Source organism: Colletotrichum chrysophilum (assembly GCF_026319265.1).
Source record: "Colletotrichum chrysophilum strain AFK26 chromosome Unknown scaffold_10, whole genome shotgun sequence".
In the NCBI taxonomy this organism is placed as follows: Eukaryota; Fungi; Ascomycota; class Sordariomycetes; order Glomerellales; family Glomerellaceae; genus Colletotrichum; species Colletotrichum chrysophilum.
In genome coordinates, this window is record NW_026517297.1 from 521,804 (window position 1) to 589,757 (window position 67,954).

Sequence of the window (67,954 nt, forward strand, 5' to 3'; positions counted from 1 at the left end):
CACCGGAAGCAAAGTCTAGAAGCAGTAAGATGATGCTAGCATCTCCGATGGAGTTCAACAGTTGGAGTAACTGCTCCATCTCGAGTTGGTCGTTGGGTACTCGATATCTGTCGTCTGACCTCCCGGTGTACTACGGCCACCACCACTACCAGAAAGGCAAAGAAGCACAGCATTCCCAGCCCAGTTACCACTTCGGGGCGAGCCTCGTCTACTGACACGTTACTTGGCATCAGCCGCCCGAGTCGCACGGCATACTCGGCCGCGGCCGCCTCTAAGCGGTGGAGGGGCGCGGATGAGTTGCTGCTGGACTTCTTTGCTGTAACCTCGATGAGATTTGTGAAAGGGGTGTTTGTCTACGAAAGCTGAGGGTTGTGATAGAATCCCCGAGTAACGACGACCTCGTACTTTTCTTTCCATCTTCCTAAACATTGTAGCGATGAAAGAAAGAAGGAAGAAGCGGTTTGGCTCAGTGACATTGTAATACCATTCCGCGGCGCATGCTACGAGCGCGGTATACTGTTGCCAAGCGGTGATCGTTTGCTGCAACTCTTCGGATTTACATGGACGGCTCCGTATTATCAAAATCCTCTCCATGCCGCGCCTGGCTGACACGGCCGCCGGCAAAGCTCGGCGATATGAGATGAAATCTAAGACATCTAGGCGTACGGTTTCATGCGCCAACCCTGATGTTCTGCATTAGGGACGCATAACAAGATATCTGTTTTCCAAAAATGAAAAATAAGCACCCTCCAGATTCATTGTGAGACAATGTTCGATTTCGTGTGCTCAGCTGATGGCGGATGTGGGTGTCATTGACACACACATACACATACATCTACGATACACCCAGAGTTCGCGTTGAGCCCCGGCGCTCCGGACCGTTCCCCATAATCCTTTTGCCATGTAACACTCACTTTGTATCATAATCTGTCCTCGTCTACGGGTGATGTCGTACAATCGATTGGGCCAGTTCTCACCAGTGGCGCACACAAGAGAGCCATCAAGCCACCGCCCAACATTCAAAGTAGTAATATGGTCAAGCATTTCACAGCACGTATGACTCGTGCGCCGCGCCCATCACCAGACATGTAACGACACGCCGTGACTTGGCTTGCAAGCCACCTCCGCCTTTCTCGCGCTGGAAAACGCCACAAACTCGGTTCGTCTCATGCCGTGTACCCGTAATTTTTTGATGTTGAACACACCCGACTCGACCGAACCCCCTGTCCATTAACATGAGGGACGATGAGGTGGAAAGGCCAAAAAAACCGTCTGGAGGGACCGAATGTTCCCGCTACAAAGTCGGGGACGGCTGCAGTGCAACGCATAAGGGTTCCCGTCATTCCGATTCGTAGTACCCGAGGGACTGGAAAAGAAAAAAAAAAAAAAAAAAAAAAAAAAAAAAAAAAAAGGAAAAAAAAAGGCTCCATTGACCTCGTATCGACAGGAGAAACGAACAGGCAGGGCCACGCGTTTCGATACGCCAAAGAAACTGTAAATCAGCAAACGGAAGCTCGGCCGCTGAAACAGGGAGTGATTATGCCTCCAGCCTCGGCCGCTCATGTTTTTCTGCTTCTGCGAAAGAAACCTTACTCGCCTTACAGACGGGCGAGCTTTCGATGACAAAACCACCGACCAACCACAAGGGGTCGCGCCGTGCCAATCCAGGGACCCTCCAATACCATCACCACAACTTGAGGCGGCACCATCAGCAGAGCTGCGCCCATTGAGTTCGGATTTTTTTTCCAAAAGGTCTGGACCGTCGAGCTTATGACGGCGTCGCGTCGATCTCACCTCAGATGGCTGGCGGCTGCATCAGCCGGTTTCCCCGTGACGCAGGTCGCCCGATACGATTTCATGTGAACGCCAAGATGGGATGGTTGGTGAAATCTTAGCGATTATTGATTATATTCTTGTCATTCGCTTGCTCGGGGGACATGACAGGATATCTGTCATCCTGAAACTGGGAACGGGGCGCGGAAACTCGAGTCTCCAAGTCATTGAAAAATCGTATGACATGGAATGTCTGGGTTTGGACGAACGGCCGTTGGGAGAGAGCAGAGCGCCGTCGTCGCTTTTGAGGCTCAAGAAGGAGGCAGGTCACGATGTGGGGGATCAACGGCACTTCTGGGTGTGTTGGAAAAGTCCCACTTCAGGTTGCCATCCCCCACGAGCCATGCTTCCCCAGACCAACCCCTCAAACAGGGCGGCTTTGCATACATGGTGCATATGTTGTTCGTTGAAATGACGTCTCAGCATGGTGACACCACGCCTTTATTGGGTGGCCATGCTTCAATTCAACGTCATGAGCTTGCAGTGTGACACACGCATTTTGTTGCTGTACGACACCAAGAGAAAGATCTAGGCCTCGCCGGCGGGTGGCAAGCCGGCTGTATTAGCAACGTGGAGGAAGACAGTGGGCCGGAGAAGCACCACGGCCAAGCAGAACATTGATGATGGGCTGGGGCTTGCCGTCATTGGCGGAAGAGAGAAGAGACCCTTGTCGTCGGAGTAGACAATAGATGGTCTAGACACCTGCACACAATGCCGGTGGTGATTCGGACGGGGTTTCCGTTTCGCGATAAAGCGGTGGTCAAAGCAGGCCGCACGGCGAGAGGGCTGGCTGCATCCGTACCCAACTCGGCCCTCCTTGGCCCGTTGAATGCGCGCAGGCGGACGTCGGAATGCTGACCTCCGCCGCTTCGCAGCGCAAATTGGCCGAACGGGAGCAATGCAGCTGATCGGATTCGAACAAACGTGACGGCTTGCAACGCCGTGCGCAAGGCCACTCGGCCCGCGTAGGACACGATGTGAGAGATCAATGGACGATGATGACAAGCGACGGAAGAATGGGAAATATGCGATGCCAGGAGTAAGCGAGAAATGTCAGGGTGGCTTCGTAACGAATCGTGTGTTGCATCTGATGAAAAGGCCAAAGCCCAATTCGTGCCATCGTTCGTCCACGGAGCACCCGCACGCATGAAGCGGGAAAGAAAAGATGAAAACAGATGTAGACAGTTGAAATAGTACAGACTAATACTGGCTGTCGACGGCGTCCGACCGCAGCTCGGCAAACTGCACCGTCCTCACCGACATGCGCGGGACGCATTTTTGGCGCTTCGGGGGACCCCATTGGGGATCTCGATGAGGAAAGCGGACGCAGTTGTGGTGATGAACGAAGTGAGAGCGTGGCTCACGAAGGTATTGAGCGAGCAATGGCGCAGCAGGTGTTGCTAGACATTATGTTGCGCGTCCTAGACAGATCAGACTGCTGCGGACGTCGGATGGTGGAGGTGAAACGGCTATTAAAAGCGTCGGCCGTCGACCAACCGGGCTGGTCTGCGACAATTGCCCATCCACAGCGACGGGCGTGACTCGATGCTGTTGTTGCAGATCCGTCACTAACCTCTCACTCGATGGTAACCTAAAACGGTCTAGGTGACCAAACTCACCGATACCTCGACATGTTATCAACGCCTCCTCTCTGAGTGCTGGCCACCTAGTACACCTAGTTGGGAGTTGGTCGTCCTGTGTGTATTGAGCTAGGATCAGGAACGTGTGCCAATACTGTTCCCGTTGCTTGGCTGTTTGCCCCGTATCGTACCTCACGGGTATTTGTCGCGTTTCTCGGTAGGCGACTTGTGATAACTCGCATTTTTGCCGCAGTGATTTTCACGTTCAAGGGCCAAAAGAGAGGACCAAGATCGCCAGTACTCAACGGCCCTGCCATCGAAAGCCGCTAGCGCGGCGGGAAAGGCGATGGAGGGGCCAGGTGCTACAATCAGCGTACCTATGTGGTACGAGCATCGAGCCACGAGCAGCGCCATCCGCGAACATTTGTTGATCGTCGAACCCAAACCCGCAGACCGCGCCTAGGACGTCTTGACTCTTGTGTCTTGACGTGCAAGGCAGCGGGATCCCTCGGACCAAAGAGACCAAAGAGACTCTTGGAAAGTCGACAGCCCTTGACGACTTCTCCGCAACAGCTGGGCCACCTTGTGTCTCTCGCCGCTAATAGGACAGCTCGAATTGGCTCTCAACTTGTCGTTGGTGGGCGGCGAGCAGTACATTCCTGTCACATCCCACACCACATCCACCCGCGGGCTTCCTCCCAGCCAGTCGTTGCTGCAGAGCATCGGCCAATCCCTCAAGGGTAGGTGTGCCGCACGTCTATCTATTACCGTAAAGTATTCCCAAACTTCAGCCAAAGAGCAGGCGTCCAGAACGATCCAAGCCGCGGACCTGCAGGGGTGTACCGGCCTGTCTGAGAGCTTCTGGTTACTTGAAATCTGTGCTCCTGAACGAGATCCTAGACACAGTGCTGCCGCTTGCTGTCGTGGTGTATGCAGGCCATGCATGCAAGCTGCGGCTGCCGTCACTTTGCCCTCGTTTTCTAGACTCAGCTGGAGCTCGACGTCGAGCGGTGTGGAAGGGGCTGGGTGCGAGCCGTTTGGCTGAAGTGCTGACCACACACCAACAAGCGCTCGCTGATATCAACCACATCGACGCTGTAGTTGGTGACAACAGGCATGGTACACACGTCAAGCGGTCTTGGAACCCGAATGGCAACGCTCCCGGCGATTATTCGATCTTATTTGCATGTCCTTCGAGTTTCGCTGACGTCGGGTACGGACCTGAAGCCGCGAGCCGGCCGGCATGCCAAAAGAAATAAAAATGCAAGAGGCTGCACACGTAGCAGCGCAGAAAAAGCCGGCGGTGGATCGGAGGCTGCATGCCGCCTGGTTCACGAAGCTGATATCGCTGGCCGTAGTGGCTGACAAGCGGGCGGTTTCGGTCGATTTGTTAGAGCGTATCCCGGCTGAACGAAGGGCGCTTTTGGCCGTTATTGTTGTATTCAACACCACCGTTTGGGCGGCTGGAATACAATCGTAGAGCGGACGTCTTTGAAACGGTTGACTGGTTCCTTGTTGCTAGCATTTGGATTGGACAGTCCAAGAAGGCTGCCTATTCAAGGACGTCCTCGGTGGGTCAACCACGTCGACAGCAACAAGAGGCTCCAAGTAAAAGCAAGCATTCCTGTACAAAGAAACGCGAAGGTCGGCCAGACAGCCAGTCAGCCAAGCGAACGACTCGGCATCCAAAAGAGAGGCTAGCAAGAAAGTTAGTCGAGGCGAGGCGGCAGTCCGTCTGCTGGTTGGCTCCAAGCCCTTCTTTGACGGAGGCAGCTCGACCATCACGGACGGGTCCAAGTGGTCCGCACAGAAAGTCTTTGCTGGGCTCTGTTAGCATCTGCTGGTAAGGACGGGGTAAGAAGACGCCCGCGTTCGTTTCGTTGAGCAGAGTCTTGCTCCGTTGGAAGGCACGTCGGGTCGGCAAGAAGAGGTCGGGGGATCGAATCATACCGAGAAAGAAAGTAAGGCCGGCAAGAAGAGAAGAGTAAGGATTTCTTTTACCCCGTTTCCAGCACCCCCTTCCCACGTCTGCCAAGGTACCACCTCCAACCAAGGGGACGACGATGGGAGCTTCATATTATTGAAAATGGGAATGAGACCGGGAGGTAAGCAGCACCAGCACCGGCACCTGCTCCCCCTGCTGCTGCTGCACGGTAACGACCTCACATCTCACGCAGCAGGAAGGCGCTGCAGCAATCAGCACTACCTCCCTCCTGCCTCACGAACGAACGCATCGGAAGCACTCCGGAAACAACTGGCAGGAGCCCAACCTGACCTGACCTGACGCAGGAGACAGAAAACAGAAAGCAGCAATCCATTCCGCACCTTGTCTCCCTGCCCGGCCAGGCCACGGACACCTTGGCTCCAAACCTTGACCCTACCTCTTACTGATCCGACCTGCTGATCGTACGGTCGTACCTGAAGCTCCTGCTCCTGCTCCTGTTCCTGCTCCGACATGTCAAGGAATTGTATTAAGGCAAGTCCCGTTAAGTTGCCGTTGTATTATGTAGGGGAAAAAAAAAGGGTACTTGCATTGTTACAAAGGCTTGGGGTCCTGGACCTTGCTTTTTGTTTTGCATCTGCATCCTCATCCGCATCCGCAACGACACTTGCCTCTATTCAGACTTGCAAGCAACAAGGGTCGACGGGATATTGCGTTTTTGCACCTCGATTTTTGCTCTACTCCTCCTGGTTTTATTGCATTGGTACGTCGTCCCCTCTTTAAGCTTCACACCTGTTTCTCAATATGCCTCATCTGCGTTATTACCGACTCCGTTAAATCGTTGCTCTTTATTTTTTTTCAAATTCAAATTTCTGTTGGGGGCTGCCATTCCCGTCCTTCCCTCCCCGGCCCCATATGCCCGTCAACGGTGAACCATGCCAGCTCTGCTCCCACTACCTACGGATACGTCCACGTTCTTGGGATGACCTCGGAAGTTCGTGCTAGCTCACACTCGTTCCCCCGTCAGCTGCGAGACACCAAAGGCCAAAACCAACACCAGCACTCGAGGTGGTGGTGGTGGTGGTGGCCGGGTGTTCGTTCCATTTTTTTTCTTAGGGACTACCTCTAAAAGACTGCCAGACTAAAGATTGGTGTGGGTGTGTGTGTGTGCGTTCGTTCGTGTGTTTGTGAGGGTGTGATCTCGGGACTCACACAGATCCCTCGTCCCAACACGCTGTCCCGCCCCGCTCCGCTTGGCCTGTGACAGAATGGTAGCGGCATGGAGAGGAGATGAGATGCGCTATTCTGGTCATCTTAGCACCACGGCTGTCAGTGACATGGCCGTCTGCGCCGCTACGGATACCTAGTCCACGGTTTCGCAGCACCTGATGGAGACTGCTTGTGGCTGTCACTTGCACGCCAAAACAGACGGTAGCTGCAACAACGGCACCGGGGCATTGTCGTTGAAGTTTTTAGATACCACACACGGGCAGACACCAGACACCACCAGACACAGGCATGTCCATCAAACAAGGACCCCATCGATCGTCATCTCCATCTCATGTTACTCCCGAGGCCTAGAACTTTTCACCTGAACTGTCACTGTGTGTGGATTCTTGACGACTTCACAAGCATCGTCGTTGTCGTTTTCCCTCCCCTCTTTTCTCGCGGCTCAGTTATTGGCATCGTCACCGGGCCCCTGGGCTGTGTTGTTGTTTTTTTTTAGCCTGTCAGGCCAGCTCGGGGTGGTAGTGTCTCTTGCCCACCTATTTTTTATGGTCTATGCAACTCTGGCTGCTCTGAACAGGCCACGGCTCATACGGCTCATGTCCGCTGTCCACCCTCCACAATTAACCTTCTCTCCTCTCCTTGCGTGTCTCCGTGTACGTGTTTCCGTTTATTGTTTTCCTGCGTCGGCTTCGGCTGGCACTTGGGGGCCCATTTCGTCGTCTCCATCCCCATCAGTCTCCAATCGTCTCCATCTCCATGCCCATCTCCATATCCTACCTGCCTACGAACAATATCATAAGCACGAGTGGCTCCGGCACTAACAAGGGCGCACATCAGGACCCTAGCTCGAGAGCTGTCCTCCAACAACCGAGTCCAGACCCTCCTGTCTCCGTCTCCGTCCCTGTCCTCGTCTGTCTGGCGTCTGCTCCTGCTCCTGTCCTCTGCCACTGCCACTGCTGCTTTGACGTCCCAGGAGAGGAGCTTCGGCCAATACCTTGCCGAGTGTCCAGGGCGTCCCCAAGGTCAGGTATCCGTACCGAAGTCAGAACCACGGCCCGTAGTTTGAGGTACTGCCGGCCTGGACCCTACATCCCAGATACAGCAGCATTCGAGGACGGCTGGCGTTGCAGTTTACGGACCCAGACCCTTCGACTAAAACGACTGAGATCCCCGGTGTCTGCCACCTCAAAGGGATCTTGGCCAAATTCTACAACATCCGGAGGAAGCAACGATTAGCAACGACTGGAGTGTGCAGGTGTCCAGCGGCCAGGCCACTCCCCACTCAAGCAAATCAACCGGGACTCTGTGGGGTTCGAGGTGTTGTGTAGCTTGTTGCTTGCCTTGGGCCTGCCTGCCTTGGGTTGTGTGAGTGAGTGAGTCGACGGCGGTCCACGTCCACTAAGGTGTTGAGGTTTGAAGGTGGGCTTGAATCCTCGCCAGCCAGGCCGTCGTTCGTTGCTCCTCACCTGAACCATACCTCCCCTCGCGCAACGACGAACTAAGACCGGGGCGAACAACTTGCTGCTGCTTCTCACTAACCGACACCACATCGGCAAGGCGTAACTCACTACTGCCCGCTACAACTGCGCTACTTGCGCGATCCTCTGTGTGCCCGTCTCGGTGGCTTCTGCCATCACAGGCTTCACCCGTCCTAACGGGCACCTGGGGGGTTTTTTTTTTTTTTCTTCGATTCCAAAGCAAGCTTGTAAGTTGGACCGCTCCTTCCTGCGTGCAAGGTGAGGTGAAGTCAGTAGGAAAAGCATGCACCTACATACCTACCAAACCAAACCAAACCAAACCAAGTCAAACAAAACCAGCCAGCACCTTCCTTCCACTATTGCACCTCTCATATGGGCACCTCCAGTGCCTTCCTGCCACTCACTCCTGCCTGCGTTACCTCCCTACCTACCTTAGGTACCTACCTGACCCGGTCAGCGCTGCAAAAGGCAATCGCTCCAAGCCGTTCACGCCTTCCTCCTGCCTGCGTTAGCCGCTACCACCCAACCTTCTTCCTCCCCTCCGCTGCCCTACCTCACACCTACCTACCTTACCTTACACACCCGCCCACGAACCGACCTTGCCTTTGGGTTCCTGCACGCGCTACAGCTCTATATGGCAGTAGGCGTGGGCAGCTCTTACTCTTTTTGTCGATCCGTGCCTCCCCTTCGAAGTGTGGCAGCCCCAGGTGTGCCTCACAGGTGTGCTGTATCCGTACTCTACTCGGTACCTGCTTTTGTACTTGACCTATCCCTCCTCCATCCCACCCACTCGCGCTCCCCTCCAATAATCATCATCGTCACCACCATCCTGCCAAACCGCCTCTGGGCCGTTTGATTCAATTTGATTTTTTTTTTCTTCCTTCCTCCTGCTCTTTCCAACTTCTACACTTTTTCACCTCTCCTGCCTTTCCCGACAGCGAGCCGTCCGTCGTTGGGCGTCTTTTCGTCGTCGCATGTGCTGAAGCGCTGACCTTCACTCGTTTCAAACTCCAGCGCAAACAGCGACAGCTACCTACCCACCTCAGCGGAAGAAATATCAGCTACTTTATCCGACCTCAACCTTGAAAATCCCCATCTCTCCAACCACACATACAACTAACCCGGTACCAACCCCGGCTTTCGGTAGCTGAGCCTGCTTTTCCACCGCTGGCGCGCTCCATCCATCTCCGAACCCGAGGTCCTTCTCCAACCTCACCCTCGCACCTCAGCCAAAACCGCCCCAGTCACAAGCTTTCAGGCGTGTTTCCTTGCGCCGCCCGGGTTCCCTCCCGTTGTCACTCCGAGTACCAAAGTTGTTCCTGTCCTGGGAGGCCTACAACGAAGCTTCAAGTTTTCAGCAGGACTTGTCCAGTTCGCCATTGCCTCTCCTGCGCCGCCTATCCCATCTCTTGCCTCAGATCGGAGCACAGCCGCTTCTGCTTTGCATTTAAAAGCCCACCAAGAAACAAGGCCCCACTACAGTCCTCGGCCGCCGAGTATCTGACAAGTCTTGACTCGACTGCCAGGGACTTCGGGTGGCTTTTCGCCACTGAGCAAGTCAGCAGACCCCACCACTACTCCAACTGAACAGGGCCCTTCTGTACTGCCCTGTGGTCCTGTGGGTTCGACCTGCACCCCCGGCACCACGAGCCTTTGGGAACGCACGCTTGCACGACACCCCCCTGCTCTCAGCGCCCATCGACCCCTACCTGCACCCCGGTACCATTTAGGACCCAGAACCTTTTAGACTGGCGGGTAATCGCCTGCCAGCCCAGTCGGGTCTCCAGTCACTGGCCTTCTGCTCCAACATCTTGGTCCCGAAACGAGATCTCGTGTCTGATTCTTGTCTCTGTGGGCTCCCACTTCCCTTACGACGCTCCGGCTGCAACTTGCCACGGGGACCACGCCGGTGCAGTGTCCTGCAGCTCTGGATACCTCACTGGATACCTCAAGAGGCAATGGTGTGAGGTCAACCACTTACATACATCCCCGGATCACGAATTGGTGAGTACTCGACTACCCACGTACCTACGTAGGGACACGCACCGCAACTTTGCCTCACCTTTTTCTTTTGCTTTCGTTTTGTCTGGCTACTCCTTCCTTTCCTTTCCTTTTCCTCTTTCCTTCCTTCCTTCCCTCATCCCGCACAGGGGGGAAGCTCTTCCCTTGTATTGTTATTTCTGACATCTGACCTCATCGCCCCCAAATAGTCCACACCATGGATGGTGTCGAGAAGCCGCCGCTGCTGTTTCGGCACAACAGCGACAGCCACGACGAGTTGGCAAATGCCTGCCGCGATGGCTCCTGGCCCGCATGCATACTTCAGAGTATCCTTATTCTATATCCTATGGTCTTGTTGATCATCTTCATCGGATCAGCCGCGACCTACACAGTTCTCACGGCAAAAAAAGATGAGGAGGAGTCCAAGGTGGAGACGGACATCTTGGGTCCTGGCGGTAAGAGGCTGCCTGTGACCAAGAAGAAGAAGCGACGCGACGACGACGAAAATCAACGCGTACGAATCGGTCCCGACATGTCCCCGACTTCAAAAGCCTGGCTCAAATGGATCACTCTTGCCGTATTCTTCTCCTTCATCGCCAATGGCATAGCACACATTAGCCATGTTGTTGAGGAATTGGAAAAGGCCGGACTGCCCAAGCATGGAGTGAAGAGGTGGGAGGAATCGCAGAGCATGGCCGTATGCCAATCCCCGCGCTTTCCACCCTCATGGCACGCAGCTAATTTGACATAGGTCTACCTCATAGGCTCGCCGAACCTGTACCTCTACGTATTCATCACCCTTCTCGAATGGCGCACGAGCCCGACGATATCACACTTCATTACCTGGACACTTGGTTTAATCGGCGAATTCACGATCTGCGTCTGCACATTTCTTTGGATCATGGAGCCTCAGTACCTGAAGACGTCCCATGGTGTCGAAGAGATTCCGGCCTCCAAGTGGGACTTGGTCGACCTCATCATTTATGTCGTTCGCCTGGTTCTTATGATGACTCTTGTTGGCATCTACACCGCTGCTTGGATCAAGAAGCCCCGACAGCAGGCCGACGACAAGGTTGAGGAGTTGAGCTCTTCTGCGCGGGCTGACGAGACCACGCCTCTCATGAACGGTTCCAGAACATCGTACAGCAGTCAAACCGGCCGGGATGCTAACGGTCGATCGCTGCGCAGCTCTCGGAACGGAAGCCTTGTTGGCAACACTAACGGTGCTGCAGAGGCCGCCGCTGTCAAGGACGTTCGAGAGCCCGGCTTTTATCGACCCGACAAGGCCCCCCACAAGACTTGGTGGGAATACGTACGCAGCTACAAGATTTTCATTCAGTACCAGTGGCCTCGAGACAACCCTCGCCTGAAGCTGTACTACTGTCTTTGCTGCGTTAATCTCGCCGCGCAGAGAGCTATCAATGTCTTCGTTCCATTGATTGTGGGTTTGCTCACAACGAAGCTGAGCAAAGGCGAATCACCGTGGGGTGTTTTGGCTCTTTTCGTCGTCCTGCGGCTCATGCAAGGCCAGGGAATGCTTCTGGATGCGTTCCGCGCCATAATGTGGGTGCCGATCTCGCAGAACTCCTACAGGGCCTTGACGACGGCGGCCTTTGAGCACGTACACTCCCTTAGCCTGGATTTCCACCTGGGAAAACGAACTGGCGAGGTTCTGTCTGCTCTCAACAAAGGCGCTTCGATCAACACCTTCCTCGAGCAGGCGACATTCTCCGTCCTCCCCATGACTATCGACTTGATATTCGCAATCTCCGTCTTCGCCTATGTTTTCGATCCGACATACGCCGCAATCGTCAGCTGCTTGACATTCTGGTACCTGTTTCTCACAATAAGAATGGCGCAGACTCGGGCCGACCAGAGGAGAATTATGTCAAACGCCGACAGAGAGGAAGAAGCTGTGAAGAACGACTCAATTATGAGCTACGAGACGGTCAAATACTTCAACGCTGAACAGAAGGAATTCGGTCGCTACAGAGACGCTATTGCCGCCTACCAAGACGCCGAAAAGAAGGTTGCGTGGGGTGTCAACCGGATGAACGTCATCCAGGCCTGCATCTTTATCCTCGGATTCAGTGTCGTATTGGTCTTTGGAGCATACCAGGTTACTAGTGGTACCACAGATGTGGGCAGATTCGTCACTCTCCTGACGTATCTAAACCAGCTGCAGTCGCCACTCAATATCTTTGCGTCTTTCTACCGCACCATCCAACAGTCCCTCATCGCAGGCGAGCGCCTTCTGGAACTGTTCAAGGTCAAGGCTACGGTTGTTGATGCGCCAGGTGCCGTACCTTTGACTGAGTGCAACGGCAACATCCGCTGGAACAATGTGGCATTCAATTATGACTCGAAGAACAAGGCGCTTAAGGATCTCAACTTCGAATGCAAGCCTGGAACCACAACCGCGTTTGTCGGCGAATCTGGAGGTGGTAAATCCACAGTCTTCCGCCTTATGTTCCGTTACTATAACACAACCTCAGGAAGCATCGAGATTGACGGCAGGGATGTCAAGGACCTTACTATTGATTCGGTCAGAAGGTTCATCGGAGTCGTCCCCCAGGATACCACACTCTTCAACGAGACACTCATGTACAACCTCAAGTATGCCAGGGAGGGTGTCACAGATGAAGAGGTCTATGAAGCTTGCCGAGCAGCCAGCATTCATGACCGCATCATGTCATTCCCAGACCAGTACAACACCAAGGTCGGCGAGCGAGGATTGAAGCTCAGTGGTGGTGAACGCCAGCGGGTTGCGATTGCCCGAACTATCATCAAGAACCCCAAGATCATTATGCTGGATGAGGCTACCTCAGCTCTTGATGCCCACACCGAGCAGCTGATCCAGGACAAGCTGGGGCACTTGGGCCAGGGTCGCACATTGCTAGTCATTGCGTGAGCTTTTCCCTTTGTGTGATTGCCGGCTTTTCAATAGGCGGATGTGCTAACATGTGACACCAGGCACCGCTTATCCACAATCACGCACGCCGATCAAATCATTGTCCTCAACAACGGTACCATTGCTGAGAAGGGTACTCACGAGGAGCTTGTTAACGCCAATGGTCGGTACGCGTCAATGTGGGAGAAGCAAGTGCAGGCCGAACGCGCTGCAGAGAAGGCTCGCGCTGCCAATAGGAAGGCACAGAAACTCCTCAAGAAGGCCAACTTCGGTCCTAAGAAGCAATCGGATGGGCACTCGGACGGATACACTAGCCTTGACTCGTCGACAATCCTGCCCGGAAGCTCAGGAATCAACTCCAAGGCCAATACGACTGGCGAGGATTCATCCAGCGCTTCTAGCAACAGCTCTGATATGGAATCCATTCATAGTGACCACCACCACGACTCGGATCATTCGGATCATTCGGATCATTCGGAGCACTCTGATCACTCCGATCATTCAGAACACTCTGATCATTCTGATCGTCCTCGGCATCGCTAGACCCAACATCGAAATTCTAGCGTCAAACATGCAACACGGCATGACTCACGAGGGCCACCAAATTTGGAGATGCCCTCGACGACACCACCCAACACCTCTACTCATTCTCACCCCTAATTTGTGATTACCATTCACCTGGTACCACACAATACTTTCATGAACACAACGAGGCACGCGCCTTTTTACGAATCAGTTACTACGGATTAACGGCTTTAAGATTGCATCAAACCGGCGACTCGGAGTTTGGAGTTCATATACATCGTTCTCTTTCATCTCTCTCTCTCATCATTGGGACCCCGAAAACATAAAAGGACTTTCACGAGTGGTACAAAACGGCGGCTTTGAGAACGGAATCTCAGCCCGACTCGGTTGGTTGGTTGGCAGGGGGCATCATTCTCAAATCAACGTTCGAAGCACACGACTTTCTCTCAGCTGCATCAAACTCAGCCTTCGATTCATAATATGTCTTTTCACGACCGTTGAGTGCAAATCGTCTTTCGACCGGATATTGCATTGGTGGTTCGGCATCATCATCATCATACAGGGAGGGGAACGTTCTTCCTTTAATCATGGGACCTCTACATCAAGACTTGTTTTTTCCGATTATTACAGGGTCATCACCTGCTACCATGGGCAGGCCGTTCGACATCGCGACGCAGATACCACAGTCTTACATACCAGGATTTGGTCCTTTCTTTCGATTCGGCAGTCGGGAGGGGTTGGATATCGGGAAAAGGCTTGGGTAAGCCTTGCAGGGGACGGTAGTGCAGGAACGGAAGGTTTTGGCATTGGCATTTTGAAATCCCTTCTCGCACGACTTGCGGAGGGTGTGGGCGGATGACAGCAGGACCACCTCGTTTTCCGAGGAGGACCAGCTGTCGTACAGCTTACTTGCGTTGCTTGCATTTTTGGCTCCCGATTAGGGATGGATGGGACCACGAGAAACAAAGATGGAGGACGGGATTTCTCGACTGCTTTTTTTCATGTTTTCTTGTTTTTTTTTGGGGGGGGGGGGGGGGGGGGGGGCACACAGATACCTTGGGATAAGGTGTTCACTGGAGTTTAGCGGTCTTGGACTATACCAGGCATGGAAATACTCATTGGTTTTGATCTGCATTAGCAGCATTTGGTACTGGGCTTTACTTGAATAGCCAAGCTGGAAAGCGATGGGACTTTCCATGGCGCCCTATTTACGATCACGGACGGATGGGAGAATCTCATGACACAGGACGGGCGGATGATATAGTGCCGGTTAGCGAACGAGACAAGACCAGAGACGAATGGACGATATTATTTCATATCTTGTTGTTTCCGGGAATCGATTGATACAAATCACCTCGCGAACCTGAGTAATACGAAGCCGGCACCCGAGTCAAACCCGACGGTGGTAGGCGCACCAGCCACCTGCCTAACTGTTGAGTTGACTTTTGGAATTCGAAGATTTCGCCCGAGGCTCGTCCCAAAAACGGCAGCTTGTGAAAGCGGGCCGAGTGTGGCGGCGCCGCGACTGCGGATGAGAAGTGTGGTCCACGCGCTCTAAGCGACGTGTGTGATGGATCGTCGAAGCACGTTTGGAAGATCAGTGACGGGTGAGCAGGAGACTTGGCGTCGCATCGCCGCAAACGATTGACTCTTCGGCCGGCGTGGAATCGAGAATTTTGACGTTTGTGCCAAGGCGAATGCATGCCGGCGGTCACTTCTTGGGGCTTTGTTCCATACCCTCAGTCCAAGAATATGGGGTAAGTGGAATGGGTCAAGAGCTGATCGGTTTATTGAAATTAACTCTAGGTGGTTGAATTCTCCGAGCGCTGGGCTACGGTTGGTCCGCAGTAGGTTGCCGCCCCTCCCGGGGTGGACTCCTTGAGGCTCAAGGCCGGAGGACAAGGGTTGACCTTGCATAGACTATCTTGTTGGTGTTTCAGCTCGCACCAATTCGAGGTCTTCGCACCCCTCCATCGCAACAACTCAAAACCCTTTGCCGTATCTGAGGGTTTTACAAGAGTGGGATTGTGGCGGTACGGGTGCCGGCCAAGTGGTCGACGTCGCCGTCATTCTGTTGCCGTCCCATCTCGCCATTGTTGCTCGCAAGGCCGGGCCTTTCGCAGTGTTGAGCCGATGACCAGAGCCTTTCTCTGCCCGGAGGCGAAAAGATGGGTAGCTTTATGCCCCTTTTGGGTAGCATTCATCCTCGAAACTGGAGCGAATTGTGTCATACGTGCCTCCCGTTGGCCGATGCGACGAGTTGACTTTCTCTTTCGGGCACCTACGCTCATGTAAACTCCAAGATTTGCTAATATTTCTCACAGAGACGCTCACAGAGACGGAAATGGACTTGTTTGGTTTGCACGGCTTCGGCGGGGTGATCGACTCGGGCTCCATACTCTTGTTTGCTTGTTTCTGTGGGACAAGAGGAACAGAGTCGTATTCCCTCAGAGTTATCCGAGTGTTGCCAATCAAGAAACCAGGATAGCATATTACCCAAAAGGGGGTTCCTTCACCACGGATGTGATACCAGGATCAAGTCGATCCGATGCCTTGTCTGCCCACCCACACATCATCATTCCCCCTCAACTCACCGCATGAGTTGACCAAAGAGGCAATGCTGAGTCTATCCCCTTCTCAACCCCCATACAAGTGCTCCGTGCGCTCAAACAGTTGCGCAGTTGCACACATCGGGCCTTCGTCTCAGATTAGGCTGCTCGTCTAACCGCGGCCAGCCTATGACAGAGCGCTCGCACCTCGCGCCTGCCAACTGTCTGTCACGCACGGCACCCAAGACCAAGCGGGCATTGCATCGATTATAATTCCAAACCCCCCTCGAAGGATATCGCATTTGGTGCACCTCGTTTGCTTTTCTGGGTAGACCGACAGAACATATCAACATTCCGCCGGGAGGAATACGAAAGCGACTGGTTTCGATGCGAATGATTTAATAAGCGAAAAGGAAATAGATCGTCTTTCACACTTGGTTACGGACTCCGTCTTACACACGACGACTTTCGAAAACCCCGTCTTTGACAGAGTGCCTTGGACAGGACCTTCAAGATGGCGGCAAAGAGCGGCTGGACCGAGTCAACGGAGAATCTTGCCGTGCGCAGGATTGAGTCCCCCGATGCCCAGGTGGTTGGAACGACGCAGTTGTTCGAGGGAGGAGTCATTCGATATGTTCCGATGCCCACGCCGGATCCGAAGGGTTAGTTTGCGATGTTGAGCGTGGAAGACCAGGATGACGGGGATTATGCGACACTGATGCTGACACGATGGGGTAACAGATCCTTTGAACTTGCCGAACTGGAGGAAATGGACATCCATCGGAGCGCTCTGCTTCTGTAGGTCACCAAGAGCTGCCATCAGCTGTCCTGACGCTAACCACCAACAGTTGGTTCCCTCGCCTTGGCTGCCGAGATCATCGTCGGCGCCTTGGTGCCCGTGTTCGTGCTTGAGTACTCCGGCATCGACCCCCACATTCTTTCACAGATCGATATTAGCGCCCTGAACAAGCCGGGTGAGATCGCCCTTGACCCCGTCAAGATTCTCGCGGGTCTCGGTGGCCCCCCGCTGTGGCAGGTTTCCCTGCTCGCCTCGGTGCCGCTGCTCGTCAACGGTCTCAGCTCATACATCCTGGTGCCGCTGTCGATCGCCATCGGTCGCCGCCCCGTGCTGCTTCTTTCTGGCTTCCTCGCGTGGACTGGTGGTCTCTGGGCTGGTTTCTCTCAGGGCCTTCCCAGCCATCTTGCCGCGCGTTGCTTTCAGGGTTTCGGCGCCGGTGCTGTTGAGGCTTTGATCCCTCTCATCATCCAGGACATGATGTTCATCCACCAGCGAAACAAGGCCATTGCCTCCGTCGGCGCCTCTCAGGGTCTCCTGATTGTCAGCTTGGGTATTATGTCTCCCATCATCGTCTCCCGCCTCACCTGGCGCTTCATTTACTGGATCACCTCTGGTGTTGGTGTGATTGCCTGGATCGGCCTTATCCTCCTCGTTCCCGAGACCCGCTGGATTCGCAGCAACGATGAACTTGGTAAGCACTTGCTTCTGACCCTTTGGTCAACTCAAGCATTAACACGAAGCAGCCGGAAAGGAGGTTTATCCTCTTCGCCCTGGCGAAACCCGCCCTCGCATCGATGAGTCCGCCTTCCGCCCGCGCTCCAACTGGGACGAGTTCGGCATCATGAACTACGGCTACGAGTGGAAGGCTGCTAAGCAGTCTATCTGGGACATGCTCAAGACCACTGTCTTCCCCAACATCATCTGGGTCATCATGATCAACTCCATCCTCGTGTCTCTCCAGGGTGCTGCTGGTCAGGTCGGTTCGTCGATTCTCATCGCTGCAGGATGGAAGTTCGAGACGCTTGGTTTCGCTGTCATTCCTATCGTCATTGCATCGCCATTCGTCTGGTTCTTCGGCGGTTATGTCGCAGATTGGATTTCCAACTTCCTCGCGAGGCGCAACGGAGGTCGTCGCGAGCCCGAGGGTCATCTTGTCAGCTTGGTGTTCCCCCTCTTGGCCTCCATCGTCGGACCTTTGCTGTTTGGTTACGCGGCCGAAAACATTAGAACGCTGCCTTCGATTGTCGTGCTGGTTTCCATCTTCTTGATTGGTTTCGGTCTTTTGACTGCCAACACCATCTTTGCTGTCTACTTGGTTGAGAGTTATCCTCAATTCGCTGGGTGCGTGATTATGCTCGGGATGATTCGAGTTATTCCCCTGCCGTTCATTGAAACTTGAAGTGCTAACATCTATGTCGTACAGTCCTGTCTTGGTCAACGTCTCCTCCGCCCGCCTTATCATCGGTTTCATCATGTCCTTCAACGTCACCACCTGGATCGAAGATCTTGGATTCCTCAAGAACTTTGGCATCTACAGCGCTGCTCTTGCTGGCATTTCCATGTTGCTTCCCGTCATGTACAAGTACGGCAAGCCGATCCGCGCGTGGACCGCCGGCCGTCTCGAGCCCGCGATGCCTGCCAAGGTCATCGACGACGACGACCAGTACTGGAACAATGACAAGCCGCAGTGGCAGGACGAGAAGCTGGGTAGGGCTATCTGATCTTGTGTTACACCGGGACGCGTACAGGGGCAAAAAGTGCTGATGAGAATCTTTCTCCCCTTTCAGGTACTCCCGTTGGTGTCGCCAGGCCGATGTAGAGAAAGGAAATTTCCCCATCAAACCACATAAACTTCAGAAAAGGGGGGAGGTTTCAAGAAACGACAGATTGGACAGTACAGATTGGCACAAGTTGGTCACGGGAAAGGAACTTACGGTGTTGTGCACGCATCTCATGGCTGTATGCGGAGAGAGAAAACAGGAGAGGAGAGAAGTTACTTCGAGCTGGGGGCAAAGGGTGTCAATTCAGCCGGAAGGGTGTACATTACGGGGTTTTCCGAGGAGGGATTCAGGCCCGGTCTGAAGTCCCTATAATGATTTGACGGGGGGAACAGAGTGGGCGAACGAACGCGGCGGTTCGGCTGCTTGAAGCGGCTGGCTCTTCCGGGTTTTGGCTGCCTTCATGTCTTCGATGGTGGAGGGGGAAATTCAAGATCGTTCACGACGCCTATAGTCTTTGTGTGCTGTACGCGCGTTTGTGGAGATACCCTTACTCACCGGCTCATCTCTTCACGATGGTCGTGTGCTCTAAGATACCTGCAGACACGGCTGTTGCGATGATTCGGGTTTAGACAACATGAACCAACTTTCTTTTACTCTTTCCCCCCCATGATCATTGATGTGACGTGAGAAGCGACCTCAGAATACCGACGATGCGAACACCGAGGTCTGAATTTATCAGCTCATCCAGTCTCTGGTCTAAGAAGGGTATCTCATGTTTGCGATATTTCAACGAACACTCCGAATACCGACCACGCGGCAAGGTTTGAAGCCACCTCCAACCACGAACCGCCCCTCCAAAAGACCCTATATCGAGAACGAAATGAACTATCCCTACTAAACGCCAATTCAAAGCTCTGTCATGATCTCATGTAAGGCGGTAGTTGCCATGATATCTCGTACTTGCATTCCCTCCACCCAAAAAAAGGTCCAGCCACAAACTCACCTCCATCTGCCGCGCCAATCCAGTATCCAAACAACGACTACGGCGGTAGAGTTGAGTTAGACATCGGGCGCCCTCCCCGCCCTTGAGAAAGGTGGTGGGGGGTGGGGGATCAGCGTCTCGCCCAACCCAAAGCAGCACATGTTCGTCCGCAGCCTCGGTAGCTCAAAGTCTAAGAATATAACCAACAAATGTCAAGGCTCCCCCGACCACTCCATGCGAATTCATGCCGTGGACACTGCAAGGCTGACCCATGTTCTCCCCAAGGTCATCTGTGGAGGGCGCGGGGGAGGAGATTTAAGAACAACACCGATTCCTTCGAGACGCTCGGATGGGGGAGCATTATGAATGCCGACGAGGCAGAGCAAAGCGACAACATGCCACAACGTCCCCTGTACTCCCCTCTCTGTTCGAGTTCCTTTAAAAAAAAAAAAAAAAAAAAAAAAAAAAAGGCTGTAAGCATAATCCTGTCGAAAAGTTTCCGTGCCATGGAAAACGCATAAAATGGCTGCCGCGGTGTTGTCGCTGCACCGAGCCCCGAGCTTCTGGTAAAGTTATGTGTAGCCCTCTGCACGATACAGTTTTCCGGGGACTTCACAGGGCGAGGCGATGGAAGTTGCCGCTTCGTCCGTCCTTTGGGTATGCGTTCTCTACGTTTTCAAGCTCTACTGCCATGTCGGCGGATTATTGCCTATTGTTCTTCCCACGGATCTTTTGAATGTTATGCATATGGCAAGGATGAGATGACAAACGGCCATAGCGGCAGTCAGGGCAACGACGAAGACACAGAGAATCCGGCTGTGATGGTGAAGTTGCTTCTGTACCTGGATGACTCCTGTCCAGGTAGCCAGTCTCTCGATGATGGATCCTCTTCCCCACGGGGATGAATGTGTGATTTGGAACATGACACCTTCAACCGTCCGGCTCGAACCGAGGTGACAGAATGGGGGAGAGGGAAGGAGTCGTCTCGGATGCACTAGGCTCTGCGGTTCCGCGTTATGCAGTATGAATATTGTGAGAGAGGTGATGGTGTTCTGTGTCAAGCGTATGTGTGTGTACGCTGAACCACTCAGACGACATTCTCCCGAGGCTTGGGCGATGATTGGGCGTGTGAAGCGCGGGTAGGCCATTTCTGTTTACAAGGGATCCCTTCTCAACGAAGAGACGATGTCCTGGTTCTGATGACCCAATCAGCCCCGTAAGGTCGGAAGGGTTTCCTCCTCTGTAAGGTCATACGATGGGCTAATTAACACGAAACTGCCCATGTAATACCGGAAACAGATGCAACGAGTCGAGGCGGCACGGTCTTCACATCACAAGGATAGGACTGTATTTATGTTGATGATTTTTTGATAGTGAAATACCCGATATGCAATAAACGCCGAAACCCATGATCCCATTAGACAACCCAGTTTATGTGAATGAGTGTGCCAAGCGCAATTCCCGTGCAGCAGTCTCGTCCGGAAGGTAAAATGAAAAGTCTCCAGCCAAAAGAAATAGCGGCCGTGCCCGGTTCAAAGTTGCACCTTGAAGGAAGTGCGTCCGGGGAAACAAAAACAAGTCAACCTCCCACAGCTACATTTTAGCAAGGTAGGTTCATCGACAGCAAGCTGTACTGTCTTACACACCAATTTTCGACCAAACCAACACATCTAGAAGATGCTGTTGACGATGTTGGAACCGATGGTCGCACCGGCACCAAAGATGGCCGCGTTACCGAGCTTCTTGCCAAACTTCTTGCCCATCTCGCCGGCCTTGCCACCACCGCTGCCCTCGGTGTTGGTCTGCTCGTTGGCAACAGCGGCGGGCGGCGCATCGGCATTGTACGGGTTCTGCTGGGGCGGCGGGCCTTGCGGCGGCTGTCCGTAGACCGGCTGCTGAGGGGCGTATTGCGGCTGCTGAGGAGCCCACTGGGCCTGCGGAGGAGCGTAAGGCTGAGGGGCGAAAGCACCCTTGGCCGAGTCCTGCTCGACAAGGACGTACGTCTTGGGGAAGATGCCCTCCTGGCCGGTGCGCAGGTTCTTGCCCATCCACCAGTCCTGGTTCATGTACTCGTGGATGGCGATGCGGTCGTCCCGCTCGAAGGCGACATCGCGAGCATCGGCACCGGCGTAACGGTACAACGCGCGGGCGTGCGCAAGGATAGGCTTCTCCGGAGTGCGGGAGGGGAGCGACGGGGGGCCCGTCTGGTTGTAAGAGGGCGGCGCCGGAGAGGCGGTCGGCTGGACATTGAGAGCGGCCATGGCGTTGGTTGGGGGAGCAGTTGGGTTGTTCTGGACGGGAGTAGAGGCGTTGGGAGCGGCACGGGAAGCAGCGCCGTGGAGAGGGGTCTCGGAGGGAAGGGTTGCGTGGATGTTGTCGTAGGTTTCTTCGGTGATTACGCCCTTCTCGAGGAGGTTCTCGAGTTCCTGATAAAAGGTCAGTCGTCAAGGTTCTTGTGTCGCCCGGAGCAAGCGGATGGCGGATGGCGGATGAATTTGCGTCAAACACGGTTCAGACAGCCCGAACCGGTTTTTCCACTCTTTTCCACAAAACCGACGATCAAGTGTTGCGAGACGTACATTCTTGATGGTGCGCAGCGACCGGTTGGTCTCGATGATTGTCTGTCTGTCCATGTTGCCTGCTGGATAACCCCACTTGAGTAAGACCGGCTTTCAGGGTTGCGCAATGAGGTCGTGTATTTCTGATGAGCTTGCGGTAGGAAAAAACGAGCAGTGTGGTTTATCGTCGTCAGCGGCACGAGAGGTCCGATTACTAAAATCTGGAGGCAAAGTGTTGTTTCCAGAACAAACAAATATGTCGGATTGCGGTTAAAGCCCGACAGGAGACGAGACGGACTAAGGTGGCGCTCTGGTGGAGGGCCAAGCTGATAGTGAGTGGCAGTGCGGATTAGGTAACACAGGACTAGGACTTTGAGCAGGTGGCAGAGTCACATTGCCTGAGTGGCCTGCAGCATGCTGGATATCGGAAGTGTCTGGCCTGTGAAACTCGAAACAATCCGCGTACCGAGCTAGCCGTCTCCCCGTCCTAGGGGATCATCCACTGACAGAGCCCACTGTCCACTGGACGAATCCGCCCAGCCCGTCCAGCTCAGGGAACGGGGCTTGGCGATCGTTTCCCTTACGACTCAGCCAATCATGCCTTGATGAATCCCGGAGGGCGGTGTTGCAGAGACCCGCGGGTTCTCGACATTCAAAGTAGCACTTGTCCGAGTCGGGAGGGAATTTTGCAGGTCTTTTGCGTGTTTTCGTCAGCCACGAACTAAATTGTGCCGCCTTGACCGATAACATGCTCTTGGTCTCGTATTGTATATTTCCTTTGGAGGCAGCCAGACAAATGCACTGGCGGCAGCCTTGTTGCCCAGTGTCACCAAAACTCCGTTCTCAGTACAGGCTCCAGTGTAATCGCCAAGCATCCAATCGTTAATATTTCATATCTAGATCCTGTAGAGAAATGACATCTATAGTATCCAATTGCCTTTTTCAATCCCAAACACCTAGACGAACTTGCTGTTCTTGTTGACGTACAGGTCAACATACTCATCCACAGGAGTGGCCTCCAGCTTCTTGGGGTCCAAGCCAAGATCGACAAGCTGCTTGACCTTGGTAGCATCGAAGTGAGGCTCCAAGTGTCTCTTGTACTTCTTCAGGATCTCAGGCTTGGCCTCCTCTCTTCTCAGGCGGTGTCCGAGAGGCGCCTCGACGACAACCTCCTCGAGCACGGTTCCGTCGTTCAGCTCGACCGTCAACGCGTTGGAAATGGTGCGGAGAGCGGGGTCGTGGTAGTCCTTGGTGTACTGCGGGTCTTCGACACACTTGATCTTCTGGCGCAGAGACTCGACGAGGGGGGATGTCGCGGCCTCGCTGCCGTCGACGTAGTCGGTAGCCTCGAGACGGCCAAAGACGAGCATGACAGAGGCCATGTACTGGATGCAGTGGTCACGGTCGGCGAAGTTGTCCATGGGCTTGAACTGCTTGTCGATAATGCGGATGCAGGCCTCGTGTGTGCGGCAGGTGACGCCCTTGATGTCGGCGGCGGACTTGCCCATCGACTTAAGCTTTTGGTGGATCTTGGATGACGCCTCAACAGCAGTCTGGGAGTGGAACTCGGCTATTTTTGATCAGTCGTGCTGTCGAAGAAGCAAGGCACAGTGACACTAACCAGGGTAGGACACCTTGAAGAGGACGTTCTCCATGACATAGCTGCCGTACGGGCGCTGGAACTCAAACTTGTTGCCCTTGAAGAGGACATCGTAGAAACCCCAGACGGGGGCAGAGAGGACAGTGGGGATGCCTTGCTCGCCCTTCATGACCTTGAGGGCCAGGTTGACGGCACGCTGGCAAGCATCACCGGCAGCCCAGGACTTGCGGGACATGGTGTTGGGAGAGTGGCGGTAAGTTCTCAAGCTCTGACCGTCAACCCAGGCCTGGGTGACGGCGTCGGCGATCTGCTTCTCGTTGAGGCCGAGCATCTTGGAGACAACAGCAGTGCTGGCAACCTTGACGAGGACAACATGGTCCAGACCGACCCTGTTGTACGAGTTCAGCAGGGCCAGGCAGCCTTGAATCTCGTGGGCCTTGATCATGCCCTCGAGAACATCACGGATGGTGAACTGCTTGCCGCCAGCAATGTTACCGCCAGCCTTGTTGGTACGGGTGATCCAATCGGCAACGGCGAGGATGGCACCCAAATTGTCTGAGGGGTGACCCCATTCAGCAGCAAGCCAGCAGTCGTTGTAGTCGAGCCAGCGGATCATGGCACCAATGTTGAAAGCAGCGTTGACGGGGTCCAGCTGGAAGTCTGTTCCAGGGACCTTGGGGCCATTGGGGACGACGGTGCCAGGGACGATAGGTCCCAGCAACTTGGCGCACTCCTTGAAGCGCAGGCCCTCAAGACCGCAGCCCAGAGTGTCGAGGAAAACCCATCGTGCTGTGTCGAACTGTTTTCACGAGAGTGGCGGTTAGCGGCGGCGATCCGGTTGAGACGCGGGGTAAGAACAGTAGAGCGGGTCGGCGGGCAGGGAGCTTTGAGAAGAGCATCGAGGAATACTTACAGCAAGGTCGGAGTCGACTTTGTAGTTTTGGACGTAGGAAGCAATGTCCTTGATCTCGGGGTCGTACTCTCGTGACTCGGCCATGGCTGGTGCAGCGCTCTGTCTGGCAGATGCGGTTGAAAAGTTGGAGGAGTGTTGAGAAGCGGAGCGAGTCGTGGGAAAAGCGGCAAAGTTAGTGGAGGCGACGCCAGCGCGGAGAGGAGTAGCCAGACGGACGCTTCGCGATTGGAGACGCAACGATCGGGAAGCTGTCCTGAGACCTCGGTTGAGCGCAGCAGACATGACCGCAAGCTGGGAGGAGATTATGCAGGTCAATTGGTTGTGATTGGGAGGTGAGATGAAAGAAGGTCAAGATACCACTGTGAGAGGAGGGGTATCTTTGTTCTGTGCCAATCTCAAGGTTGTCTCTCGCTCTCTTTCTCTCAATGGAGGTCACTCAAGGCTGAGGGGAAGATGGGGTCAAAGTGGGAGGAGAAGCTTTTTTCGGGGAGAGGAATTGGAGATATATCTTCTCAAGGTAGAGAGCTGTTTCTGGGTGGTCTCTGGGCAGGTCCAGTCTCGCTCAGGTGGAAGGGGAAACGGTTTGCCGCTCTCTGCCGAAGCTTGTGTGGCAGCTTGATCCGAGGTTGTGTGCGCTTACCCTTGGCCTGCCATGATGACAACAGAGGGGAGCTCGCTGCGGGCTTCACTGCACTGCGATGGACACCCGTGGGTGCTTCTCCTCCCTTGCCTGGGGCCGCGGGCGGGGGAGCTTTGACGGTAATCTGGGCACCAGTGGGCGACGTTGGGGGAGGAATGTGGGGAGGCATGTTCTGCTGAGACCCCTGGCTGTACCGCACGAGCTGCTGAGGAGCTTCCGTCCGAGTAAAACCCGGCGGGCTCCTCGGCTAGCGGCGGGCAACTGATAAGGCAACGATACCTAAACTTGATCTTATCGCCCATCTGGGGCCGTTGCTTCAGCTCACAGAGATCGCGCCGTTGCAACAGTCCCGTTTTAAGATGAGGTAGTACTTAGAGACACTCACTCACCCCAGAGTAAGTCATTTCACGGTCAATTAATGGGCTGAAGGTTACTTTGTAAGATTTTGGCACGCAATTGGACAGTTTGGGCCTGTAAACAGCGAGATGCCTCACGAGACCGTGTTTCCATCATGTACAGGCCAGCTCACGATGGGCATCTGTTATCAACGAGACGGTAAGAGAACCAAATATCCAAGCAAAATAGCTTTCCTGGCATCAGAGTGCCAACCGTGAATTGTCTTTGTTTGCTGGTCTCCCTCTTCAGTCTGTTTTGCGCGACGGAGAATGGATGTTCCTTGAGAACCAGCTTTTCATCACCATACCTACCTACCTTATACTGCAGTATCTGTACAAAAGCTTGTCTTCAAATACGAAGTTGTTACAATACTTACCAAGTAAGGATGCAAAGACCCTGACAGCACAACCTTGATGGACCGACTGTTCAAACTCAACTGGCCGAATGGCGTAAGCGCACTTTACCATGGGATGAGAGTGACAGGAGGCTCAGACACCCCCAAAGGTTATTATTATTGTTGTCGTTGCTGATTAAGACACACAAGCGTCAGCTTGTCTCACACGCACAGGCGCGGCGAAATGAGGCACAAGAGAGGCAGTGATTCGGTGAACGCATCTGCCTGTACCCAACCCTCCTCGGCCATCAGAGTGCTTCATCTCTCTCCAACCTCGAAAACAATACCAGAAATCCCATTTTGAACCATTTATCCGCCTTGATTGCCCACCACATTTTCTCCCGCCAAGATCCTAGTCGACCTGCCTTAGCGGTGCAACTCACCAGCGGTCTCGGCCATTCCGCCCGCAGCGTCGTACGGAACATTCTAAACTTCGCAGGAGACTTTAGCGGAAGGAAGGGACCCCCCTAGCCCGCTTCCACTGCGTACGCCGTATCTTACAAGGACCCATCTCCCCATTCTCCAATACGATCGACAGCCCTCCGTCTTCCTCCCGAACTCTCCCATCACCTCACGACCGCGATTTCTCCTGCGACAGACGCTAGACGCATACAATATGTCGGCTCTTCGCCCTAACCACAGGGAAAAGGCTGCCCCTAAGGGCGGCGCCTTGAATGGCCTCATCGACCCGACCAAGACGGGCAAATACCCTGTCATCCTAAGCGACACGCTCCTCGGGCGCACCCAGAAGGATGTCTTTACCGCCGTACGATGTACGTAGCCCTCCCAGCTCTCCAATCGGCCTGACTTGGTCTCGCGATCACAGAACGAATACTGATACAGCCTTTTCAACACAGATAATCACAAGCCTGATCTCCCCTCCGAGCCCGCAACAGCAAGGCTAAAACCCGAGACGCCTGGCTCCAAATCCAACTTTGACCTCTCCTTTCCCGGTGCCGATGGCGGAACATACGCCTACGCTGGCACTCGCACAATGGACGACAACCAATACATTCTCTACTTCGATCCAGCCCGCAAGGCATTCATCCTCGATAAGGTCGATTCTGCCTTCCACATGAACCTTACCCGCACGCCCTCAAACGACAACCCGGAGACCTTGCGCCAGCAGTTCGAGCAGCTCGACACGTCCATCACCGCGACACCAGCCAAGCCCCACGCCTCGTCCTCTGCCGCCCAAGATAAGCCCCAGGCGAAGCCAAAGACCAAGGCCGCAGCTGCGGCGAAACCAAAAGCACCCGCGAAACCCCGGCAGCAGAAGAAGAAAGAACCCGTCAGCATCCAGCTCGCGCTCCCGACAAACGACGCGCCACCGGCCCCGCCGCCGAAACCCGCTGCTGTGCCGACGCCGAAGAAGGAGAAGCCCGCGCGCAAGGCCATGGGATCCGACGAGGAAGACGACGACGATGACGACGACTTCGGTCTGACGATAGAGTACCCCGACGAGAACAAGAACAAAAAGACGGACTTCTCGCCCGCGTTCCCGTCCCAGGGTATCAACATTAGGCGTTTCTCCGATTTCCTGCGCGACTCTGAGGCGGACGATGCGGATGGCGAGTCGGACAATGACGAAGTGCCGTTCCCCGACTTCAACCTGCCCAGTCCCGTCAACAACCAGGTGCGGCAGCAGCAGCAGCATCATGAGGAGGTCGAGTTCGAGCACGGCCAGATGGAGATGGACTCGGAGCCGGATTTCGAGGACGCGCTTGAGGACGACCTCGAAGCCGAGTTGGAGAAGGAGCTTGAGGCTGCGAACAGCGGCGACGCAGAGGAGAGCGAAGTCAGTGAGGAAGACTGAGGTGATTACCTGGGATATCACTTTCTGATAGAGCCCGTACGAATCTTGTGGCGGATCACCAACACCTGGAGCGGTAAATCTCCGACTGGGATATAATGACGGCGTTTCATGGTACAAAAAGGAGTTTTGTTTATTTTTATGTCGGGGCGGCCTCTTGTCTAAAGCCCATTGCCCACGCAAAGCAGTATACCACCAGCGTTTGTTCAGACAGATTAGTATTCTTGTCTACAAAACAATTAACTGTTGATTTTTTTTCAATCTCGCACTCAGTCTTCGTACAGAACCACCCCGTGCTTCGAGTCCTGCTCCATCTTCTTGCCTCGCAGCATGCCGTCAGTGACGCCCGCAATCTCGTTGGCGCACCACATGTGCGTCACCGCCTCAGCCAACGCCCTCCCGAAGCCTTCATTCCTCTTCCCCTGTCTGCCGGCTTCACGGGCCGTGTTGTCTGAGACCCGCTGCTCCTCGCCGAACAGATACTCGGGGTCAATGCACCCGACCGCCAGGTCGATCGTGTCCGAGGTATCAGACCGCCAGAAGAGGAACGATCCGCAGTCGCCGCAGAAACAGCGCTCTGCCCCGAGCGTGGCGCGGAACGATTTCAGCGTTGGGGGAGTGGGCGTCGTGAGGAAGGTGAAGGCGGACTTGGGCACCATGTGGATTGGGAAGAAGAGGGACCCTGTGCTTCGGCGGCATTGGGTGCATTGGCATGTCTGGCACTGTTGAACGGGTTAGGCACGGTTGTAGATTCTACATTCTTTGGATAATGGAGAGAGAACTTACGGCCGAGATGAAGTCGTGTGTAGGAGGGAAGTTGACGCGGTAGCGGATCGAGCCGCAGAGGCATCCGCCGGTGATGGAGGTTGGCTTGGGGAATTCTAGTGTCATTATGTTGGCTTTGCAGTTGAACATTTAAATTGCTGATCGTGATGATGGTTGAAGTTTGTTATCGGGATATTGATTGGGTATACATCCCTTAGTCTACATCTCCTACCCGCCTTTCCTCTGGTCAATCGCGCCCTTGCGATTTCTGTACGTAGCGACGCTGCAGCTCCCACGCCCCTCTGCGTCACGCCTCACAGTTGCAGCGGGAAGCGCTGATCCTGCTGCACGCGCAGATGCAGGTTCCAGACATAAAATCTCCCAATGTGTGACCCACGATGCCGGGGTTCCCTCACAGTACATCCCACCGCGCGATCCATCCGACGCTCTCCCCCGCATTTCGCACGATGCACAGAACGCCTTCCCTCTTGCCCCCCTTCCTCAGAGCATCTGCAGCTCTTTCGGCCGAGAGACATCCCATGGCCGTCGCTCTGCCCTCACTAAGGGAGTACGCGCCCGTCGTGACGAAGCCGATAAGGTCGTCCTCGTTCGGCACTAGCGGGTGTCCGTTCATGTCTGTCTGGTTCGGCTTCTGCTGCGTGCCATCCGGGGGCGGGGCGCTCACGAGCGTCTGGGCGAGGAGTTTCTTGCGGGTCTGCAGGTCTGCGTTCCGGGGCAGACGCTGCTGTTGACTCGATGATGGCTTCGCCTGCGTGGTGGGAAGAGTTGCGAGCCATTGGCTGCGCAAATCCACCGGCAGGCCGTTGATGGACTTTAGCGGGGGAGGAACGGTTGCCGGGACCTCCACTGATGAGGCTGGCTGGGCGGGTTGAGGACGAGATGGAAGGCGGTAGATTCTGGCACAGGCGGTGGCGACGCCCCGGCTGAGCATTGAGATGTTGACGTAGATGATGGAGCGTGGGGGAAGTGGTGCAGGGTTTGGCAATGTTGTGCATGCTCTAAAGGTTTCCTTTCGAATCCTGATAAGCGTCTGCAGCGACTTCTCCTTGGCTGCATTTTCGGGTGCCTGCTTCTCAGGAGACGCTTCGTCCATGTCCATCGCGTCCGAAGATGGCGCAGCTTGCGCTTCAGGTTTGCTCTCTTTGAACAAATATTCGAGGTCGCAGGCAAAGCCATCACCAACCTCACCCTTTCGTCCAGCTCCAAGGTCCAGCGACTCCCACGCGACTCGCTTGCTCTTGGGCCGTCGCTCCCATTCACGCTTCCGCTTGGCACGCTCCTCGAGCTCCCACTCCGCGCCGGCGCTGGTGCCGAGGTGGTCGAAAGGGAAGCACGGTAGGTTCCGCTCGAATGCTACTTGCCTGATCTCATTCAAGCCAGAGAAGCGCGGGTTCCCGCCGGAAGACAGCGGGAAATGGACGAGGCTGTGCCAGATGGGCTGGATGCATCTCCACGGGGCGAGGAGCGTCCAGTTGCCTTGTACTTGGTTGCCTGTGCCTGCACGTGAAGCCAACAGAAGAACAGGGATAGGGGGGTCGACGTCAGAGACTTCAAGAACGGTCCCTGGGCGTCTTGCTCCTTTACGTCGGTCTACTGACTTTTGGGAAGGCAGGTTAGTTGCCGAGGCACGGGAGTCTCTGTGAAAGAGACCGTAAGGCTTCAGGTCCACATCTGATGGCCACTTTGCTAGCAAATCCAGAGACTTGCTTTGCGCCACGGTATCATCCGGGTCAGGCTGGCTGACTCTCTTCGGGGGGTATCGAAGACGAGGATCCAAGACGGAAAACCCAAGCGTGGCGTTTGCAGGGAGTGTTGCTGGGCTCATCACACTGGTGAGGCTATCAAACATTTCCGCATGCTTCTCCTTAGACTGTTCCTTCGTGTGGTATGGGTGGAGGATACCAAGGAGTGTCTCTGTTGACGCCGGGCCGGTAAGCTCAATACTTCCAATCTCGAATCTCAGGTCCTCAATGTATGGTCTCGGGGTATGCATCTTCACGAGCCGAAGAAGCTCAGTAAAGACCTCGAGGAATGCAGAGGGATGAACTCTCAGAAAGACCTGTCTCTGAGTCTTACTCGACTGCGCTTCGCCTTCCGGTGCCGAAGGCTTTGATACAGCCTCGGGGTTCCAGATGATTGAGGCAGGGCAGATATCCCGTCTGTCGTGCCTCGTCTCCTTGCTCAAGAATCCCGTCCAGTGCCGTGTGCCAGCCCTCCACATGGCTCCCCTATCGTTCCAGCAACTCTCCTGCGCGATACCAATCTTGCGCAAGACTTGCTCCACGCTCTTGGCGGAACCGTAAAGACCAATCGTGCTCGTGTAACTCGTATCCCACGCAACCACGCCCTTCTCTCCTTGCGCACGATGCGTCGCTCGGTATGTCTTCTCGTTCGGCGTCAGGGGTATGGCGAATCTCCAGAGAGGGTTCTTCGGCTCCGTCATTCTCGACCGCTTCGCGTGCCACAGGTGCGTCGGCAGCCAGGTCTTGTTGATCTGGCGCTTCCTGAACTTCGACTTCCGCTTCGGGGGCTCATTGAGCTCGTTCCGTCGGATCTTTGGCCTCGGCGCTCTCGTCGTGACTGTGACTTTCGTCGCCCCCGCAGCCTCCCCGTCCTGTGCTTTCGCCTTGGCAGCCTTCATCTGCCGCCTCCTCTTCTTCTCTGCCAGGAAACCGAGCCTCTTCGCCGTCTCTGCGCGGATCCTCGCCCTCGTCGTCTTGGGTTTCCGCCGTCGCGAAATGACCACAGGGGTATTGTCCTCCGTCATCTCCTTCAGGGCCCTCCTACGCAGCCTCTTCGGGACCCTCTTCGCGTTGTGACTTGCCGTCCGCCGTCGCATGCCGCGGGGAACCTGCTGGAATGCGCGGCTCGTAGCCTCGCCCTTCGTGTGCCGCATGCTCTCCTCGAGGGCCTTAATCTCGAACTCGCGCGCGTTTAGAAATGCCTGCAGATCCAGCTCTCCGTCTTTAAGGGCCGCTTCCGACTGTTGGGCTACGATTTCCCTGTCTTGGCGTATCTTGACGCGCTTCGCAGCCCATCCACCGCCGCCACCACCTCCACCGTTTCCGCCATTCTCGCCCGGTGGACCCTGTTTTCGTTTGTTTGCGAAGGCGGACTTGAGAGGTTTCGACTTAGAAGCTGCGGCCGACATCGCGGGTCATAGCGCCTTTGCAATGGCAATGTGTCTCGGCAATGGCGTCGTCGCGTTGTGACTGTCGTCGGCGGGAAAGTTTGGAGGTGGGAAAAAAGTGTTATCTTATCGGGCTGCAGCTGAACCTTCCCCATGCAGGGGTGTGGGTCGCTGAAATCGGGGATGCTGCAGGGGTTAAGGACGTTGACATTCAGCTGCTATCCTTGAGGAATGTATCCGTAAACCTTTACGATCTTCAAAATATTCCGACAAAACTGAGATAACATGTGGCGCTTTACAGTGATATTTTCGGGCTACGTTTTAATGACTCTTTAAACTTGAAGGACGCTCGGAGGCAGACAAAAGTCACTGGAGGACCGTCAGCGTTAATCATGATAACATGTCAGCCATTAGATGGCTATTCGATCTGCGCCACTGGGGTACTTTCGACCCTGGCTATGACTCAACCTCAGATATAGATGAGACCTCCTATCTTTCCTTTGCTAGAGCTATTAAGTTTTCTACAGGCTCTCTTATACCTGCTTTACCATTGTCATCGCTACCATCTTGTTCACCTACCCTCATCCGTCGTCGGAGTTTTGGCCCAAGTTTATAACATGCATACTATGCAGTCATCCCCGCCCTCTGCCGGCCCAGATCTCTGGCTGGAACCCCTCACAATGAAGACGCATCTCAACGACTTCCATGAGATGTGCGCAGATGAGAAGGCATGTGAATGGAGGTAAATCGGACACTATTTGCATTTGCTCGCAGTCATAGTGTGGCTTACACGTTGATTCAGTTCGCTCCGCCATACCCAGAATCTTGAAAGCTCCAAAAAGCTGATGGAAAATACATTCACATCGACTCGTCAGGCCCCATGGCTTATCACCTGCGCCATCATGTCCTCAAAGTATCCAGCTCCAGACACCAAAGGGGGTTGCTGTACCAAGATGATTGGCTGTGTAAGAACGACGCGTGCTTCACCGTGGGGTTTGTCCGTCGGCTACAAGATCCGTTCCGATTGCTGGGGGAAAGGGTACGCGACCCGTGCCTTGCAACTGTTCTTAGACGAGTATTGGAGCCAAAGGCGAACGGCACCGAAGAGTGATGTTTACGTCGCTCAAATCCCGGCGGTAAATGCAGTGGCTTTCGACAAATCATTGACTGGAAAGATTGTAAATGATAGAGCTCAGCTGAGACATGTTTCAAATGATGAAGAGGATGGCGATGGCGATGACATTGAGATAACGCATCTCATTGCCCAAGTAGATCCCAATAATGTGGGAAGTATGAGGGTAGCAGAAAAGTGCGGCGGGAAATTCGTAACCATCAGCGAGAAGAGCGTCAAGGTGTGGCGCTTCGAGGAAAAGCGGGATATGGCGGTTTGGAAACTGGACAAACCTTTGAAAAGGGTGTAGCTAGATTATTCTAGGCAGAGGTCGTCATTAGCCTCCTTGGTGTTCTTAGCTAGGCGACATTTGCTCGTCATTATATAAGACGAGGACGAGGACAACAGACATAAGAAGGCTTTACGGAGAGAAGTTTTCCGAGAAACACACGAGCCGGCACAAGAACACCTCACGCGCAGTTTCAGTGGAAAGGATGAAAAGTGAGCTGTTTTGCTGTATGCTCTGATGTACATCTAAAGAAGTCTAATATGTAACGATGAAGGTATACAAAGGCCGGGGCAAAATGCCACATCCTACACAGGGCCGCCCACGGGGTCTTCAGAACGCGCTCTAGCACAAAATATACATGGTTATTAACGTAAATTTCTTTTGCGCACTTTGCCGGTCCCTTAGGACTTGGTGACGGCGGTGACGCAGTTGATGTCGAGCAGACCGGTGTCCAGGTTGGTGCACAGCCACTGGGCAGTCTTGCCGCTGGGCGTCTTGACGTCGATGCTCTCGGCGTTGATGTTGAGGCACTTCTCCTTGCTGCTGCAGACGAGGGTGCCGACGCGGGGGTCGTACTTGCTGGAGGCGGTGCCGTCCATGTTCTTGAAGTAGATGTCGCTGATGGTCATGTTGGACTGCGATGCGCATTAGCGTTGGGGTTTCAAGATGGCAATTTTCCAAGGCGGGGAAGACTTACGGGGTACTGGTTGCAGAGCGTCTGGTTCTTCTGGCCGTAGCACTGGTCAATGGTGATGGCGTTGTCGTTGTTGGAGTGGTGGAAGGTGTCGTAGGTGACGTTCTTGACGTATCCGGAGCCGCCGCCGCCGGAGAGGGAGGGCTGGAAGGGGGTGTCAATGCCGGGCCAGACCTTGATGCGGGCGCCGTCGGACGCGTTGGACATGGTGGTGTTGTAGACGTAGAGGTTCTCGACGATGTCGTAGGTGCCGACGTACTGGCCGAGGGAGCCGACGGAGATGCCGTGGGAGCCGTTGCAGACGAGGCCCTGGATGACGATGTTGGTGGAGTTGGGCTTGAAGGAGACGCAGTCGTCGCCGTTGTTGATGTTGGAGTTCTGGATGACGATGCCGTCGGAGCGGTAGGTGTCCCAGCCGTCCGTGTTCTTGGCGGGGTTGGACGAGGTCGAGCCGACCTTGATGTCAATGTCTGAAATGAGGAAGTCTGTGCTGTTGGCGATGAGGTTGAACCACTGCTGCGCGTTAGTATCAGGTCTTTACTTGAGGTTTGAATCGATGTCACTCACCATGGGGGAGTTGACCATGTTGATGCCGGTGAAAGAGCCGCCGTTCAGGCCATCAGTGACAAACATGATGGGTCTCTCGAGGGTGGCGTTCGACGCGAATCGGTCGTACCACTTCTGGCCGTTTCCTTGGAGGGTACCAACGCCGTTGCCGTAGATGTGAACATCCTTGCCGCCAAACACCCACATGGCCGATGAGCCTTGGAAGTTGTACTTGAAGGTACGCGGCAGCCAGTGCTCGATGTCGTCGCAGAAACCGACGGTGCCCGTCAGAGCGACATCGACGGCGTTCAGGAAGGTGAGATCCAGAGGGTTGCAGATGTTGTAAGTCTGGTCCAGAACGACGGTGCCGCCGTTATTGCAGTCCTTGAACGCCTTGAGGATGTTGCCGCTGTCATCGGTGCCGTTGCCGAGAGGCTTGACGGCGCAGGTCTTGGTCCTCGGAGCCGAGGACGGGAAAGCGCGGCCGGGATGGAACGGCGCGGCCTTGATGTCTGGGCGCGCGGCCTGGGTGAGGGGAACCAGCGCGGCGGCAGCGACGAGGCCACCGAGGAGTGTGGGAGCGACCATGGTGATGATTATCCGTTAAGCGAAGCGCGCGATGTGCCAAGTTTTTCTTTTCTGCCAAGGGATGCGAGGTTGGTCGACACTCTGGGATTCTCCAAATGCCTCCAATTGAGAATCGAGGAAGCAGTACTTATATCAGATGCCGGTTTTCTCAAATGGGAGGCTCACGTTTCTCGGCACGGCAAGGTCATCGCGGCGAGTCCACCTTCAATGACACGAGATAGGGGGAGGGCTACTGTAGCTGACGCAGTGCACTAGAAAGGGCCTAAGGTAGCAGGGGCAGCACATGGCATGGGGTCTGATTTTTCCGTCCATACGAAGGGGACGAAAGAGCGCAACGGGGACTTAAGGACGAGATAGGACGAGACCACGAGGACTTCATGGCGAGGACGGGGGGAAACGAATCAAACGATTCGTCCCATCTTGTATTGGTGGAGCAGAACAACCAACAAGCTTTTGTGGTTCGTTTGGCGGTGCCAGGAACACGCCTGTGGTGATTGGTGCGGTGATTTCCGCCCCTTCCGGACACTGCCAGATCTGGGCAGAGCGCTGATGAAAGTGGACTGGAGGCGGACGGAGGGCGACTCGGTGAAGTGGTGGAAGACATGGAGACCCGGCGTGGGCGTCAGGGGGAAACTTTGGACGGGTGTTTCTTGAAGTTCAAGAAGAGTTTGGAGCGCCGGCGAAGTTGGGATGAAGTGGATTTCCCTTCCATGGATACTGCATAGACCACTGTAAAAACCCCGGCAGCGGTGTCCGCAAATTTGCTCGGCGACGGGCGTCTTCGCGGATGTTACTGGTCATCAATTACAGTGCGGGCTAGCGCTAATTAAGGGCCAACGCAGGAGGTAATTGAGCGCTGGGATTTCCCCACGAAGCCAACCGCCATGTGGGGGCGCCGCCGCCCAGAGAGCCAAGCCGGTTGGCTTGATGGCTTGCCGCGTTTCCGAAGGCTTGGTATTTGTGCTTAATTCTGTCCATCGTCATCTGCTGTTCCCGTCGCCAGTTGATAGAATCTCGTCTGTGCGGACACTATCTGAGTCTCCAGAGTTTCCGGGCTTAGAGTGCCAGGCGGTGCACCACTACTCCAGACTCCAGGTTGTTACAAGCTTCTTCCCCGCATTCAGCGTTCGTCGTTAGCGTCATGACCCGTCGACCGTTTGCCGGGGGCCGGTCTTCGGCTTGCGACGTGGTTCGTGGAACATCTCCAAACCGTCGCTGAAATTCTGTCCCATCTGCAGCTGCAGGCCCTGCAGAGCCGCCAAAAGTTGGGGTAACGAGGTGTCATTGGGGGATACAGACTACCTCAACCTCCTCATTCTTCTCCCATGTGCCGGCTACCGTGTTGACTACACCACATGTCAGTCCCATGTCCTTTTCACCCCAAATGCCACGCACTCTGGGGTAATATCTCCGTCTTCCCCGCGTCGACCTGGTCCTTGTTGATCTGCATCTTTGCCAATTTGTCGGGTGTGTGCCATTGCAACTGCTACTCTGGTGGACACTATGCGGACAAGGGCAACCGGAAAAGCTTGAGCAGCAATGAGTCGAGCCGGTTAATATCGAGAAAGGGGCCAGACGAAGCCTGCCGGAAGCTACCTATATAATATCCAAAGCTCTGGGCCTTATTGTTTGCGTGTAATTCTTGGATGACACCTCACCCTCCTTCTCCAGCTCGGCCGAGTCCCCCATTGTGTGTGTATACCATTCGCCATGAAGAGCTCCGTGTCTTTGTCCCTTCTCTTGCCTCTGGCATCCATTGCCGCCGCCGCCGGCATCCCCAGCGGCCCAGCCAAGACATACGCAGACTGCCAAAAGAAGACCTGCGATAACCCCCTCGACGGCTGTCCCCCCAACACAATTTTCGTCAGCAAGTCCTCCTCCAAGGCGAACTTCACCACCATCCAGGCCGCCATCGCCTCCCTCCCCAACAACACGGACGCCTACACCATCCTCATCGCCCCGGGCAATTACACCGAGCAGCTCAATGTCACACGCCAAGGCCCGTTGACCCTCCTGGGCATGACGGACCGGCCCGCCTCGTCCCGTTTGTACGCCGACGTCAGCCTCAACACCACCGCCTCCAACAAGAACGAGGTCCAGATCTGGTGGAACGCCGCCAACCACAACGTCGCCTTCCCCGACAACGCCTACACCAGCGTCCTGACCGTCGGCCCCAACCTCAACGCCACCCTCACCGGCTCCGGCCCCACGGGCTTCCCCGTGCCCGACGACACACCTTTTGGATGCTCGGACTTCCGCGCCTACAACATCGACTTCAGGAACGACGAGTACCCCTTCTCCAACGGCCCTGCGCACGCCGTCGGTGTCAGCAGGGCCAACGCGGGCTTCTACTCCTGCGGCCTGTACAGCTACCAGGATACCCTCTACGTCGGCAAGCTCGGCAATGCCTACTTTTACGACAACGTCATTGCTGGCCAGACGGATTTCTTGTACGGCTTCGGCACCGCCTACATTGAGAAGTCGACCCTTTCCCTCCGCAACTGCGGTGGTGGCATCACTGCCTGGAAGGGTAAGTTTCCCTAACCCTACTTCAAGTCCTTCCATTAACATTCCCAGGAACCAACACGACGTTCGAGAATAAGTACGGCGTCTACATCTCCGACTCCCAGCTCATCGCCGCCAACTCTTCCATCGCGCCGGTCATCAAGGGTGCCTGCCCCCTCGGCCGCCCCTGGAACGCCCAACACCGCTCCATCTTCATGGAGTCCTACTTTGACGCGAGCATCAAACCTGAAGGCTACATCCCCTGGGGTACCACAGACCCCCGCACCAACAACTACACCTTCATGGCGGTGTACAACGACAGAGGCCCCGGCTGGACGCCTACCCAGATGGCTGCCAGCGGCGTCACGTACGTGCTCAACGAGACAGCGGTCGAGCCGTACAGGAATCCCGTTGATGTCTTCCAGACTGAGGACGGCAAGAACGGATTCATTTCCTGGATTGATCAGAGTGTATTGCGGTCATGATATCTAACTAGACCTGCCAAGCAAGAAGAGCAAAACATAATATTGAATACCAAGACATGAAAGTCGTGTTCCGTTTCCATCGTGATATCCTTCCTTGGTTGTTGTTCCCAAATAAATTGGTGACGTACGATGTTGTGAACCAAAGACAACCATATCCTTCTCTCAAAAGGCAATCGAGACACTCAATAAGCAAATCGTTCTCTCGATATGAATCATGTGCCTCGATGGGACTCAGTCGATGAAAATCGGTAAATCTCTTACGCAACCCGCCTGGGCAGGCTCAGGCGTACCCGGAAGAGATAGCGTAGCCGAGCGAGGCGAGTCGGGAACGTCGGGCACAGGCACATCTTCCATTTCGATGTCGGAGTCAATGTCGAACTTGATCTCACACTGTTCATCTTCGTCAAGCATGATTGCCTGATCGAGAGAACCACCGCCAACGCCGACATCCATTGGTAGAAGAAGGGGTTGAACGAGTTCCAAGGGTGACGGTTGGCGAGGTCCCTCCGACACAAAGATCAACTCCCTCCCTCCTACACTAGCTCTGCCAGGTCGTGAGGCCGTAAGACCGTCGACTTCTAGCAGCCAGTCTTTCAAGTGCTCGCAAAGGAGCTTGACGACACACGCTGGGAATGCGTTTCCGATCTGTTTCTTCAGGACGGCTTTAGAAGCAGGCGAAAACTTGTGCCAGACCGGGAAACCCTGAAGACTGGCGAACTCTCTGACGGTGTACGCGCGTGTATTGCTGTAGTGCCGATTCTGACCGCCGGAACAGGTGACACATCTTTTCAAGATTTGATCAGGGTCACTGACCACTGATCCGGAAGGAGGCGGGCTGTGAGTGATTTCTTCTTCTGGGTTGTGAAACGTCGAATCGTCGGTGATCTTCCGGAGGGCCTGCCTGATCGTGACGTACTTCGATAGGCCGCCAAGTCCTGTCTCGGAATGCGTTGCTGTCGGGAATGGAGGCAGCTTTTCACCCGGGCAAGCGCCAATCATTATCAACCTCTTTCTAGTTTGAGGTAGTCCCCAGGTCTGTAAGTGCACGATCTTCCAGGTTACCGAGTATCCGAAATCGGTGAAGCCGCCGACTAGCGAGCAGAAGAAAGGGTCGTGACAGTTCTGTAAGATTCCAAAGGTCTGTTCCAGCGTGAATACTCGAGGTCTTAGCCTCTCCACTAGACTTCTGCAAGCAAACAGAGCTGCAATATTGGCTTCGTCGTTCACTCCCGGGATAGTGTGTGCCGGCGACCATGTCTGGCAGGGTGGTGAAAGGTGGAGGATGTCGGTTCGCATAGGTACGTCCGCGTGGCTTAGTATAAACTCATCAACGGATGTTTGAAAAAGCGTTGTCTCTGGGAAGTTTAGTCTGTAGCTGTCGCAAGCCTTTTCCCAGTGGTCGACTGCGAACTGAACGTGTAATCCAGCCCTCTCGGCTCCACGAGAGAAACCACCTGCGCCGCAGAAGGAGTCGAAGACTGTGTAGCGCTGCTTGCCGTCACCTGTCTCTGGAAGGTGCGATCCTCCCTGGATGGTAAGGCCCCTCCAGTCCTGTCTCAGATCGTCTTCTTCGACCTTGTGCTCTTCCCTCTTGACTTCACTAGCGCGGACACGTTCAAGTGTCCAGTGGTGAGCTTTTCCCTTAGCCTTCATCTTCCAGTCTCGGTAGTGGATAAAGAAGTTCCAGCGACACACGAGGGGTCCTTCCTTCTCAACAGCCTCATGACTGCAGAAAGCGTGCGCCGTATACCGGTGCTGAGGGTAAGGGGCGTTAGTGACATGCAGTGATCGTGATGCGTGTCCAAGGGCTGTAGCTGAAACCTCAATTCTCGCTTGAACTTCCGCCGGTCGGTCATCATCTGCATCAATTTCATGGAGACAGAAGATCTCGTTCAGTTTCCGAGGGAGCTTAGCCATGAGTGTTCGAGATCGGCAAAAAGGCATCCCGCAAATCTTGAGTTCACCGGTTTCCAAGTTCTCGAGGATAGTGGTGACTTTGATGAAGTGGACTGCAATAGCTGTTGAAGGTGCCTGCTCAGGGTCCACGTCATAAAACTTGCCGACTTTGATCGGGCGGCCATCATGACAGACTTTCGTGTGTTCGCGCTGAGGAACCTCTCGCTGCGGCTTAGGACGACGCTTTCGGGACCGACGAACGACAGTTGGCTCGTCATCGATCGTCAAGTCGATTAGGCCTTCCAGGGCCTCGCTCGCAAGGTTCTCGTCTTTCTCCTCGTCCACGCCGCCGCTTGACTGTGAAGCTGAAGACCGGTTCTTTTCAGGCTGGTAATTCTTGACCCGCCATGCAATCTCAACGACCTCGCGATCAACCTCTGATACTAGGTCATTTTCGTCCACATCTATGGCATTTTGTGGACTCTCTCCAGAGCGTCGGCCATTCATGGTGACTGCTATCTTCCGAGTTAGTGTTATGTGCCTGCATGGGGAAGAAGCTACTCACCCTGTGTAAAGTTGACAGTTGATGGAGGCGAAGTCAGGGTCGAGCTCAAGAAGAGATGGTCTGGCGAGTCTTTCCGAGTATGGCACCAAGTTCCTTGATACACGGGTCTCTGGCTAGGTAGATAGACAGCTAAGAGAAAGCAGGAAAGCTTCTTCGTCGAAGGCGGAAGCTAAGAAAGAGTAGCTGCCGTAAAGTGGGAAGTGGGAAGTGGAAGAAAGACGGAAGAAGTGAAGGTGGAGGTGTAAGGTAGGTGGAGGTGGTTGAGACAAGAGGAGGTGGAAGCCTAAAACCAGAGGTCGACTGGTCCAAGTGTGGGAGCGATCTAGATAGATAGGTAGATAGAGCTGGAGGGGATAGGTGGATTGGTGATGGAGACCTTAAATCAATCAACACACGGGTAGGGTAGGCTCGATGAATGCACAGTTATCTCTCAAAGGGGAAAGCGCGCTGGGTTAGCAGTCGGCTTTTTGAAAAATAAGAAGGAGCGGTTTAACGGGCCAACGGTCATCCACAAAAAAGGGAGGCGCGATAGAGCTGTGCGCATGCCCTCCTCCTTCTTGCTTGGTTCGGAGTTTAAAAGACGCTCCCTCAGGCTTTCTCGTCCACAACAAACCTCCTCACCAACAACAACTCCCATCTGCTTCACATGCAGCCAACCAGCCAACAACTCTCCACATTAGCACAAACACACACGTTCTTCATGCACATCCAGCCAACCACTAAGACTTAATTCTCAAGTCATTCAAAGGCTTTTCAAATCCGCTTTCCTCCACAAAACTTATCCACACGTGACCATTATCAACCTTACCCTTTTAGGGGTATCTTATGAGGTAGGCATAAGATCTTCTGGCCATCAACTCATACAAGGTCGGGCCTGCTCGTATTAGTGTAAGTTCTTCACCTCGCGTGGTGTCATCTATCTGCAAAGAGTCTTTCAGGGGTAGGTTTCCCATCTTGGTGGGCAACAAGCTAACCAGCCTCGAACAGCTTATCCCACGCGCACATCTTTCTTCATCCCACCTTTCTTACACACTTCGTCCCCAAGCTTTCACCTCCATCACAACTTTCGCACTGCTTGAAAGAGGTTGAATCCCAAGTAAGCAACCAGAAGATTAGCAACAGCGTACCATCCAACAGTTTTAGTCGCGCCATCCCCCTTTTCTGTCATCCTAGTCTCATGAGCCAGTTTACTCTCGCTGCTATCACGTCTGGACCAAAGGAGACACAAGCCTGTCTTTGAGCAGACAACAGGCATTCAGCCTTCAAAGATCACAAGTATCTCAGCCACACCTTCTGAAGTACAAAACACCACCCCTCACTCCTGGTATGTTTGCGATTGGCTCGTCCCTTGAACAACAGTTGCTAACAGTACAACATCTAGTCTCCCTAGCAACAAGTACAGCAGACAGAATGCAGACTCGAGCTGCCGCAAGACTTGCAGCGAAAGCTGCCTCCCAGCCTCAGGTGACAAAGACAGAGCCTGTGAAGGCTGGAACAAAGCGCGCAGCAGCTACCCAGCCTACTGAGACCCGACAGGCGAAACGACGTGGAGCAAAATCCAAGCAGCCATCTCAGCCAGTAAAGAAGGCCATTGATGTTCTTCCTCATGGGTTGGGAACTATTCATGATGGGAAAAGCATCCAGGCTACAAGCGGCGTTCAGGGGGTGAACAGCAATTTCCAGGGACACACATCTACTCCAAACGACGATGACAAGCTGAAGATCAGTGGCCACCAGAAGAACGATGATGTCCAGAAGGGTACTGCTAAAGAGAAGAGTACTGCTGGCGGAAAAGATAAGAAGAGAATCCCTAATCCCTACGGTCTGATGCCTGGCCGAACGCCCTTTCCTAACCACCAGGGCCCAACAGCAGAACAATGCCAAATTGTTCACGATATACTCACTGCACAGCATGGCGAGAGAAAGTCTCCAAGCAAGATCCTGCCACCATCTACTGAGGTTGCAGGATGTGGTGAGGTACCAGACATCTTGGACGCAATGATGCGAACAATGGTTAGCGCGAACACAAAGATGACCAACGCGGACAAGGTCATCAAAGAAATCATCAAGGCGTACGGTGTGCTCGACAAGGATGGTCTTGGGGCTGGTAGCATCGACTGGAATGCTGTCCGGATGTCCCCGATTCAAAAGCTTCGGAAGGCGATGATTACTGGTGGACTTTCTAAGGTGAAGAGCGAGCAGATGAAGGAAATCCTCAACAAAGTGTTCGAGGAGAACCAACTCAGAAAGGCAGCATTCGTCAAAGAAAAGGAATCAGGAGAGGCGGCAAGTGTGAAAGGAGCTGCCAAAATGAGCCAAGGCCAAAAGGACCACCAACTACTCAAGATTGACAACGGAATTTTGACACTGGACCACATCCGCACCATGCCAGCAGCCGAAGCAATGCCAGAGATTCTGCAGTACAAGGGCATTGGCATCAAGACAACTTCATGTCTTCTCCTTTTCTGCCTCCAGCAACCCAGCTTCGCAGTCGACACGCACGTTTGGCGATTCTGCCTGTGGTTGGGATGGGTTCCCAGAAAGGCAAGTGCCGATAAAACCTTCAAGCATTGCGACTACCGAGTTCCCGACGAGTTGAAGTATGGCCTCCATCAGTTGTTCATCGTGCATGGGCAGCAGTGCTACCGCTGCCGCAGTGGCACCGCAAAGGGTACGGCTCAGTGGAATTCTGTCGTCTGCCCCCTCGAGCATCTCCTAGACCGTTTCGAGAAGCACGAGGCTAAGGCGCCCAAAAAGTCGACGAAGGCCAGTCTCAAAGAGGAGAAAACCAATATTGAGGAGCCTTCCAAGGAGACGGTGGATGAGGACACGGAGCAGGCACTCATGGAAGATGATGGCGCTGAAGACGAAACCCAGAGTCGGTCTTCTGAAAATGGAAGTGACGGCAACGCAATCTAGGAGAAGCGGCCGAGCGACAACGGCGAGGTCGAACTGCGACGAAGTCGGCGGATCAAGAAAGCCACACAGTCCGACTGAGAGAGTTGGAGGGTCTTAAGAGCAGTGGTGGTTACATGCGTGCGAAGCGGTCGATTATCTTGGAAGGAGGCGATTTCTCTTTTTCTTCTCTTTTTATTTCCAGCGGTTGCGATTCTTTCGGACAGGTGCTCTCACAGGACTTGGACCTACTTTGGTACCCAGAAAGGGGAGATTGCTCTTTGATCACGTCATTTATATCTTGCTTCTTCTCTCCTCGACACACAGGTGTATATTAGCTAGATAGACAGGTTCTCAGACGGGTTCCATTTCAGGCATTTTCTAGAACACCTCGCATGGTCAAATGAGGGATGCTTCCTTTAGTGACCCAATGTGCTGTTCTTGTCATAGAAGATACAGAGAGTCTTAAAGAGACTTTGTTGAACCATCAGGAAAGCTCCTCCTCGAGATCTCATCTGGTGACAGAGGACCAAGAGACGAGGTTGTGAAGAATGGGAGGCTTAGAGATCAAGGATGAACTCGTGCCTGGTTTAGTGGTGAGGTGGGATTTAAGATGTGGTCAGTGTTTCGAAGCCCAAGCCTCAGTGGCACATGTGCTGAAGCATCGACCGGTCACACCGAAAATGCCTGACGTAACCTGCAGAAGGTACAAAGTTACCTAAGGCAGCTGTGAAGGGACCCATTTGCCATTGCACCCCCTGTCGACACGTTAGATGCGCTTTAATGGGATTTTGAACGCCAGGCCACATCCCAGCCGGGCCGGAGCGTGTCACTGCACTTTTTGCAGCCCACTTCATTTTCAACACCCGTCACCAACTCTGCCACCCAGCAACCACCACCTCCAAGATCGTGGACTCCTACCTTCCTTCCTCCACGATCAACCTGTCCAGTCCTGTACTCCTTCCTACCTTGTTTTGCTCGACGATCTATTTAATTCTTAGCTGGCGACCTTCCCACCCTCGACCTTCCCTCCTGCAACCCCAAAACCGAGCAGCGCAGAGGAAGATCCATCGACACCACGACTCGACCTCACTTACCGCGATACCTTTTCGCAAGGTCTGGGTAGCTTCTCGACGCCGTGAAAAACCGAAAGATCGCCTCGCGTTCATGCGCGCGAACCGCAGTGGTCGCCGTCCATCTCCGACCTATCGCACGCTGCGCGCTCGATACACTTTCCCTTAATCTGCCACCGCCGTCTACCCATCACGACATGCCTCCGTGCTCACAAACACTACGATAAAATGGATGCACAACCTGTCGAGGATATCCTCGAAGAAAATTTCCGCAAGTTCGGTCAAATTCCGCCAGACGTCCATCTTCTCTGCCCGAAAGTCGACGAAGACGATTACGAGGATTACGATGATGTGGACTCGGCCGGCGAAGAGATCTCTGCCCTGCAGAAGAAGGAGAGAGTCGAGGCCTGGAAGAAGCGTCTCGACATCGTCTACTGGACCAGCCTTCTTCTTGCCTACGGAAAGGACAAGGCCGGTGTCTGGTTGGAAGAATGGGGAAAGCGAATGGCCATCAATCTTCACAACTGCGACAAGTGCGTCATGAACTGGCACATGCATCGTAAGAAGTACCTGCGGGTATTTGCTGAGTAGGCTTTGGCTGGGAAATTACCCAGATGCGAGCTTGATGCTAACTTTCTCGCAGGAAATGGCCCGAGGACGCTGTCTCTGGCATCGAAAACTGTCTCCACACCTTCGACTTCGACCGCATAGATAAGGGCCTCGAGTGGGCACAAAAGATCATTGAAAAGGTCGAGGCTGACGGCCGCGCCTTTTCGAGAGCGGACCTTGGGGAGGACCAGGGCGCCGTACTTTTGACTGTCTACGAAGCCCTATGCTGTATGGCATACGTCAGTCTGCCAGACAAGCGCCGACTTTTCCAATACGTCTTCGTCCGCCTTTCTGGCAAGAAACCCTTGAAGCTTGGAGAAAATGTTCTCCTTCCGGCCATGACCCAATTCCTGTTCGATGAGGACAAGACAAGATTGCAATTCGCAGAGAAGTCTTGGGAGAGACTCCGGCCAAAGTCACTCACACAGGAGCAATTTGACTGGGCTGTTCATGATAACCTAGCTCAGGCGATCCAGGAGGTCGCCGCGCTACATCCTGAACAGTCCACTAACCTCCCCACGATCGAAAAATTCTGGAGAGCGATAAACTGGATTCTCAAGGCTCTCGACGAAAGACTTCTGCTGCATGGCATTCGTGGGATGGAAGTTAAGCCCAGCATCTATGACCTGCTATTCGTTCATATGCGATGCGAGTCAGAAGCCATCTTGCTTCTTGTCATTCAGGCGTTGACAGCTCTCCTGCAAACATCTCGGCAGGCCTTCTGGGACACAATCGGCGACGCACGACCCTTCGTTGTCGTCGAGCAGGTCCTGTCAACGCGGCTGTTCAGACAGCTCCTCTCCCAGTCGCTCACCTTCGCCATTCAAGCCAACGACAACTCCGAAGACGTCGAGTCCATTACAACGTCGTGGATTAACACCTGGATCCAGTCTCTCAACCGTAACCAGAAAGGCGACGCCTGCGAGCAGTTGCTTCATCTTCTTTTCGAGCAGATAATCCACGAGCCCAGCATCGGTGAGCAGGGGAAGGCCGCCTGTATCCGAGCCGGCTTGGACGCTCTTGAACATGTCCTTCGAACGTTTTTGGACCCGTCCGTTAATGTCATTTCGGGAACAACATCAGTTTACATCAACTCGATTCTCAACGTTGCAATCAAACATAAGGACGTCATCAGAGACGGAGCGCATACGAGAAGCCAAGATCAACACACTTTGGGGGTGCCCAAAGCTGCCTTGAGCGTCATCAGTGCTGCCCTGACCCTGGATTCTCGGGTTACTGCGGAAGAGCATCTTGAACTCCGTAAGAACGATCATGCAGCTATCCAGACGGCTGTGACGCGGAATTCAGCAGACCTGTGGGATGCATTCCTGGATGACCTCTACAGCGGACAGTCTGCGTTGGCGAAGACCATGCTTATGGCGATGGCGCCTCTCATCAATGTTGAAAAATTCCGTCCTCCCCGGAAGGAGCCTGATAAACTCGACAAGGCTCGACAGGACTTCAACACCAGATTCGCCAAAATTGCCGACGTATTGAGCAGAGTCATGCAGCGACTTTGTGAGTTTACCGTCCCAGAGCTGGACAAGCTGTGTCTTGGCGGCCAGTCTATCCGACCCATCATTGCCTTCACCGTCCATGGCGAGAACGACATTAGTAGCGCGAGCTCTGAACTCATCAAGACTATCACCGAGACGTCATCTCGTTCCGAAGCTATGACGGCATTACTGGAGCGCCACCTAAGCACGACGTTGTCTTCCATGGTTTTCGCTACGCGCAAGATTATGGAGCCTAGCAACCTGGCGTGGGGACCTGCACGCCATGTCATCAACACCGCCAAGGATGTTCTCAAGGGCCTCAGCGATCTGTCTTCCGGTGTTCTTAGATCCAAAACTCTGGACTCAGGGGAGTCGAACGCGGTCACCTTGTGGTGGAGTACCAACTGGAAATACATCGAGTTGGCATTTCAGTCTACCGGGAGCTGGTCGCACCAGGCTGAAATCCAGGTGATGCAGGATTTCTGCAGAGACGTCATTGAATTGGCGGATGGGTTGCTGGCTCAGGACGGCCTGCTAACTTCAGCTCTGCGGGAAAACCCCTCAAACCAAGGAAAAGACCTGACCAAGATGCAGCTGCTCCTGAAGGAGCCACAGCGTCATCTGAATGGCATCGTCCGAATGCTTCGCTTGAGAGACTTGTACCTGGTTGAGGTGACTGTTAAGGTGGTCGCCAAGCTGCTCAACCGACTTCGGGAGAATGATCTCGAAATCCCGGGCGAGCCAAAGGCGTTTGTCCAAGACTCGTGCATCAAGGCTTCGAACGGTAGGTACCCGATCAGCACGAATCTGAGTGATCAACAACGAGCAGAGCTACTGAAGTCTCTGGGAGAGGACGACGAGGTCGAAATCATTCAAATTGGTGCTGCTCCGAAGACCGAAAAACCAAAGAAGCAGAGCTCCCTCGATGCGTGGTCAAAATCTGGAACCTCGACACCTCTCACCAGTCGATCAAACAAGCAAGATGTTCTGGAACTCAGCAGCTCGGTCGACAAGAACCGGTCAATCTTGGATAGAATGGCGGCTCGTCAAAAGGTCCCCTCAACCGTGTCCAAGCCGTCCTTAACGGCGTTGAAGTCGAGACCTGAGCCAGCAGTCTCCATGGCATCAAAGCACGCACTTATTGAATCGAGAAAGAAGGCCAAGGCAGAAAAGCTGAAGAGAGACGCTGAGATGATCGCCAAAGCCAAGGCCCTTCGAGGTCCCCTCAATGTTGGCGAAGGCTCAGGTCTGAAGGGTCTCGGTGGTGTCGTTGGAAAAGAGCACGCACCCCAAAAGAGCCAGATTATGGTTGACAGCGACGAGGAAGACGATGACGATTCTGAGGACGAGGACCTCGACAATCTCCTTAACAAGGGTGAGCAAGGCAAGAAAGCGATGGACGAGGCCACGAGGCGCCGCGAGCGAGCACTACTTGAGAAGACTCGCGGTCCTGTTAAAAAGGTAAAGGTGCAGCGATCCGCGAAAGATATGCGTGCTCGTTTGATCCCCCCCATGGACCAGCTTCACCAGGCTATCTTGGAGTGGGATATCTTCCATGAAGGCAATGACCCCCCGTCAACCTCAGGATCCATTGCCTGCACTCGGGTGGCAGACTCGTACGCTCATCCCGGGGAGTACAAGCAGACTTTTCTTGGTCTTCTCATCTCCGAAGCCTGGAGATCTTTCGTGACTTCTAAAGACGAGACGACTTCCAAGAGTTATGGGCTCAAGATTGCGTCTCGCATGAATGTCGACAAATTCCTTGAAGTGACCGCCAGCATCCCCACCACCGAAAATAAGGAGAGGATGCTGTCCGAAGGTGACATCATCCTTCTGTCAACGGGCAAGAACCCCCTGACTGATACCGCTGAACCTCATGCTCTGGCAAGAATCTGGAAGACCAGCTACAAGAAAGATAGGCTGGAAGTGACCTACCGCTTGAATAGCAAAAACAATCCCTTGATCGTTGCCGGTGCCCTCAACAATGGGTCCGAGTTGCAAGCTGTCAAAATCACCAATATGACGACAATTGAGAGAGAGTATGCTGCGCTCGAGAGTTTGCAGTACTACGATCTCATGGTTGAGGTCCTGAAGGCCGAACCATCTCCTGTCCTGGAATACGGCAACGAAGCTGTCGACCGCGTGATGCAAAACTACCAGCTTAATCCTGGTCAAGCCAAAGCTATCCTCGGTGCCAAGGACAATGATGGATTTACCCTCATTCAGGGGTAAGTTGTTCAACATCCATATTTTTGGCAAGTGCTAATGCTGTACAGACCACCCGGAACGGGCAAGACCAAGACCATCGTGGCCATGGTTGGCTCGCTGCTCACAGGCAATATACAGCCTCAAGGAACTGCGATAAAACCGAAGATTCCCGCTGGTCAAGCCAACCAGAATGCTATGCCGAAGAAGCTTTTGGTGTGCGCCCCCAGTAACGCGGCCGTTGACGAACTGGTGCTACGTCTGAAGCAGGGCGTGAAGACGATGACCGGATCATTCCACAAGATCAATGTGTTGCGTTTGGGTCGAAGCGATGCCATCAACGCCGCTGTCCGCGACGTCACTCTTGACGAGCTTGTCAAGCAGCGACTGGAAGGAGACAACACCGGAAATAAGGCTCGAGAGGAGCGCGAAAAGATGCACAAGGATGCAGCCAAGGTTCGAGATGAGCTCGCGGATCTCCGGCCCAAGCTGGAGGAGGCTCGCGCTAACGGCGACCGCAACGTCGTTCAAGCCCTTCAAAGGTCTTTTGACCAGCTGAAGCGAGTTCAAGTCAATATCGGTGCGAAGATCGACGAGGAGAAGGCAAGCGGCAACACGGCAACTCGTGAGGCTGAAATCCGGCGTCGCCAGGTTCAGCAAGAGGTCTTGGACGGAGCACAAGTACTGTGCGCCACATTGAGCGGTAGTGGTCATGAGATGTTCAAGAACTTGAACGTCGAGTTCGAGACGGTAATCATCGATGAAGCCGCGCAGTGTGTCGAACTGAGCGCCTTGATCCCCTTGAAGTATGGCGCCACCAAGTGCATTCTGGTCGGTGATCCAAAGCAGCTGCCGCCAACTGTACTCTCGCAGTCTGCTGCGCGCTTCGGATACGACCAGAGTTTGTTCGTCCGAATGCAGCGCAACTTCCCCAACTACATCCACATGCTCGACCGGCAGTACCGAATGCACCCGGAGATCAGCCGGTTCCCCAGTCTGGAATTCTACGAGGGCAAGCTTGTCGACGGAGACGATATGGCCGATCTTCGTCGTCAGCCTTGGCACGCCAGTGCCCTTCTTGGCCCTTACCGATTCTTCGACGTTGAGGGTTCGCAGGAGAAGGGCAACAAGGGTCGCTCTCTAGTGAACCACGCAGAACTGAGAGTTGCCATGCAGCTCTACGAACGGTTCCGAGCAGACTTTGGCAGACAGACAGATATCCGCGGCAAGATCGGCATTATCACGCCTTACAAAGCCCAGCTGCAAGAGCTTCGCTACCAATTCGGACGGCAATACGGAGACGGTATCACTGATGATATCGAATTCAACACGACCGATGCTTTCCAGGGCCGAGAGTGTGAAATCATCATCTTCTCCTGCGTTCGAGCGAGCCCTACGGGAGGTATCGGTTTCATGCAAGATATCAGGCGTATGAACGTCGGTCTGACGCGTGCAAAGTCGTCGCTGTGGATTCTGGGTGACTCTAGAGCGCTTGTCCAGGGTGAGTTTTGGAACAAGCTCATGGAGAACGCGAGACAGAGAGCTCTTTACACCAAGGGTGACATCATGGGCATGCTCCGCAAACCAAGCTCCATGAAGCCTCTGCCTCCGCCGACAAAACCAGCATCACCGGGCAACTCTGCTTCAGGTACCGATCAGAATGCTCAACAGATTCCCAGCCGAGAAGTCGACATGACGGACGTTCCGCCCTCACATCCGCGAAAGGCAGTTCCGCCTCCACAACAACCTCCCAGCCGTGTTCCTGCTTCCTCTCGAAACTCGGACAGGCCCCCAATCATTCAGTCATCAGCGCCAAAGCCAGAATCCAAGAAGCGACCGTCAGATGCTGGCGATGCGCAACGCGGAGCCAAGAGGGTATGTAGTGACAGCACAAACAAACATTAAAATACGCAGCCTGCAATATCAGCGTCTAACTCAGCAACTATAGGTGACGACAGAACAGAACCGAGCCTTGAGCAGACCGCCGCCGACTGGACCGAAAGCGATGAACTTCGCCCCGAAGGAGCCTCAACGGGCGAAGGACCCGTCTGCTATGGTAGCCCTCGGTCTCACACCGGCTGCACGACCGCCGGCGGAGACACCGTCGAGTTCGAGGATGCCATCTTCGAGTTCACCGATGATGCCTAACCGCAACCTGCCTCCTAGGGTAAGTCAATCAAGCACCAATCTTTAAGGATATCGCTGACTCGTTGAATAGCCTCCGGGGCCCAATGGACCTGTTATTCACAGGAAAAAAGCAAAGGCGGATCCCTTCATCCAGAGAAAGCCTCCCAGACGCTAAGGGAGCATACTACGCGCGACGATTCTTGATTTCTAGAGTAAACTCTACACCGGGCTGGGTTTGTTCAAGGGTTTTGCATCAGAGAGAAGGGGCAATACGAGCCCCTGGCGTTACAGGTCTAGGTAAGGGGCCATCTAGCATTGCGAAGGCGACATGTGTCACCTCTCGATCTTTGGACTAGCCATGGGGATATGCATGAGTTTGGGAGAACTTGATTCTCGGGAAGGCACAGTCTAAAGATGCGAAGGAGGAAATTTTTAGTGTATTACTACGCGGAACTTTGTATGTACTAGCAGGAAAAGAGGAAGGCGGCAGTGACATGGCATGGCAAGGCGATGCAGTAGGTGAAGATTGGTGAGGCGACTTATGCAGGGGCTGGGGATAGTATCCCGCGCTCCCGTGGTGTGACTTTTTGGGGACGGACGGGAGGGCTAAGGTCATGGGAGCAGTAGTAGACGAGGCGAAAGTTTTTCCGGCCTCTCCTCTCCTGCTTACCTAGGACTGGAGGTAGATCCTGCAAGGCCACGCCGACGTACAGAGTGAGATGATGACGGGCACAGAGGACGACGCATGGCCAAGACAGGCCCCAACAAAACGCTTCCACCCTAGGCTGGCTTTGGCCAAGTTAAGCGGAAAGGTGTTCCAGTCGGGGCCAAGACATGCAGAGGCGGGCGAGACAGTAGAGACTCACTTGCCTAGGCTCTAATTTCCATCGCGAGTCGCGTGGCTGTTGGTGTGTGGGAAGAATAAGCTAAAATGTGCCGCAAGCAAGCAAGCAAGCCCAATGCCGTTTCAATTCCGCTTCCTTGTTGCCGCCACTTCACCTACCTTTTTACCATCTGGTGGAGGGGGGCAACGACGCTGGCTGTTTTTTTTATCATGGGTGATCGACGCCACACGTGGTTTGGGGAGGTACACCGTCACTTCGGAACCTTGAGGTTGTGTGAGACATTTTGAAGCAACCTACCACGTAACATTTGGGAGAGCTGAGAACGCGACGTTGAATGTGGCTTCTGCATAATTTTATACAGTTGACGCGTCTTGAGATGCCATTTCCCGCGCACGCGAGTGGTTGAGGACCGTCCGCAGCGATATCACTTGTCGAAGTTGAAGGCTTCTTTCTGTTGAGATGAGGTTTTTTCTTGGGCCATGGATGTGGATGTGTAATTAGGCTGTGTGCATTAGACAGTATTACCTGCGGGCTCGCCGGGAGAGGTTCCCGGTGATGACATGCTTCTCTTGACGACCAATGTCATTGTCATTGGCTGAGGTAGAAAGGGACATTCGAACCCTCTGCAGCAATTCACGTTCGTGGCTCTCACATCATATAGGCTGTATGATGTCGTCTCTGTCGTCTCTGTTACGATCGTGAATGTACATCGAGAATTAGCCAGCACGCCAGCAATTTATTTCTACACAGCATCGCAAAATGATATTTGATTTAGTTACCATCATCGCCCGTGTTTCTCGTCGCACTCTTGAGCTTTATACCTTCCAGATACTCTGCAGGTCGCCGCCGTAGGAGCGGTGGTGTAGACAAGAGCGAATCTGGTTGAAGATTCTCCGTGAGAACGAGCGCCGCAAGGTGAGGGTATGGGAGGGCCGACTATGTGATAAAGACGCGGGGAGAGTCCCAGGAACCGGCCCAGAAAGGGCCGGCTAGGCGGTGCGCAGGTATAATTCTGCCGTATGATCGTGGCCGGCAACGACAGGAACGGGGTGGCTAGGAGTCGGAAGATCAGACGCCGCATAAGCGGCTGGATGGGAGCTGTGATGGATGTGTTGGCGGCTAGTCATGTTGTGTCTGTCGGCAGAGCCTGCTATTCGCATTGGCAAGGCCATGGTAGGGAACGCAAACTTTCATGAACAGCTGTTCTTTCGATTAATCTACCGAATTCGACGAGAACGAAAAATAGCTCTGCTTCGCCGTGGCCGAGTCGGGCTTCACCATCATAATGATGACGGCAGCATGGTCAGTTTCGACCCGGCGAATTCGCAGACAGGAAACATCTGTGGGAGCGGCGCAACATGTTGTTGGTAAGGTATTGAATGTGACAGGAAGTTCACCTCCACTGGGATTGGGCTGACTGGCGCTTAGATAGGGCCAGAGTTGTTCGCTATCGGCACGTCGCGCCGCCCCAAAGCCGCACCGCGTCTGATTGGACCGACTCAGACCACTGTCGCCAATTTTTCGAGCGCTCGCCCAGTTTAGGCAAGACCCAGTGTTAGGGCCTTACAGTCCATGATAGCACGACTCTGGCCGGATCCAACCTCACGATCGTCAGAAGGTCCCCAGTTCCCGCGCTGAGCCCTGTTACAGTGCACATAAGTAGGGGCATGCTAAAGAGTTGCTCCATAATACTTTGCCATCACATTGGCTCTCTCGGTATATTTCGCGCATGGCCCTCCTAGAGAGAGAGCTACGAAGATTTCGAATCTCGAGTTGAGGTGCGTCTTTGTCGACAAGACGATATCCATGTACGTTGAACCGTGCAAGCACAACTTCAACTGACCGTAGCTCAGTTTTGGAATTTCCAACAAAACTTTCGAACCCAAAAACAGCCTCCGTTCGGGACAAAATCTGCGAGACTTGATCGAAGGATGTGGTGCCAGTAGCTTCGCCACGTCCTGGCAGGTCTGCAGCTTACCGAGCGAGAAACTTACCATATCGAACAGACCACATGAGCGCAGCGGCGGCGAAGAAAAAGGGAATCCTTCACGGTATTTACTAGCCATTGCTCTGCTACGTTGCATCGTTCTGCCTGAGTACCAGGCGGAAGAGATTACTTCAATGGAATCAGGCGTATAACGAGTAAACTTGCGAAGCGGCAAAGACCACCCTGACAACACAGACGACGGAGAAGACCGCCGAGACGACAGAGATGATAACGAGGATGGCTCCATGCGGCTAACTTGATCTGCAAGTGGCTAGCAACATCTCTTTACGATGATTTAATAACCCGCTGCCAAGTTGCCTGCTACTCTCCCCGCGCGGGACGAACAGGAACTGCACCCTACAATTTTCACACATGAAACACCCGCGGGTGTCGCGCCGGCGCCGCGCCTTCCGTCTTGACGGAAGGCTCCAAGAGCCGTTTACCAAGTCTCGGCTTTGCGGCGTCGGGGGACAGGCTTTCCGGTTGGGAAAAGAAACTTGCGCGCCGGTGCAAACATCCACATCAGACACACTCAGCAAAGCAGACCAGACTCTTCTGGGGCAAGGCTGGCAGGCAGCCTGCAAGAGTAGTCGCGTATGAATGTGTGGCTCGAAACTTGGCAAGACTGGGCCGGGGCGGTGCTGTGGCGACGGCGTCTGTCCGAGGGCCGGCCGAAATTTATGAGCTTTCCTATTGGGTGGGATGAAAATAGCTACACTTGGAGCTTCACATCTCGACACCGATGATGGAGGGGGGCTGGCTTTTCCAGCAGAAGGGGAAAGAAACATGAGGAAGAAGGATATGACGGGCGAAAGAAAGAAGGTTATGGCGGAAAGCGGGAGACCACATGGCTTTCCTTATTTGTGTGTCTCAGTGGCATTGGAGAGTCGGATAAGGCCTCGCCGCCGTTGCAAAGGAAGACGGAAGCGGGATGAGAGTCAGTGGACAGTTATTCTGGCCCAGTCCAGGCCAGCCATGGAAATTGTTTATTTTGTGTCGTTGTTTTTTGCTGTTGAATCTTAGATTTTTACGAAGATGTTTCGAATGACTTGATTCAAAAATGACTCACTTTTTTGCGAGCAGGAGAGACATGATGTGTTACGTGACTGATGCATGGAGGATTGATGGGGGCCAGGAAGGACGGACCAAGTGGAGGAAGGAAGATATCTGTCACTTGTTTGCCATCTGAAGGTTTTGACGGGAGTCACACCTTGGTTGACGGATTTGACGGGGGATGGGTGGGGAGGATCATGGTGGATGGGTAAGGAGGAGCGCGGAGGAGGAAGGGGGATCCCCTGTTCACTTAAGAGTTGGTCCAAACTCTGGTGAGTCCAGGAATCGTAAAGCTGAACATCCTTGCGATTTAGCCATGTCTTGGGCCTTTTTCCTTGGGGTTGGAAATGGGGGAGTTTGGGTGGTGGTGTTTGGCGTCGGACAGGTTCGGCACGGCCTGCGGGCTGGCAGGCTGCGGCGTTGTGAGCGTGTCAGCGTGTGTGCGTGGGAGTTTCTTGTTTTTGAGGGCGCATGTTTCGGCTCTCGTTGGGAAGGAGAGACATTCGGCGGCGAGAGGGCGGGTGCGGGAGGAGACTAAGCGTTGCGGGCCGGCGAACTGTGAGGGTTGTGAGGGGTTGCGGTTGTGGCGATGGAGCTGACGGAGACACACAGGGCGGCGGGCGATGTGTGAGGGTCAAGGGATACGATACGGGATGGGGCCGAAGGTTCAGGTCGATTGGAAATAGTCGGACGGGGATTGGGGGCTCAGATGGCACTCTGGAGTCACATCGGGATCACGATCTATCGATCTGGGAATGCTGTCGGGGACGATGGAGTGGATGGGAGTAGAGGGATAGCAGGATGGAGGCCGAGGGAGGGGGCACAAAATGGAGTGTCGTGGTGGTAAGATGGGCCCTCACCTAGGTAGGTATATCGAGCCGTGTGGGTGGGAACGCTGGCGATACAGAGGGGATGAGGAGGGCCCTGACTGAGGTGGACGGTGCTGTGGATCTGGAGAAAGCAGGGAGGAGCCCGCCGGGGATCCGCCCGGGCAACGACGACAACCTAACGACAACGACGACGGACGGAACCTGGATCTTGGGATAAGTTTAGCGAGCGGGATGTGCACTGCAGCTTTTTTGTGCATGGATCGTCTTTTGGTGCATTGCAGAGTGCCAATTGGGGGGGGCTTTGGGGTCCTCTGGGGCCTTTTTGGGGGGCCAGAGATGTTCAGCGTAGCATCGGCGGCGGCATGATGTGAGCAAGGGCAGGGCCGTCATTCAGCTGCACAGGGCATGGACAGGGAGATGTGGATGGATGCCCTGCAGAGCCAGAACTGACGACATGCCGACCTCGATATGCCAGACTGGCGTGTTTGATGGCATCTCATGTCTGCGATCACAAGCAGCCTTGTGGTTGGAATGTGATCCAAAGTAAGGTTTGTGAGGTTGGTCTGACGAATAATTCTCGGCGCGTGTCTTGAGATGAGCTAATCTCACGTTGATATTGAACATGGACATAACTCGGATGGCATTCATCAAGTGCTCGATCCATTTGCATCATACCATACATAACCCTAAGGTACCTTAAGGCAGGGTAATGATAATGAATGAAGCTGGGCGTGAGCTCTGAACTCAGCTCCCTCTGGTGCGCCTGAAGGGTGCAGAGCTAAGGGGGCCGCTAACGCTTGAGCCCGTTGACGGCGTTGAGACGGTTTGGTTTTGATTCTGACTGTTGCAGTGGCTGTTAGTGAGGGACCCGCTTACTTGGACGTTTCCATCCTCAGTGGGACGGAGAGCTCCTCCTCCTCCAACCTCACACTCACTGATCCAGCCCCCAAGTAGGTGAAGGCGGTGCATCATCGCGGCTCGGCTACGCGAGTACCGGAGCCAAGGTTCGTGTAATTCAGGGCAGAATCTGGCAAAAAAAAAGTTTGATTCTGGAAATTAAGGCACTTTACGTAAGGTGCTAGACGCGGCACACGACCTGAAGGTGCGACTTGAGGGAGCTGCTTCAGCCGAAAGAATAGCCGACGTCACTTCACTCATGTTCCATTGCTTGTATCCCCAATGCTGGTGGCTACACATTTGTTACAGGTTCCGCAAGCAATTGCACGCGAGCATCGCCGCATATCTGTGTATCCCATGGCGCGAGCGGTATCTTGCGATCCCAGTAACTAAGTGGGAGAGAAAGAGAGAAATGACAAGAGCCAAATCAAGCCACAAGCCACAGCGTGCCTGCTCGCGATGAATGCAGTTCGCGGCTTAGCCCGGGCACCCTCCAAGCCACCTCTTCTAGCCCCCTTCCTTCCATTATATGACAAGCCCCGTCGCATAACGCCTTAGGTAAGGCAATCACCTAGGTACCTACCAAGGAGTAGTCCGATTGCGCTTTTCTGCCTCTTCCGCCTTTTCTGCGCGTCCCAATCTCGGCATATCGTGTTTGGTGGGTGGACGCTCCCATCCGGGCCGATCAACGGCAAGCCTCTCCTACCTGCGGATACCTCCACGAAGGCATGTTGGGTTCTGGATCCAAGCAGAAATACGCCATCACGGATAACTGGCAAGTGTGTTCAGTATGACGAGCGGACGTGAGAAACAGCAACTACCCAACCAGAGGCCCCCTTCATCTGAGACGGGACACGAAGGCTGCTGTTGCCAGTTTCGTCACACGGCAAGGTAGTCAGAACAAGAGACACGCCAGAGGACCCTCCTCATCGATCCTGTCTGCATCCGCAGAGTCTCGTTCTAACAGTTCTGTCGATAAGAATGCACTTTGGGCACGTCCACCCCTGCAGCACACCAACTGGAGCGCATATCAAGGCAGTGGATCGCGCGCTGCTGCATGCTGCTAATGTTGGGTGCTGCATCGCTGGGCCGCCGGCTGCCGCGCTGACCTGCGCAAACATCCCTACCGCATATCCCTTGCTGGGGTCACCCAGCGGCCTGGGGCCACCCATTTCCTCCGCGGCACTTTCCCCCCGATCCCCCAACCGAGCAACCATGTCCTTGTCCGACGCACGCCAGACTGGTCGATCATCGTCTGGTTTCTTTTTTTGCTCTCTCTCGCTCGAATTTTCCCCTCTACAGCTGTCTTTTGTTCAACTCCGACGCAGCGCAATGCACCGCACCGCGGCTGCCTCGTTCCGCCGCGCTGTCTGTCTGTCTGTATGTCTGTCTGCGGAGAAGTTCTGTGCCATACTGACAGCCGACGAAAGGAAGAAGAAAAGAAAAAGCAACTTCTATTGCAATGATTGTCCCAGACTACTGGCCGCACGGTGATGCCCCCCGGGGGCCGCCTGCCAATTGAGGAGCTTTACGGGTTCAGGTCTTCCGCCCCCGTCGCAGCTTCGGCCTTTCTTTCGAAAGTCTTCACTTCTCCGCCTCCACCTACTTGCTCCTCGACCCCCAATATGGGAGATGTAGGAGTGGGAGTGGCCCTGTCGTTTTCAAGTGACACTGGCACGGCACACTGGTCGAGCCCGGTCTGCAAGGCGCCGGCAAAAGAAACATGAAGCTCCATTGTGGCGCTTGTCACTTTACGTTTTCCTTGGTTCGAGTTCCTTCCTCTTTGATCGTTTCCGGGGGCCAAGACAGTACACAACGCGTACAGCGAGCACTCTCCTCTTTCTCTTGCTGTCTCTCACACAGACACACACTCTGGAAGCCAGCAGCCCGGGCTTCCAATGTCTTGGAATACCTCGTGGACCGTCTGCTTTCCCTTCAACGACGCCTGGCCCGTGAAAGAGGAAAAAGAAAGAAAATAGCATTGTCAAATTCGCTTGAGAGGCTATCCCGACCCCAAAGTCTCAGCGCCACGAGCCCACTCTCCGCCCGAGCCCCTAGACGACGGTCTAAAACTCTTAGTGACGACGCCCTCTTCCTCCCTTGATCTGCCCTGGCCTGTTGCTGTCTCGTCTGGTCCCCTCTCTTCGCTCGACTTCTCTCTCTGGACACCCACCGCGTGTGTCTATGGGCACTGCAATATGGCAGCTGTGAGTCTGTGTATGTGTGTTCCCCCTCCCCCGTCCCTCAGTCTTCTTCCTGACAGAGTCTGGCCATGGCGCAAGCCCTGAGTCCTCTGTAGCCCTCGTTCCCATCATTTTGCACGGACGCCTCCCCGCGATGGTTTGACGCTTCTACTGCCTCCGTCTGCCACCGTCTGTCTCCCCTCCCGCCTTTTTTTCCCTCTCTCTCTCTCTCCTCGCTCAGGTCTAACGGTCGCTCAGAGGGAATCCGGCCGGACCAGAACATATATCGATCCCTACCGTCCGCCATCCTGCGCTCGAGACCCGAGGGATGGTCCTGTCTCTCGAGGTGTTGCTCGATGAACCCTGATATTTTGATCTCCCCCATCCTTCATCTTACATCCCCCTCCCCCTCTCTTTCTGCTCTTCACCTACTATTCCGGCAAACGACAGCTTGGGACCCTGGATGCAAATCACGGTTGATCTCCCTCATCCCGGTTGCGTGATCATCATCCCATTACACTGACGGGTGTCGCCAGACGTCCCGTACCATCATCACACATAGCTTGCTACGCCGCAGGCGAGTCGCGAAACCCACCACAACTGTACGACTGCTTCGTCAAACACTTGGACTTTCAGGTCGCGTCTACCGTGGTAACCTTGGGCATGTCATCCCAGGACAGTCAATTGCACTATTGGACCTCCCGCCAGTGACGGAATGGCCATCTCCGAGAGCATCATCCACAGGGACTCCGAGGTCATGGCTGTGTCAACGAACTTGGGTCCTCCTCGGCTGGACCTCTCCCTCACCAGAGGTCGCCGGGGAACTTTCAGCAGCTTCGGCAGCGACGGCGAACGAGGTTTCTCTCCGCGCCCAGCCAGATCATCAAACGACCTCTTTGCGCAAGCCCTCAGCCGGATCGACACCGCGGACTCCGATTCCGAATGGGGCGCCGTCCGCGCTCGCGCCAGGGAAAACAATGACAGACAGGGTTTGGGCGAACTCATTGAATTCTTCCGGACCAACTCACCCCCACCGCAGCGCTCCGAACAACGATCCGTCTTCGAGCACGACGAGCCCCAGGACGAAGAGGAGGAACCCGAGAGGTGGAGGCTATTCAAAAAGCTGCGCCGCCCGCGCACCCGCGCCAGGTCGGAGTCGCCTGCCCGTCGGCCACGGACCGCGGGACTGCCCAACTCTGCCGTCGCGTCCAAGACGGCAAGCGGAAACTCGCATATCGCAATCTCTATTCCATTGGAGTACTGCCACGTAGGACCGGACTCTGACTGGGCGCTCGCCATCTTCAATGCCACCCCGCCGCTCCCCCCTACTCCTGCCCGGGGCAGCGAGGATACCCTCAACGGACAGGTCAGGCCTTACGCCAGTGAGCGCACCGTGACCGTTCTCAAGACCGTCAGCGAAAAGGGATCTCTGTCGACACTCGACACGATGAACACCATGAGCACGAAGTCGCAACGTTGCAAGGGGGTCAAGGGCAATGTGTCCATCTGGCCCAAAGTCAACCCCAATCCCCTGAGCCCGCCCAGGACACCTTATTCAACGCCGCCAGGAAGCTTGCGCGGAAAACCGAGTGTTTCCAAGCCAAAGCGCGAGCGGTTGCCGTTACCCCCACCGCAGTACGCAGAGCTCCCGGCATCACCTGTGGTGATGCCCCAGACACCCAGCGAGAACATTGACAGAGAGTGCTGGATCTCGGAGAGCCTTTCGCAGCCTGCGAGCCCACATCACCAAAAGCCAAAGAGTAAGTCTTCAAGGAGACCGCAGAACATCGTCCTGCCGCCTCGACGGTCGAGTATCAAGATTGTGCGGCCCAAGACAGACACCGCGAGAGACAAGCCTTCCATTGATGGCTTAATTGGCGGAGGCACAAAGCGTCAGAGTGTCGCTTTTGATGGGCCGCAGCTCAGTCCAGGATACTCAGAAGTACCGTCTCTGAGTCCGAGCATTGCGACGACGGAGTTATCTGAACCCGTCATCTCAAGAGCCCGGCCCGCAAGGGCCTACTCGACCGCGTCGGTCGTACTCCAAGATTCAGAGTCAATGACGCCAAGACAGTCGTTCACCATCCGACCAGGGAGTAGCGACACCAACCAAACCACCCTGGTGAATGGTTCTATAGCCTCTCGTAATCCGTCAACGAGGACCGCCGCCTCCAGACAGAGTCGCAGGGACCGCGTCAAGTCTCTGAAGCACAGAGACATGGAGGCCCTCAGGGCGCTGAAGCAGCTGCAGCAGGAGGATGACGGCGAAATCACGCCGAGGCCGCAGACAACTGAGACGGTGATTAGCAACCTTCGCCTCCCTTCTCGGGATGGCACGTTTGGAAGGAACTTCCGTGGCATGGAGACAAAGCTCTCTGCGACAAATTTGGCCAACATGGCTAAGAAGGAACAGACGTCGTCAACCACCGACTCGAACGGCAAGATCTCCGACTGGCAGGCCACCCAGCAAGCAGAAACGCCAGGCTGGGAGACGGCGCAGGAGGAGCTGACGCCCGGATGGGAAACCGCCCGTGAAGAGACACCAACGCCGGACTGGCTGAGCACAAGCCTCCTCAACGACACTATGGCCGCTGCGGATTCCGCAGCGAGCAACTTCGACAACAGCCTCTTCAGAGACAGCACCGTCAGCTCCGAACCGCCTCGCCGCTGGGGAAGCTATCACCGCGGCAGCTGGGCTAGCTCTGTGCCGCTCTTGGACCGGATAGGCAGCTTCGCGCCTTCCGATGCAGACGCCGCCCAGGTAGGCCAAGCTGTCGAAGACGGCTCCTCTCCCCTTCGCCCAGCCAGGATGTCTCGCGCCGACTCGGCAACCCTCTCCCAGGTCGACTCGGCCCGTCTGACCTCTCCGCCCCTGAGCATAGTCGACGCCGAAGTAGACCTTCCGAGATCATCTACAGAGCAATTCATCGCCGGCAGCATCGCGGCGTTTCCAAAGCCTGGCTCGGGGCCAAGGCTCAGTGCAATCATGCCCGTGGCCGAAGTCGTGCCCACAGGTCCCATGGACGAGAGGTGGTCAGCTTCAACCCTCAACTCCCCAATTACAGTAGTCGAAGTCTCACATCCCACTTTCCCAAGCAGCCAGACCACCGTCGCGGCCCAACCTTCCAGCTCGACCCAGCTCGCCCGCCCGCATACCGCAGGGAACACGAACCCAGAGCTCTTCAATACCGCCCGCGGCTCCGCAGACCTGCAACGACGACGCCAGCCAGCAGCCGACGAAGGCGACGCAGCTGAGACCGCCACCCTCCGTCCGAAGAGCCGCGCCCGCGCCGAGATCGAGGAAGCACCTTTCGACCTTCTCTCCATGTCCGCCAGAGAGCTCCGCAACCACTACGCCTCCCTCCGCAGTGCGCGGGTCAACGACCTCGCACACGAGATGCTCCTGAACCAGGAACGTCTCGAGATGCGCATGCATCAGCAGGAACAGAACCAGATGCTCTTCATCGACCGTCTGGAGCGCTGCATGCACGAACTCAGGAGCCTCCCAGGCTCCCCCTTTCTCACATCCCTACCCCTGGACTGGCCGCTCGACGACGACCACGACTTTGTCTACGAGGAGCACCGCATCAGCCGGGACGCCCGGCAAGAAATCCGCGTGCGCAGGACCGGGCGGATGCAAAGTAGGTCGTCACATCATCAGCAGCACCAGTCCGAGTCCCAGCCGCGTCGGAGGCTTGCGGACACCCGAGACGACTTTCTGGATTTTGACGGCGCCTTCACTGACAACCACGACCGCGATCGCAGACCGCGCCGGCCGTCAACTTCACACAACGCCTCGTCCCGTCGGTCAGGGGCCCCTCGAGCCCGTCGCCACGGTGCCCCCGTCCTCCCTCCCCTCATCACCCGCGGCGGCTTGGACTCTCTGGACCCTCTCATCAGGGAGCTTCAGTTTGCCGCGCGCGTGAGCCAGGAGACGAACCGGACAGAGCGCATCCGGACACCGCAGCCCGGTGGTCCGAATGAGTACTACTACAACATGATTTAAAGCGGGATGTTGACGATGTTTCTTATTTCTTTTTTCATATTGATCAACGTGGACCGTGGAGGGTATACCTTTTTCCTTTTGTGTCTCGTCCTTGCTGCTTTTTTTCTTTCCACTGTCAAGACCTGACGGCCGGGGGCCGCGCGAGTCTTCAATCGGGTTCGGTTCAGCGTTGACGACTTGTACGGAGGCTGCGGGAACGAGTTTCTTTTGTCAACGGGCTTTCTCGGGAGAACCAGTCTCTCTCATGGATTTGTGATGAGCAGATGTCTGGTGTGATGTGTTCTACGTATCTCATTACCTCCATCTCATGACCAGCCTTCTCCTGGGCGCCGCAGATGCGGCCGCCAATCTCTACAATTAACGAAGAATCACCAAAGATATTGCCCTCTACACGTGCAATCTTTTTTTTAAAAAAAATTCGCTATGCTCCCGTGAAGATGCTGATCAGAAACGGCCGCTTGTTAGCTCCCGATCCGGACACTAGTTTAGCCAGGGGAATTGTCGTAGATCCGATCGAGGAAAGAAGTCGTGCTAGGTGAATCTGGATGTAAGGCGCTTCCAGCCAATGACGTCGTTGCGGACCGCATCTGAAATGCCCCAATATTTTGCAAGTCATGATGTCTTTGACTTGGCTCGCCTGAAACTCAATTAAGCAAAAAAAGAACAAATTCCTGTCTTAGCAACGGGACGAACCACATGCCTGATGTTCGGCAAGAATTTACACAACACATGTTTTGGAAGCTCAGACGGCTGGCTTCCCAACAAACCGCGACACCGTGACACGAGACCATCTCAAGCCCCGAACAAGAGACGAACTGCCGCCAAACGATAAGAAAACCAAAAAGAAAAGAAGAAGAGAAACAATGTCCAGCCCCTGGATCTTCGTCTCCCCCTCCTCCAGGGGCATAGGCCGCCACCTGACCCGGCACCTCCTCCTCACGATGCGCGCCCCGATCCTCGCGACCTGCCGCGCCGCCGACACCACGGCCGCCAAGCACCACATCCTCGACGCCCTCCCCGGCGCCGAGGACCTCGCCCCGCGCCTCAAGGTCGTCCGCCTCGACGTGACCGACGAGCCCACCATCGCCGCCGCCGCGGAGGAAGCGAAAGCCCTGTTCCCGCCGGCGACGCACCACCTGCGCCTCGCGCTCGCGACGCCGGGCATCTTGCACCCGGAGAAGGCGCCCGCGCAGATCGAGTACGACGCGGCGCTGGAGACGTTCAAAGTGAACACGCTGGGCCAGATGATGCTCATGAAGCACTTTTCGGGGTTCCTCCCGCGCAAGGCCGTATCCTTCAAAAGTGACGAGGAGGAGGGGCTGCCGCCGGGGAGGGCCGTGTGGGCGGCCATGTCGGCGCGGGTGGGCAGCACGTCGGACAACCGCAAGGGCGGGTGGTACAGCTACCGCGCGTCCAAGGCGGGTGTGACGAGCCTGGCCAAGAGTCTGGATCTGTGGTTGGGAGCAAGGAGCGGCGAGAAAGCGATGGCCGTGGCGTATCACCCCGGCACCGTGAAGACGGGGTTGAGCAAGGCGTTTTGGGACGGGGTGCCCGAGGGCAAGCTGTTTGAGCCCGAGTATGCCGTAGAGAGGATGTGTAGCGTGCTCACGAAGGAGGTCGGGCTGGAGGGACGAGGCAGGTGTTGGGACTGGCAGGGAAAGGAGATTCTGCCTTGATGGAGACTGAGATACCCCACGAAGGAGGCAGACAAGGGCTGTGGTCATGATAATAAAAGTGATAATTCTGAAACTTCGTAAAATTCCGTCCAACTTACTCTATAAATGTCGTGAAGAAAAGGCTACTAGTTGTACATGAACCCGAGACTTCTCCTCTGATAACTCCTTGCTGAGAAAGGACCGCAATCATTCTGGCTCCTTTTTAGCTAGTTCCGCAATCTCCTTCTCGTCTTCACAAGGCAACGTTTTCGAAAGATGCCCCGTCAGGAGATGCGCCTGGCTTCCCGGTCGGATTGTCCTCGTCGCCTTTGCCCTTCTCGCTGCTCTCGTCATCTTCCTCCTTCGGGCGGTGCGCAAGGTTCTGCTCCTCCTTGTCTTCGAACCGCACCTTCTGCTCTTCCTGGTCGGCGATCCTCTTCTGCTCCGCCTCCTTCTCGTCGTCACCGGCCGTTTGCTGCTCCTCCTCTGCCTTGGGCGCAGGTGGCTTATCCTCGGGAGACTTGGCGGACGAGGCATCGCCGTTCTCAGGCGAGGTGCCAGGAGGAGGTGAAGGTAGTTCCTTCTGTGTTTGCGGGCTCTGCTGCTGAGGCTGATGCGGCGTGGGGGCCTGCTGGAGCTCGTCACCGGAGGGAACCGGCCTCAGAGCGTCGAGGTAGAACTTGGTGACACCAAGAATGCGGCCGTTCTTCTCGCAAGCCTCGACCCACTCGGGTCGCACGACGGGGATGTTTGTCTCGACGGCCTTCTCCCAGGCCAGGCCGCGACCCTCAGTAGTGACAAAGTGCGTGGTGTCGATGCGGACGCTGTCGACAATCTTGGCACCAATGCGATCGACGGCGGCGGCCAGCGCCTCTTTAGTGGCGGCGGGCATGATACCCGTGGTGATCGTGATACCGCTGAGGTCCGTCATCTTGTGGGTGCGCACAACAACCTTGTCGGAGCTGAAGGTGCCGGCGGTGGTCCGCAGGACGAGGTGGAAAGTATAATCGGTATCGACCGCCAGACCACTGATCTTGGTGCTGTGCATCTGCAAGGGGCGAGGGATGTTGCCGGCCTTTTGGCCGTTGCGGTACAGGGAGAGGGAGATGAGGTCGGCGGTAGCTAGCTCGATAGGATGCCATTCGAGGACGACGGACGTCTGCGTGGCATTGCGGCAGCGGAGGACGGGTGTGGTGGGCGCTGAAGCACCGAACGCTGAGTAGATGCGGTCCTGGAGCTCGCGGAAGGCATTCTCGGTCTTGCCTTCAGAGTTGAGGTTGCGGGAGACGGTAATATCGACAATGCTGCCGGAGGAAATGTTGGGAGGGAGAAGGATGGAGGGAAACTCGATCTGGAAAGAGTGAGAGTCAGCAACGAGACATCAAGGGGTAATCTTGATCGAAGAAGCAGGCGACGTAGCTGCTCTCGGGAGCTTCAAGGTGCCTGCCTCCAGAAGGGCATGTATCTGGACAGACTTACCAAGCGCTTATCAGGCGTCAGGAGAACCGTGACGCCAGCGTCGACCTTGCCGACGGTCAGGGAGACAAGCATCGTGGGCTGTGCTTGCTGGTGTTGAGGGGGCTGGCCCAATGTCCCTTGAAACGATACGTAATTGGTCTGCAGTCGTGACAGTCCGAATCAATTGCGTGGGTTGGGTTGGGAATCACTGTTGTCGCCGGTCAATGCCCGGTTTCCGAGGTCTAGGTTTGACTCGCGATAACTTCGTCGAGGGCAAGCGGCGACGGTTTGGATTTGCTGTGTAGCGTGTTCGTAGAGGCCGAGACACATATGCTGGGTCAGAGATGCAACGTCCTCTCACTTAATTAACCAGGTTGGCAGCTCCAGAACGTCTCGGCTGGCAGCTCTGCGCTAGCGATGTGATTCGTCCTCAAGTGCTGCTGTGTCCTGGCCTGGGCAAGCAGGAAACAAGCACAGGTGCATGGGTACGTACCCTGCCTGCCCTGTGCTTCACCCTGTGAACTTCAGAAATAGCTCCAGCTTATCATGCTTGTTCATTAGAGCCAATGCGTATGGCCTGTGGGCTTCACGTTGGCTGACTTTGGTGACAGTGTTTGCTACATTACATGCTGTAGCTCCGAGGACTCTGGCAATGGCCGACCAATTGTGATGAAGAGTCTTTGTTCGCAAGTTAAACGGTTCTATTTTGGGGTATCAATGATGTTTTATGGTCAATAGGAGACTTTGGGCATTTAGTTGCGCGAGACTGACGGCAACTTTCTCGCAGGATCGTAGTTCTGCAGAGGAAGCCTTTCCTCGTTCTCCAGTTGTTGTGTCAAGGTCTGGCTTTCGCCCGTTGCATGATCCTCGATCTTGCTCGCAATGATGTGCGATCAGGCTCCATGGTAGGGAGCCTCCTCCAACTTCGGGTGCGGTTCCATTCCTTTTCAGAACTACTCATGGCCTCAAGGTCCTTGCAGCCTTCTTTGGCAATATGCGTGCCTTTGAGGCCGAGCTTTCTTGCCGAACCTGCGTCACATTGCTTAAAGGTTGACTACTCTTGGAGTCAGTGCCCTGCGTCAGCATGTCTTCCTTCTTCAGCCAAGGTTGATATGGAAGTCCTCGTAAGCTTGGAGGCGGGAGTTGCATCTCCCTTCTTGATGCTCGCCGCGATGTTGCGGCAGAAGGTGGCGGCCTCTCGGGGGGCCATGCTCCTTGGGTCTGCTTTATGAAGAAGTCCACACAATAATCAACAACCTCTTGTATCTCCTTCATCGTCAACTTGGCCCTGATCTCCTGTGGTTGCTGTGCCTTCAAGAGTATCGACCCGCGCAAATCACCTGAACCCTTCTTGCGCTGCCCGGCCACCTCTTCGGCCACAAGTCTCCGTCCGTATATGTCATACCCTCTGGCGAATAGAGACGTTCTCAGAGCCTTCATCAGCCTGGCACGCGCCGTAATGACGAGCCCAGCACGTCCGAATTTGTAAACACCGTCATATTGTGGCCACAGCGGCCGATCCCTCTTCATCTTCTCATACTGATGCTCCAGCACTGCGACATTGGCAGTGGGGTGTCGCGAGTTTTGAAATTTGAACATATCGAAACGTTCGACGACGTGCTCCAGCGAGTATCTGCAAAGGATGTATTTCTGCGCATCGATATTTTTGCTGTGATCTCGGGGCACTTCCTTCCAAATTCCTCTTTGGAAGGGTGATCGCATGTTGAGGCGCCTAAATATGGAAACGGTATGTTGCTCGAGAGGCGCATTCTCGTCATACGGTTTGTTTGGGACGGGGAGAACCGGCTTTCTTGGGGAGGAGCTGTAGCATTGGACCGCCGGTACGAATATATTTCGGAGCGCTGTCGAGGTCGACGGCAGCCGCCAAAGGCCGCGGGTCACTAACTGCCGTCTCGCCGGGTTCATCGCAGAGGTTCGGGTGTCGGGTGGCAAAGAGTCATGCCTGGCGGCGACAGTTGACTGTTGTCGAGGTTGGTCTAGCTCAGAGTCATGACCGAGTCATCGGTTCGGCTCTCTCGGGGAACGGGTTTCTGGAGGAAGACGATGTCACAAAAGTAGGCAGTCTCCAGCTTAAGAGCTTAACGGGATCGTGGTTCAGAGACATCTCCAAAAGATTTAGACATTAGATAAGCCATCCATCAATACCAAGACCGT

The 67,954-nt window shown here is 54.8% G+C and overlaps 14 protein-coding genes across 14 annotated transcripts; 7 read left to right on the forward strand and 7 right to left on the reverse strand.

Moving 5' to 3' along the window:
• Positions 1-10,281: 10,281 nt before the first annotated feature.
• Positions 10,282-13,518, forward strand: COL26b_002182 (uncharacterized protein; the record flags this gene model as incomplete). Its single annotated transcript, XM_053175110.1, has 3 exons — positions 10,282-10,761; positions 10,816-12,971; positions 13,038-13,518. The coding sequence occupies 3 exons, from the start codon at positions 10,282-10,284 to the stop codon at positions 13,516-13,518; spliced, it is 3,117 nt and encodes a 1,038-aa protein (XP_053041054.1).
• A 3,045-nt stretch (positions 13,519-16,563) lies between these two features.
• Positions 16,564-18,569, forward strand: COL26b_002183 (uncharacterized protein; the record flags this gene model as incomplete). Its single annotated transcript, XM_053175111.1, has 4 exons — positions 16,564-16,711; positions 16,898-17,539; positions 17,592-18,189; positions 18,272-18,569. The coding sequence occupies 4 exons, from the start codon at positions 16,564-16,566 to the stop codon at positions 18,567-18,569; spliced, it is 1,686 nt and encodes a 561-aa protein (XP_053041055.1).
• Positions 18,570-21,221: 2,652 nt separating this feature from the next.
• On the reverse strand, positions 21,222-22,184 carry COL26b_002184 (uncharacterized protein; the record flags this gene model as incomplete). The annotated part of the gene is made up of 2 exons (XM_053175112.1): positions 21,222-21,977; positions 22,131-22,184. 2 exons carry the CDS (start codon positions 22,182-22,184, stop codon positions 21,222-21,224), a joined length of 810 nt encoding a protein of 269 aa, XP_053041056.1.
• An 881-nt stretch (positions 22,185-23,065) lies between these two features.
• On the reverse strand, positions 23,066-24,706 carry PDH1 (ATP-binding cassette transporter CGR1; the record flags this gene model as incomplete). Its single annotated transcript, XM_053175113.1, has 3 exons — positions 23,066-23,679; positions 23,731-24,508; positions 24,623-24,706. The coding sequence occupies 3 exons, from the start codon at positions 24,704-24,706 to the stop codon at positions 23,066-23,068; spliced, it is 1,476 nt and encodes a 491-aa protein (XP_053041057.1).
• A 1,962-nt stretch (positions 24,707-26,668) lies between these two features.
• COL26b_002186 (uncharacterized protein) lies at positions 26,669-27,868 on the forward strand (the record flags this gene model as incomplete). Its single annotated transcript, XM_053175114.1, has 2 exons — positions 26,669-26,825; positions 26,910-27,868. 2 exons carry the CDS (start codon positions 26,669-26,671, stop codon positions 27,866-27,868), a joined length of 1,116 nt encoding a protein of 371 aa, XP_053041058.1.
• Positions 27,869-28,134: 266 nt separating this feature from the next.
• COL26b_002187 (uncharacterized protein) lies at positions 28,135-28,756 on the reverse strand (the record flags this gene model as incomplete). The annotated part of the gene is made up of 2 exons (XM_053175115.1): positions 28,135-28,587; positions 28,652-28,756. 2 exons carry the CDS (start codon positions 28,754-28,756, stop codon positions 28,135-28,137), a joined length of 558 nt encoding a protein of 185 aa, XP_053041059.1.
• A 286-nt stretch (positions 28,757-29,042) lies between these two features.
• COL26b_002188 (uncharacterized protein) lies at positions 29,043-31,802 on the reverse strand (the record flags this gene model as incomplete). Its single annotated transcript, XM_053175116.1, has 1 exon — positions 29,043-31,802. One exon carries the CDS (start codon positions 31,800-31,802, stop codon positions 29,043-29,045), a length of 2,760 nt encoding a protein of 919 aa, XP_053041060.1.
• Positions 31,803-33,582: 1,780 nt separating this feature from the next.
• On the reverse strand, positions 33,583-35,009 carry COL26b_002189 (uncharacterized protein; the record flags this gene model as incomplete). The annotated part of the gene is made up of 3 exons (XM_053175117.1): positions 33,583-33,816; positions 33,879-34,388; positions 34,443-35,009. 3 exons carry the CDS (start codon positions 35,007-35,009, stop codon positions 33,583-33,585), a joined length of 1,311 nt encoding a protein of 436 aa, XP_053041061.1.
• Positions 35,010-36,719: 1,710 nt separating this feature from the next.
• COL26b_002190 (uncharacterized protein) lies at positions 36,720-37,999 on the forward strand (the record flags this gene model as incomplete). Its single annotated transcript, XM_053175118.1, has 2 exons — positions 36,720-37,539; positions 37,587-37,999. The coding sequence occupies 2 exons, from the start codon at positions 36,720-36,722 to the stop codon at positions 37,997-37,999; spliced, it is 1,233 nt and encodes a 410-aa protein (XP_053041062.1).
• Positions 38,000-38,230: 231 nt separating this feature from the next.
• On the reverse strand, positions 38,231-40,402 carry COL26b_002191 (uncharacterized protein; the record flags this gene model as incomplete). The annotated part of the gene is made up of 1 exon (XM_053175119.1): positions 38,231-40,402. One exon carries the CDS (start codon positions 40,400-40,402, stop codon positions 38,231-38,233), a length of 2,172 nt encoding a protein of 723 aa, XP_053041063.1.
• Positions 40,403-41,870: 1,468 nt separating this feature from the next.
• Positions 41,871-43,379, forward strand: COL26b_002192 (uncharacterized protein; the record flags this gene model as incomplete). The annotated part of the gene is given in 2 exon segments (XM_053175120.1): positions 41,871-42,125; positions 42,144-43,379. The coding sequence occupies 2 exon segments, from the start codon at positions 41,871-41,873 to the stop codon at positions 43,377-43,379; spliced, it is 1,491 nt and encodes a 496-aa protein (XP_053041064.1).
• Positions 43,380-59,375: 15,996 nt separating this feature from the next.
• On the forward strand, positions 59,376-62,666 carry COL26b_002193 (uncharacterized protein; the record flags this gene model as incomplete). The annotated part of the gene is made up of 2 exons (XM_053175121.1): positions 59,376-61,304; positions 61,422-62,666. The coding sequence occupies 2 exons, from the start codon at positions 59,376-59,378 to the stop codon at positions 62,664-62,666; spliced, it is 3,174 nt and encodes a 1,057-aa protein (XP_053041065.1).
• An 863-nt stretch (positions 62,667-63,529) lies between these two features.
• COL26b_002194 (uncharacterized protein) lies at positions 63,530-64,342 on the forward strand (the record flags this gene model as incomplete). Its single annotated transcript, XM_053175122.1, has 2 exons — positions 63,530-64,242; positions 64,267-64,342. 2 exons carry the CDS (start codon positions 63,530-63,532, stop codon positions 64,340-64,342), a joined length of 789 nt encoding a protein of 262 aa, XP_053041066.1.
• Positions 64,343-64,574: 232 nt separating this feature from the next.
• Positions 64,575-65,872, reverse strand: COL26b_002195 (uncharacterized protein; the record flags this gene model as incomplete). Its single annotated transcript, XM_053175123.1, has 2 exons — positions 64,575-65,672; positions 65,801-65,872. 2 exons carry the CDS (start codon positions 65,870-65,872, stop codon positions 64,575-64,577), a joined length of 1,170 nt encoding a protein of 389 aa, XP_053041067.1.
• Positions 65,873-67,954: the final 2,082 nt, after the last annotated feature.